Source organism: Lepidochelys kempii, chromosome 3 (assembly GCF_965140265.1).
Source record: "Lepidochelys kempii isolate rLepKem1 chromosome 3, rLepKem1.hap2, whole genome shotgun sequence".
NCBI lineage: Eukaryota > Metazoa > Chordata > Testudines > Cheloniidae > Lepidochelys > Lepidochelys kempii.
In genome coordinates this window covers 67,677,624-67,744,451 of record NC_133258.1, presented here as the reverse complement: position 1 = coordinate 67,744,451, position 66,828 = coordinate 67,677,624, and the positions used below count along the sequence as shown (strand labels likewise).

Genomic DNA, 66,828 nt, shown 5'->3' with positions numbered 1-66,828 from the left:
CCCAATAAACAGCCCTACTCATGCAAAAAACAAAAACCATGAGACTCTTCTCACCTCTATTGGTGTCATTCAAGAATACCTCCACTGATGCCAGTGGACTTACATCCAGTGCAAAACCAGTTTAGGTGAGAAAAGTCAGGCCCGTGTAATCTCTAATAACCATAAATAGTCGGCACCTTGTTTTTTAGGTCTCATCTGAACTGTAACACCTTAAAACACCTATTGTATAGTTCACTGACATTTCAATTTGAAGATCCTCCTCCAACTGCACTCCATCACTCAACAATGCCAAGCTGGTTCAGCAGATCACTTAGAAGCTAATATAAACCTGACATACTCAACTAGTTCAACTTCCTGGCCTGCCCGCCTTCCACCCACTCCTCCCCTTCTAAAATATAAAGCTACGCCACTTAGACAAATTGTAAACTGGCATGGAGATTGTCAAGATGCCTGGAGTGGCCCATGAACATGAGTATAAGCCTCAGGGGACCCTGTTACAAACCGGGCCAGAAACCCCAAGTTGGTTGTGTGTGTTCTATACTTAGATTTCACCAACCAAGTATCAACACTTCAGGCACTGCAACAGCCTTAATGCAGAGTCACAGATGGTCCCCTTGGGTACCCCAGTCTATCCTGCCACCCATGCAAGCCTGCCTTTGTGATAGATGGTCCCTTACACCAAAAATCTCAGCAAAATTCAGGTTACTTCCAGTCACTTACCCCAGGTCAATTGCACCTTAGATCTCACACCAAAGACAATGTTGGTAGCCAATCCTATAATAAACTATTTATAGCTATATTAATGAAGAAAAAGAAATGAGAGTTATTTACAAGATTAAAGCAAGTAAACATACACACACAAACGAGCTACAGTCTTAAGTTCCAAAAGATGACAGAAGCTGCTGTAATGTGCGAGCTGTATAGGTTAATCCAGGCCAAGCCCTGGGGCACTCTTGCTTAGGCTTAGAAATCTTCACCCTCCCCCACAGAGTTCAAGCAATGCAGAGCCCCAGTTTCTTCTTCTTGGGGATTTTTATTCCCTTCCTCCCAGAGTTCAAACTGATGGGAGGAGTTCACACACAGGCCTCCACTTCATGGGTGCAGGGGAGGGGGAGAGCGGAATGCAGTTAACACAGTCTTTGTTCTTTGGTGTTTCACATTGGCTCATTTGGTTTCAATGGGCGTTCTTATTGGGCAGGCCCTAATCCCTTCTGTAGGAAGCCAGGATTTACATGAGTTAATGCCACCTTCCTGTTTGGTGAGTTGCAGAGAGTTACAATGGAAACACTTAATATAACCTTATAAAGTGGGGTACAGATTTTATAAGTGAGATTAGTACATGCAGCATCCTACAAGCACTTCATGAAGTCTAAACACTAAACACATTTTTATAAAGCTAGTACCTATTTTACCAATACTAATACACAGGTGAGCCAGACTGATTTCCAGCTATGCATTCATCAGTGTTCAGTTGGGGTCTAGGGGCCTTGGCATGAGCTAGCACCTGGCCTGCCAGCATCATAAAGATAGCTTCAGGAAGATGCTCAGAAGGACCAGAAAGTGCCCAGGGCTTAGTGTGCTTTGTAATCACTATAATTATTCTGGAATGAAGTGACTTTTATGCCAGAATACAGTGTCCACATGCAGACATAGGGGAGCTATTTTGGAATAGATATTGGGGAATAGTTTATCTTGGTCAAGTTCCACATGTAAACAACCCCAGATATTCCTTCATATTGTCCCCTCAGGAGCGAGAAAGGCTTGGGACTCTATCAAGGATCTCCTAACCATATGGCTCTCCGGGCTCTATAGGGAAGGGAATCCCTATTTCTCTGGGGAGGTCAGAGACTTTGTTGCTCTTCTGGCCCCTTTCCCAATCAGAATGGTTGTTATCGAGGACATGCTGCCATTCACCACAACCTGTCCCTCCATGGGTGAAGTGACAGATTCTTAAGTAATGCTGCTTTAAGCATCGTTCGTTTCGGGGTGGCTCTCAGAGCACAATACTACAGAGGAGGATGCCCCCCACAAGTCCCCAGAGTTGAAGCCTCTGGCGCATTACTGGAGTCAGAAAAAGATTGCCTTTAAGACTTCACATGACTTTCATGCCATGGAACGATTCCAAAGTATTAAGTACTAGTCGGGGCAAGGGCTTCAAATCATAATTTTATCTAAAAACGCACAGCAGAATATTATTAGTGAGTATCAATTCAGTCTAATCAGACACATATAGAGAAGGACGCATTAACTCACAAACCGCATTGGATGTAGTCAAATCAGGAAATGCCAGTCCATCCTCTGTGCAATCTTTTTTACTTTTAGTTTAGCCCACTTTGTTTTTAGGCTTTCTACTAAGCGAATAGCAACAAAAGTCTTAGCCTCATGCAATCTTTACTGAAACTTGGGCAAACGGATTATTGTGCACACAAAACCATACAAATAACAACAGAAAATAAATGGCCCACCTCCAGCAGCCCCACAATATTCTCCAATTAGTGGGGTTAAAGTAGACCTTTATGGGAGTTCTAAGCACAGGAGGATAAAATAAATCTCCAGTAGGTACCTCCTTGGTGCCCTCCTTCTTCCATAGGAAAGTTCAGGAGACACCGAGTAGAAAAACTGAAAGGATTAAGTAAACACTGGGATTTTATTAAATTAATACTGAAATCTGTCTGAAAAGAAGCAAAGTAATACAGAATCAAAGTTATTAGAAGGACAGAGCCTTGGGCTAAGCTATAAAACATAGCAGATTGATTCTGTATAATACTGGTTTGATGATAATAATAATAGCTCCCAGTGTGATTCCAGAAAAGTCCCAGTGGTCCCTCAGTACATTAGCTAAGGATAGCAATGAAAAAAGCAAAGCAAAATGGAACTTGTGAACATCCCTGACATGTCCTGTATTCTATCTGAAAGAATGCGGATTAGGGTGTATCATTAATAACGGTAGCGCAGAGAATTACACAGGGTTATCCACTCAGCGAATACTTCTCCCAAACCAAACCTTCTCAAAGAATAAAACTGACAATCTGGTCCTACCAAATGCCTCATCACCAGTCCAAGAAACAAGGCAGTCATCGCCTCCAGAGCTCATAGCCCATAATCTAATACGCAGTAATGGTCACAGTATATATGTAACACCTACCGGCTACAAATCCAGTTTGATCAGGCAAAAACTAATAATAAAGGCATTTTCTCTCAATCTGAGGGTTAAAGCTTTAACCAGAATTTTAACATGTAGCTTGAGTAACACAATCTGCCTTTGAGCATTACAATGATCTGCCTCCTCCTCCTCTTTTCGTATTGATTTTTGCATTATTTTAGTGCTTTTGAAAGATGCTGACAGAACTCAACCCAGGGAGTGGGAAAGGAATCTGGGAAAGAGGACAACTATTTTTTTCAAAGAAAGGTTATTATTATGGTGCCCCGGGGACACCTCACCCAAGACCTCGGCCTGATTGTGCTAGACCCCATACAAACACATATTAAGAAATGCAAGTGAAGTGACTAGCACAAATTTAAACAGCAGGTCAGTAACAGAGCTGGAAAAAAAGAAACTGGCTCTTCTGATTTGCATTCCAGTTCGACCATGCTTCCTCTCAGCTAAGGACAGCCAACGCATAGGCTGGATTGGTGTCTGCCTTCATTGCCAATTTCGGGAAAGGGGGGCTGGGACATCTTGACTCTGGGAGGAGTTCAACTGCAGGAAGAAGACATCTAGTCAGAAAATCCATCTCTATAAGTAGTAAGCAGATGTAGGCAGGCTGGCCAGAAGACAAGGTCCCCACCCTAGCGAGGAGGAGTCAAGGAGAGATGGAGTGGTAAGGGGGAATAAAAAAGACAGGGAAAGTCTGGGGTGAAAGTGGAAGGAGTTGAATGATGAAAGGGAAAAAGATGAGTGCACACCGGTCGGTTGACTCTGTGCTTGGAAGACACATTCACGAGAGGAAGGATTCTCCTGTGGTTAGGACACTAGCTGAGGACTCAGGAGACCTGGGTTGAGCTGTGCCATAGACTTTCTGTGCACCATTTGGCAAGTCACTTAGCCTCTCTGTGCCTCAGTTCCCCATCTGTAATATGGGGATCATAGCATTTCCTCACTCCTCAGGTTGAATACATTCAGGATTGTGTAGTGCTCATGTAATCCACTCCTTGATGTGTGTTACATGTCCCTCTGTGTCTGATCTACAAAGGCTATAGGTCATTTATACCTTGCAAGCCTGGGTCTTTAGCTCATGCTGTAGCAACTCATCCTCTTAACTATGGAGGGCCCTAGTTCAAGCCCTTTATAACAATGGCCACAGTCAGAGGCTACAATAATAGGAGCATGTGCTGGCCATTTAATAGAACTGTAGACACAGCAAGGTCTGCTGGGAAAGTTAGTTACCAAGGGGACATAAGAAGCAGCTTTCCCTGAGAGCAGTGAGAAACTGGTGTTGGGTATCTCAAAGGGAGTTTTGGAAGAGTCCTAGAGAAATAACCAAGAGGCTGAGGAAAGGGTGGTGGTTGGGCCAGAGCCTAGAGGAGACCTGAAGAGAGTGGGAGCTCCTTGTAAGTCTCTGCCAAAAGGCTGTGGAAGCGTGCCAGTGCAAAAGGATGGCTTGTAAGTCCTGGGCCAAAGGAGAGATCAGGCCTCAGCTTGAGTATTGTGTCCAGTTCTGGGTGCCACATTTCAGGAAAGATGTGGACAAATTGGAGAAAGTCCAGAGAAAAGCAACAAAAATTATTAAAGGTCTAGAAAACATGACTATGAGGGAAGATTGAAAAGAGTGGGTTTGTTTAGTCTGGAGAAGAGAAGACTGAGGGGGGACATGATAACAGTCTTCAAGTACATAAAAGGTTGTTACAAGGAGGAGGGAGAAAAATTGTTCTTCTTAACCTCTGAGGATAGGACAAGAAGCAATGGGCTTAAATTGCAGCAAGGGCGGTTTAGGTTGGACATTAGAAAAAACTTCCTAACTGTCAGGGTGGTTAAGCATTGGAATAAATTGCCTAGGGAGGTGGTGGAATCTCCATCATTGGGGATTTTTAAGAGCAGGTTGGACAAACACCTGTCAGGAATGGTCTAGAGATAATACTGGTGCCTTGAGTGCAGGGGACTGGACTAGATGACCTCTTGAGGTCCCTTCCTGTTCTATGATTCTATGATTTCTATGAAAGGAGGACTGAGGAATGAAGATTTGGGACATTTTGTTTGACTTTCCTGGCCCCCGGGAAGGAGAGCAGTCTTTGAGTTTGGCTGGAGGGCTAAATTACCCTAGTAAGAAGAGGGGAATGGAGGCAGTGGCTGCACTTGGTGCTGGAGAGGTAAGTTACTGCCACAGAGCCCTATAGGGCTGCCTCCTTTAAAAAACAAACAAACAAAAACACAAAGGATGGGACCCATGAAGGGACTTAGGTGTTCCAATGCTGAGCATCACAGCACCTGGATTCACAGATTCGAAGGCTAGACAGGACCAATGTGATCATCTAGACTAATTTCCTGTCTAGCACTGGCCACAGAACTGCTCCAAAGTAACTCCTAAAGCACATCTTTTAGAAAAGATCCAATCACAGGAACAGCACTGCGATCCACAAAGACCCATGCTCAGGGTGACCCTAAACTTCTGACTACCAGAAGCAGAAAACAGGAGTGGATCACTCCATAACTACCTTGTTCTGTAGATTCTCCCTGAAGCTCTGGTATGGGCCACTGTCAGAGACAGGATACTAGGCAAGCAGAACCATGGTCTGGCCCAGTACGACAGCTCTTATATTAGACCTCCTGGTGCAATGAAAAGGGCTCGAGACGCACCTTACACTGCAGTCCACAAAACCCAGCATGCGAGGTGGACCTAAACCAGCCAATGGGATGTGCTGAGGTGCAGGGGTGTGTGCTGAGCCTTGACCCTCTCACCGAGATAGGTGCCAAAGTCTGGGCTGCAGTGCGGTGCCTTGTGACCCACAAATGGGACTTCACTGCCTGGAGTCAGGTGCCTTTGGCACTTTAGCTGCTGCTTGTGGGAATGAGTTGGGTGTCTGCTTTGCACCACCCAAAACAGCCAGAGGAGGAGGTGGCACTGTTGCTGCCCCCCACCTATCCCTTTTAGCCTGAACACTTGTCTGGGAGGTGGCAAACCCAGGTTCAAGCTCCCACTCTCTGCCAGAATGGGGGGGGGGAGAATTTGAAAATGGGTCTTCCGCCTGTTAGGAGAGTGCTCCAAACACTGAGCTATGAGCTATTCTGATGTGGGCCTTTCCTGTTGAACCGGTTCCACGGTGGATAAAGAATGAGAGAGTAATTGGAGATGGGGGACTAGACCTGAAGGGTCTCCCAAGCACCGGGCTGCAGAATCAGTCTCTCGCTCTCTGGCCCAATTACTTTTGAAATATTTAGCCACAGTAGAACAGTCATGATGGGGTGGGGGGGCTGGGCAAACAGAGTGAGTGGCATTGCACCCTGGCGCCATTCAGGTTTGACACCTGCCAATGATATTACAGGGAGCAACTTGCCCATCCTGACTATGCCCAGAACATACCATTGCCACTGCAGCCATCAGCATGCCAAGCCTGAAGTGACCCACCAGGCCAAGACCCCAGAGGCAGGAGTAGGGTTGAGTGTCAGGGATATCACTTCCACTGGCAGCTAGGTCTGGCACTCAGGGAGAAGCAGGATTGAGAGCAGGTCCCTGCCCATATGCAGGGCAAAGCCCCCAATCCCTACGCAGAAGGCAGCAATTCCATAGGCCTGGAGGCTGTGACCTCCATCCCCATTCCCAAGGAGGGCAGTGATCCCACAGGCTTGGGCCCTCTCCATCTAGTTTAAGGAAGGGGGGGGACCCAATTTCAATAGTGCACTGGCCCCCAGATTCTTTAATCCAGCTCTGACAGAAATCATGAAACTGATTTTTTGAGACTTCATTGCTAGGTATGCATGTGCGTGACTTCCTGTTATGATTGTATGGGTGTGAGCTTTGATAGCCTGGAAGTGGGGGGGGAAATCCCTTCCATGACTCTCAAGTTTAGTATAAAGAAAAGGAGTACAAGTGGCACCTTAGAGACTAACCAATTTATTTGAGCATAAGCTTTTGTGAGCTACAGCTATAGTGCACCCATTGGACCGGGAGGCTACCTCCATCCCTGCTTAGGCTCCAAACTCTGGAGTTTAGGTGCCTAAATTGCTTCGTGCATTACACAGTAAATCCTTTTGGGTTCAATCCTTCAAGATGCTGGGGCACGACTTGAACTGAGGGTCTTGGCAACTGGCAAGGCTCGGCCTTTGTTTGTTCTTAACCACATGTAAAATACTGCTACAGTTTCTTCTCCCTATGAACCAGAGTAACAGTGTCTCCTTATTTATTCCATGCATGATAAAACCTCTGATTATAATAAGAAAGGGCAGAATCAGCTTTCGCATTCAGTGCAGACTCATATGTTGTTCTTACTAATTCCCAATCTTCCCCATCTTGCTGATTACAAGAGGTTTTATGTAGTTGCTTGTGATATCTAATCTTAGACTCTAAATCAGCTGGCCTCTGCTTAAAACTTTAGCCTTCCTGCTGACTGTGAAATTATAGGTTCAAGCCACTGGAAATACCTTTGCTGTCCTGGTATATTCCCTACTGTTGGGACCTTGTGCCAAAAAGGAAACAAACATCTCTATTCCAGAAAGCAGAATATGAGAGCATGATTAAATAGTAAAATACTTATCATGGGGAAGGGATGGCAAGACTCTAGGAAGCACTGAAGCTGGGCACTCCCAGGGGCTTTGTTGAAATTAGTGCTGCAGTATGTCAGTTAATATGATCACATTCTGTGGTCGGTACCAGAACTGAACTAGGGCAATGGTGTCCATCAACAGAACAACCACAAACTGTGCTTCATCTCCGCTGGTGGAGTCCTTTCCTGTCTGCTCCCCTCATTGCCTTGCTAAATGGATCCCTAGTTCCGCTCAGCTGTGTCAGGACAGCACCTCTGAGTCACAAATCCAACCCAGGGTATGTCTACACTGCAGCTGGGAGGTGTGATTCCTAGCATGGGCAGACAGATTGGGGCTGGCTCAGCCTGAGCTAATGGCACTCTATACAGTAAAAATAACGAGGAGTCCTTGTGGCACCTTAGAGACTCACACCTTCTTATCAACTGTCTGTAATGGGCCACTCTCTTACCACTTCAAAAGTTATTTTTCCTCCCTTGGTATCCTGCTGTTAATTGATGTATCTCGTTAGACTGACCTCACACTTGGTAAAGCAACCTCCATCCTTTCAGGTATTTATACCTGCTCCTATATTTTCACTCCATGCATCTGATGAAGTGGGTTCTAACCCACGAAAGCTTATGCCCAAATACATTTGTTAGTCTCTAAGGTACCACAAGGACTCCTCGTTATTTTTGCTAATACAGACTAACATGGCTACCCCTCTGAAATCTTTATACAGTAGTGTGGACATTGTGACATGGGTAGCTGCGTGGCCTAGCCACCCAAGCCAAGGCCCAGGACTACATGTGGGCTTGGCCTAATCACCCAAGCCGCCACCATGGTGCGACATCCACGCTGCTATATTTAATGTGATAGCTCAAGCAGAGTGAGCGGGTCTCTCGACCTGCACTGATAAACACAGGTAGCTGCAGTTTAGACATACCTCAAGACTCCTTTGCACTAGCTGCTGCAGTTCCTTCTTGGATACTGCCACAGCTGACTCAAGGGCTCTGGGGATTTCAGGGTCTGGTGTCACATACAGCAGACAGAACTGGATGTGTTTTGGAGGAGGAACTGGCATGGCCAATCGGGATGTCAGAGTGGCAAAGCCAGAGGAATACCAATTCCTGCTGCACCTAAGGCACCATGGTCAAACAGCAGCCACCACAGCGCCCTAGGTACCAAAAGCCCTCAGTGATTCTTATTTTCTCAAATCCCCATCTACAATAATATGAGAATTGGAAAAATGAGCACTTTTCGAAAACTCTGATTTTAGAACAAATGTTTGGAGGCACTCGGGGCACATATAGTTAAAAAAAAAAACATGTTTCTTCCATACCTAGTCCTGTCTCAAAATCCATGTTCCCTGGATACCAGACTTGGTAAATAAATCTGATAAGGAAGCTCTTGTGAATTCAAACAACTCCACCACGTTTACAAGCAGACTCGTGAGCTAGCTCAGCCCACCCAGTCACATTTTAATTGCATCAATGACAAACGTGTTTCCTGCACAGATTTAACTTGGCCTGTAATCCTATTTAAGAACCTTTTTTTCCTCTGAAGGGAAAAATAACAACCAGTGACAAATGTTGAGCCATGTTCTTGGCTTGTAGCAGCAGAATTTTATAGCACATCTGGGCGGCGGGGGGGGGGGGGGGAGGAGGGGGTGAGGAGTAGGCTGGCTTTCCTGGAGATGCCTTTGTGAAGTAAGCTGTGGTCAGTGGTTCCTTCCTGTAGATGCACTTCTGGCAAATCTGTTCAGATCTAACCCATAAATCTTTAAGATGGGGCTTTCTTTAAAATTCCTCTTCATCTGTTGGGGAAGCCCAGATGAATAGTATTTGTGGTAAGGGACTACTCCAAAGCCCCTTAAAGTTAATAGGAGACTTCCTTGTTGACTTAAGATGCTATAAACTATGCATGGAACCAAACCAGTGGCCAGGAGCAGGAGACACCACCAAGCTCATTTGTGGCTCTCTGACATTTGCTATGACCAAAGTTGACTGGGTCCCATATGGTCTTTTTCTCAGATCACTGGTTGTGTGGCCTTGCTGTACATATTGCTGTGAGCACCTGGTAGTGCTGCTAAAAGAGGTTAGTAATAGCACAACAAAATAAACAGACTTCCCCAAACACCAGCACTGCCTATGAGTTCCACGGTCCACTTCGTACTGTGAGTCAACCCATGTCACAGTCTATATTCCATTAGCGTAAAATTCAACCCTGAGTTGAGGGACCACACCAGGCCCTATTTGTTAGCTAAGCCCCTATCAAGGGCCTTAACTGGGGCCTATTAAGGCCTAAAGGGTATATATTCTGCAGGCCCTTTGCGTGGGAGAGCACACTACAGTGCAGCCGGTGCACTGACTATATTAGTCTTTCAAGATGTAGAAAAGATATTGCTCCAACTAACGGGAGCCCATCCTGTGCCCTGGGCAAGCTGACCAATTAAAATTAACCCTCTCAAATAATGTAACCACTAAAACAAACAACAGACTGGTCATTCCAGTAAAAGTAACTGACCTTCTCTCCTCACTCAATGCTTCAACAGTACATAAAGCTCTTGCTCTCCCTGCTCCACATTTCTGGGCGAAGGGATTGTGTAGCATGACCAGAAAGCTAACAAATCCAGATTCTGGCAACCCCAGTGGGAATCAAGCTCCAAAGAAGAGGGCTTTCATGAAGAACCTCTTTTCTGCAGCTTCCTGCCATTTGTAGTGAGGGTGTTGCTGCATCAGCATCTCCATTGATCTCAGCGGCAGTAGGATGGCATGTGGAAAGAGGCAGGTAACTGGGTCCCAAACCACTAAGAGGCCTAAAGGTTGGTTTGCAAAGGAATGGTGATTGCGTGCATGGCAGAACAGAACTCCACAAGGCACCATGGAAGGAGGGTGTACATATAGGGGCATGGCCAGTCATTGTCTGAATAGGGAAAACTTGTCTGGAGTCTCATTCCCTTATGTTCTGCCCCAGAAGAAGCTGTTGAAGACTCTGGAGCAGGGCCCAAAGTATTGCACAGCCCACTGGTAGGACAGGATGCTTCCAACCTTCCCTCCACCTCTGGCTCTGCAAGTGGTCAAATCATCAATGCAGCCCAATGCAGCTGTGCTCTCTGAAAGAGGGGTCACTATAGGATGTGTACCTTGGGTGCCTTCGATTTTGTTCCTGCATGGTTCCCTGAAAGCACTTGCCATGCAATAGGCATTATTCTTTCTTTCAAATTTCAGTCTGGATTTTCTATCTCATCGGCTCCCTCCCCTGCCTTGTTTCTGTAAATAATGTTATTTGAAGCACAGTTATCTTTCCATGGAAAGAACAGTTTCTCAATGGTGAATGCATGATGGATCCTCAACATACACCACCTCACAATAAGGCCATGCAGCTCTTAGGCTGGACTTTCTATCAAGTCATGTTTTGTGTCACTAAGAAGTTAGCTTCTGACAGAAAGTCTCAAAGGGCTGGAGCATATCATGTCATGTAGAATGTGTGCTGCAACTTTTTTCACAACGTAGATATGTACTTTCCATTCTGCCGTGTTCTGTTAAACATTGGCACATATCCTAGCATTGCTTTTTATGAAAAACTCCCATTGACTTCAATGGGAGCTCTATGGAACAATGACAGCACACAGGGCCTTGATTCTGCAAGGTTCTGAGCACTGTGGCCCATTCCAGCAAGACAAGGCTTCACTTTAAGTTCATGAGGCCCACTGGGGATTTAAGTGCTTTGCTGGATTGGGCCCCAGTGTTCATCATCCTGCAGAGCTGTGCCCATAGCATGGTATTATGAAGCATACTGGTAATGTTTCTATATTTGGGCTAGTTAATAAACGGGTAAGGTGAAAGGAGGTATTTTTAAAAAAATCAAAATTAGGTATTTGCAAGTTTAGGCTTCCCCGTATATGTAATAATAAAGCATTGACTCTTGCCCTCAGATGCATGCACGTGAACCCCATTGGTAAAACATTGGAGAGGATGCAGAAAAGAACTACAATCATGATTTGAAAGCTGGAGAAAATGCCTTTTATAGTGAAAGACTTAAAGGGCACCATATGTTTAGCTTATCAGAAAGAAGACCCAGAGATGACTTGATTAAAGCATGTGTACCTTCACAGAGAGAAAATACTGAGTATTAAAGGTTCTTTAATCTAGCAGAGAAAAGCATAAAAAGCACCAATGACTGGAATCAGAAGTCACCTCACTGTATCATTGTCACATCATTGCACTGAGCAGGCTGGATTTGGTCCTATAAGTAAATATTTAATATGGCCTGGAAGACAAAATGTGAAGATCTTCGGAAATATGAAGCTCTCCAGAATCCACTTATAAATTTCAAAGAGTAAAAACTGCAAGTTCAATTAGGTTCCTATAAACTCAGGAGAGAAACTATAATTAATCATGGGTATTGTTTAAATACCTGCAGTAAGTTACACTCAGGAGGAAAAGTACTTTTTATTTATTTTGAGGATAATTTTCTCTCTTTAAGAATCCACAAATTCTAATAAGAAATAAGGCACACATTTTTAACAGAGTGTGTGAGTTAACCATTGGAACAAAATACCAATGGAAGCTATAGATTCTCTGTCTCCTGATGGCTTCACATCAAGACTGGATGGATTTCTAGATGGCATGCTCAAGTTAATCACAAGTTATTAGGCTTACCATAGGGATAAACTGGGTAAAACTTAATGGCCTGTGATATTAGGAGGTCAGTCTAGATGATCTAATGGTTCCTTCTGGCCTTAAACTCTATGAATCTATTCAACTAAATGGGAGCTGGGTATGTACAGAGGGTAGACCTAGATCCGGCCTCCATTTTAATTTCTATAAAGCTAAGAAGAATTGGTATGTAAACATTCAGAAGACAGTTGGATCAAGTGATGAGTCAGAAGCTAGTCAATAAGAAGAAATTTATCAAATTATGCATGTCTTTTTTCATAGATTCCATTGGAAGTCCAAATGACTGTAGAAACTGGGACCGGTAAGGCAGTAATTTACAGTGAAGATGTTCAAATGGAATTGGGAAATATAAATGTATGTTTGGAGACTGTCAGACTTGTGTGATGAAAGTGCTTTTTTAATTAACAATCTTATTGAAAATAGAGCCATCATCTGCTACCATGTGTCTATTAGCAGATAAATCCAAAGTGAAAGATATCCCCTGTGGGACTACTTGATGGATCATATTAAATTTAATGGTAATAGAAAGAATACTGTAATTGTAAGTTGCTGGAGGAAAAGTTATTGGGGGAGGAAAGAAAGAGACACTGCTGATATGATAGACCCATTTATATAGAAATTGGTTAAATTCCTGCCATGCTGCACAAAGGGAGCAGATGAAGATTTATCTCTTCACACAAGCAGCAGAAGTGCACTAGGTGAGTCCAGCTACTATGGCATCCTGCTGACAGCATCCCTATGGGAGTTTTGTTCTGCAGCTTGGGGTGAGTCCAGATCCCCAGACCAACTGGCACTTGTACAGCCACCAATGGCACGCACTAGCCAGCAGACCGAGGGTGTGCACAATACTCCTGCTTAAAGAAGCAACGAAGTGATCTTCTTGTGGCACAGCCAGACCATCCAGTGGGATGCTACCTTGGCTAGCAGAATTTCTTTGGCAGTGGCATCACCTCACTGTATCATTTTCACATCATTGCACTGAGCAGGCTGGATTTGGTCCTATGTGTAAATATTTAATATGGCCTGGAAGACAAACTGTGAAGCTCTTCGGAAATATGAAGCTCTCCGGAATCCACTTATAAATTTCAAAGAGTAAAAACTGCAAGTTCAATTAGGTTCCTATAAACTCAGGAGAGAAACTATAATTAATCATGGGTATTGTTTAAATACCTGCAGTAAGTTACACTCAAGAGAAAAAGTACTTTTTATTTATTTTGAGGAAAATTTTCTCTCTTTAAGAATCCACAAACACAATAGCTAGCATCCTCAAAGTTCAGAGGCAAGCCTGTATTGAGCATCAAGGCGCATACAGCAAAAAGTAATCCAGATTTAAGTAAAACAGAAACACATTTATAGTGTCTGGTGTCCAGAGACATGGTAGAAAAATAACTGAGTTTCACAGAACTGCCACATCCCCACAACTTTCCAGCAGAATACCAAAAGTTAACATATTCAGCCAGTGAAACATCAAATGAGTATTATGTTAGCAGCACACACTCTGAATCTGATCTTTCCCTGAAACCCACTGCTGTTTCTATGATGCTGCCAAAAGCCACCTTCTGCAGATTGAGCTTTTTCATACACTCCAAAACTAAAAGGAAAGAGATGAACATAAACCAACACATGTTGACACACCACCATAAAAATAACATCATACTATAAAACATACAGTCCATGAAACAATAAGATACCTCTGGAAGGAATCCCTGTTTTCCACTAGTTTTCTTTGTATAGCTAAGCTAGTGGTTTTCCAAAATCTTGGTCAGATCTTGTGAGAAGGAGTTTTATTTTTGGTGGCTTTGTACCACTTTTGATATTAAAGGTTCAATGTGATATTGGGGGAGGGGTGGGTTTCACACCACTTGTATAACTAATTAATGACAGATAGGGCTCTTGTCTAATAATGACTAGTCCCTATAGTTGTTTACCTCTCCCACATGACATACCCACAGTAAATATGAGATCACTGGAATAGCATTACTAAATACTTTATTCGGGTGAATTCTGAATTGCTTCCTAAAGAAGCCTGTTTGGGAGCAAGGGATGTTTCAAATAATATACAAGCAGCTGCTTAGAGCTAAAAACCTGTCAATGTGGGTCAAACCATAGCCCATTTTCTCAGGGCAGTATCAGTGAAGCAGAGCTGGGAGCCAAGTACTTCCAAATCTACATCCTAAATCTGCCAGTGACTTGCTGTGAGAACTTGGACAAAGTACTTAACTTCTGCCTCACCCACCTCTCGCAGGGTTGTTGTGAGGATTAACTATTTAATGTTTGTATATAGCTTTGATGTAACATGCATCACTTCACAACTACATAAGTGCTAAGTAGGATTAGTTGATGGATCTCGAATCACAAGTTCACTAAATGTGTTTTCCTAGCTAGCATGGGGGAAAGAACAGATTTTTTCAGTCCACAGGCAATTCAGAAAAATAATAATGATAAAAAATTCATTTTGAGGAGTGTTGGGTCTGACTCTGGCACTGTCCGCCCATGGTGAGAGTCTACAGTGGTGTTGCCCAGTGATGAGAGTCAATGGGGCTGACAGTAGGGGAACCTGGGTTCCAACACAAGGCACTGTGACTAGCAGGTTGGCTATGTGGCATAGGGGGTCAATGCCACCAACTCTATTTCCTGGGTCACTTCCTACCATGGCTTCTGCCCCTCCAAAGTCACAGCCAGGGCAGAGCTGCTAGTTTCTCTGCAGGAGCTAGCAGCATAGGACTGCTCCCTTGCTCTGTCCATGCTGACTGAGCTGGGCCACTCCCTTTTCAGCTCGGTTTCTATTGTGAGCACACCCAGCAGGTGTGACTGGGTGGGGACTTTTGGGCCCCAAGCTGCTCATTAACCCTTGGTTCCCTGGTGTTGAGCTTATACACCCCATCGCCACGTCAAACTGAAAACAATTTTTTTCTAATTTTCAGTTAATCAAAAAGTTTTGGTTTGGGTTGGAATGAAGCATTTCATCTGACCTGAAAAAAAAAAAGTTTTGATTTTGAGCATTTTTAACATCTTTCCTTTTCATTTAAAAAATTCCTTTCCTTTCTTTAAATGTCATTGAAATGTTTCATTTTTTTCAGAATATTTTCTTAAAAATTGACCAGAACAATTGGTGACGTTTCAATGTCACAGAATCTGGGTCACTGAATCTCCCTTTTTTGCTTAATGTTTCTTTGAAAAGTTGCACCCAGCTCTATTCCTGGACTCACTTAGGTGCGTAAGTATGACTTAGGCACCCATATTTGAAAAACTGGGTCTTGATGCGTAAATAACACCGAGGCTGTGACATAACAGATCAAAGCGGGGGAATTCAACCTGTCCAGATTTAAAGCTTGACTAAAAGTTTCAAAAGTGCCAATGGGTATGTCTTCACTGCAATAAAACACCCATGGTTGGCCCATGTCAGCTGACTCATCCACGCAAGGGGGAAGGGTCCCAGAGCTCAGGCTCTAGCCCAAGCCTGAACATATGCACTGCAATTAAACAGCCCTGTAGCCTCAGCCCCGCAAACCCGAGTCACCTGACGCAGGCTAGAGGTGGGTGTTTAATTGCAGTGTGGAGTTTGGTCTCATCTGTGCGGCAACACCAGGAGAAAAGGGACTGAGTTAAGCTTGTTCTTATCTTGTGTTATAATGCTAATGTTATCTGAGTGCATTCTTCATATGTTAATAGGTTTGTACATTGTTAAACAGAATCTGATTATGTTTTGTTTGCTAGAAGCAACAAATCATGCTCACAATCCCATTTTCATAAAAGCCCCTATTATTCTATGTAAAGATTTCATTAAGATGTTAATTGCTCTCTCTGAATTATATGCACATAAATAATAAACAAGAATATCTACCCATTATTAGAAAATAATTTCAACACATGCTGAGTCACTTACCTTATTTTGTTTTTGATTTCAGAGGAAGAAGGTAAACATGGTTGAAAATTAATAGAAGCACTTTTGTTGTAAAATGTGATATTATTTGATTCTATAAGGAATATGATTATATAGAATAGAATTTGATTCCATAAGGGAATGTGAGGAGAGCAGGTGATGTCATATTTGCATAACTAAAAAGGGTTGTACATGAAAAACTCCAATAATGAAGAATAATGCACAGATTACGTTGAAGAAGTGTTCAAGGAAGCAACCTAATAAACAACTATGGTGTGAAATATGATTCTGTCATGTTGTGTGAGCCAAACTCCCAAGGACAACAAAAGCGTTGTCATCCATGACATCACATGTTAACTATTTAAGGACTAAATTCTTGATCCTGCAATGAGCTCTGTGTGGGCAAATCATGCTCCTGTGTGGAGCCCCATTGACGTTAGTGGGGCTGCTTGTGGGCGCAGTTCTCCAGTCACACAACTCATCGTAAGATTGGGGCCTAACTCTTGTGCATTGGAAGGGAGAACAGCAAAACTGGAGTCTTTGATATAGTAGGAGCTGGAAACCTCAGAGGTAATCTTGGTAATGCTGCAGCAAAGGGCTTATGCTGGTTGGTCTGAGAGGTCTTAATTGTTGCTTCTGTGCAGAAGATTTCTCTTCTTTGTTTGAGGGTGTATTAGGCAGAGGACTCAGAGATGCTCCTGCCAAAGATATGCTGATGTTGGGAAGTGGAAATCTTCAGTAGGATGGGGTTAAGGAAAGGCATAAGGAAAAATACAGATTTTTCAAGGGTACCTAGTGTATCCTCACTTCTCTGCTTTCAAACAAGTGGTGCAAGCGAGCCATATATGTGGGAATTGAGACCTTTCACTGGAAAAAAAGGTTAAAAAGGAACAATTGTAAATGCATAGTGTAAATAATCAGAGACTGCATGTGAGAGAGAGACTGAATAGCAAGCAGGCTGAGATGCAAGAGAATACACATAACAGAAGCTTGAAAGTCAAAGCAACAGGAATGTGGAAATAAGAAGGAAATTAAATTTTTAAAGACATAATGTTTAGAGAATGTTATCTCTGAGACACCACACGGCCAGGGCCAGGATATTCAAAATTAAGTCTAACACTCTTCTTATTTCCTGACTTTTGTGAAGAATAACAAACAGTCAGATCCATGAGTTAATGTTTAAGTATCAAGTTAACTTTACATTTCCTGACATGTCACCATTTTGGCACTATTTAAACCTAGCTTTTTGCAGCTATACATATGTGGACTGACCCTTAAAGAAATATTTATTTTTTATATATTAAGTGCAATAAAACTATAATGCACTAATATTAATATCTTAAGCCCCCAGAAGTCATGACTTTCAGAGTCATGGTTCATGTAGACCTTAACTTGACACCCCACCCCCATTCTCTGTGTGTATATGATATAGGTCTAATCTTTATCCTAGTTAGGGTAAAACTCCCATTCATTGAACAAAAGCATAGGCCCTATGCTCGGGTCTCTTTATTATAAGATCACATCATAGTGGTCAGTGTGAACCTATCTGGCAAATATTTTTCTTTTTAGAGACCAGATCCTGTATCTCTTAGTTCTTACTCAGATAAAATTCCCATTGACTTCAACTTGTTAGGCTTTTACCCACTACATTAACTAGGTGAAGTAAGAACATAAGAATGGCCGTACTGGGTCAGACCAAAGGTCCATCCAGCCCAGTATCCTGTCTTCCAACAGTGGCCAATGCCAGGTGCCCCAGAGGGAGTGAACCTAACAGGTAATGATCAAGTGATCGCTCTCCTGCCATCCATCTCCACCCTCTGACAAACAGAGGCTAGGGACACCATTCCTTACCTGTGCTGGCTAATAGCCATTAATGGACTTAACCTCCATGAATTTATCCAGTTCTCTTTTAAACCCTGTTATAGTCCTAGCCTTCACAACCTCCTCAGGCAAGGAATTCCACAGGTTGACTGTGCACTGTGTGAAGAAGAACTTCCTTTTATTTATTTATCAAGTTGCAGTGGGGGAGGTTTAGGTTGGATATTAGGAAAAACTTTTTCACTAAGAGGGTGGTGAAACACTGGAATGCGTTACCTAGGGAGGTGGTAGAATCTCCTTCCTTAGAGGTTTTTAAGGTCAGGCTTGACAAAGCCCTGGCTGGGATGATTTAACTGGGAATTGGTCCTGCTTCGAGCAGGGGGTTGGACTAGATGACCTTCTGGGGTCCCTTCCAACCCTGATATTCTATGATTCTATGATTCTATGATTTGTTTTAAACCTGCTACCCATTAATTTCATTTGGTGGCCCCTAGTTCTTATATTATGGGAACAAGTAAATAACTTTTCCTTATTCACTTTCTCCACACCACCCATGATTTTATAGACCTCTATCATATCCCCCCTGAGTCTCCTCTTTTCCAAGCTGAAAAGTCCTAGCCTCTTTAATCTCTCCTCATATAGGACCCGTTCCAAACCCCTAATCATTTTAGTTGCCCTTCTCTGAACGTTTTCTAATGCCAGTATGTTATGCAAGTTTTTGTGATGAGGGGACCCACATCTGTACACAGTATTCAAGATGTGGGCATACCATGGATTTATATAAGGGCAATAAGATATTCTCCATCTTATTCTCTATCCCTTTTTTCATGATTCCTAACATCCCGGTTGCTTTTTTGACTGCCGCTGCACACTGCATGGACGTGTTCAGAGAACTATCCATGATGATACCAAGATCTTTCTCAGAAATATTACAGAAATATTTAACAGCTTGACACGTGCCCCTGCAACCCCTGAGCACCCATTGGCTTTCATACAATCTTTGGGTACACAAAGAGCCCAGGATTAGGCTCCAGTTGTAAGAAGTGGTCACATGGAGATAATATGATAAATGAGAGGTTCCCAGAATAGTGGGCAATTATCACAGCTGCTACTAACCCTGCATTGAAAAGAATTTGAAGCTGAAGATCTTTTTCTCAAACAGTTCTTCACCCAGAATACCACAAAACAAACAAAATCACGCTAGTATCTGACTACTTATTCAGATACAAAGAATCATAGAATCATAGAATCATAGAATATCAAGGTTGGAAGGGACCCCAGAAGGTCATCTAGTCCAACCCCCTGCTCAAAGCAGGACCAATTCCCAGTTAAATCATCCCAGCCAGGGCTTTGTCAAGCCTGACCTTAAAAACCTCTAAGGAAGGAGATTCTACCACCTCCCTAGGTAACGCATTCCAGTGTTTCACCACCCTCTTAGTGAAAAAGTTTTTCCTAATATCCAATCTAAACCTCCCCCACTGCAACTTGAGACCATTACTCCTCGTTCTGTCATCTGCTACCATTGAGAACAGTCTAGAGCCATCCTCTTTGGAACCCCCTTTCAGATAGTTGAAAGCAGCTATCAAATCCCCCCTCATTCTTCTCTTCTGCAGGCTAAACAATCCCAGCTCCCTCAGCCTCTCCTCATAACTCATGTGTTCCAGTCCCCTAATCATTTTTGTTGCCCTTCGCTGGACTCTCTCCAATGTATCCACATCCTTCTTGAAGTGCGGGGCCCAAAACTGGACACAGTACTCCAGATGAGGCCTCACCAATGTCGAATAGAGGGGAACGATCACGTCCCTCGATCTGCTCGCTATGCCCCTACTTATACATCCCAAAATGCCATTGGCCTTCTTGGCAACAAGGGCACACTGCTGACTCATATCCAACTTCTCGTCCACTGTCACCCCTAGGTCCTAGAAGCTGCCTGCTCTTGTTACCAAGGGTGAAGAATCCCCAGTAGAAGAAAACCTGCCCAGGCCCTGGGTGCGGGGGGAGTGACAACACAGCACATTTCCTTTCCCTTCACTAGAGGAACACACAGCCAGCCAAAGCAGTTGATGGCACTGGGCTGTGGAGGAAGCATGAGTAAGGGAGGTGGGGAATGTGCTGATTCAATCCATTCCCTTGGGAGTTTCTTCCAGCTGGCCGCTATGAAACCTCAACCATGGTCTACAGCTGCCCTCTCCCAGCTGGGGGGCAGTGGTACCAATCACTGTGTTTATTCTCTTTCCTTGTGGGTGTCCTTCGGGGCACAGCAGCACCTACTGGATCAGGGAGGTTTCACTTGCACATACCTAGCATATGTAGGAGTGAATCAGACTTGGAGAGTGGCAGAAACAATCAGACGGACAAAGTCTGTAAAGTCTTGCATAGAGGCTCATTTTAACGTCATTGGCTGAGCTTGCACGGCCTTACACTCAACTCGACAGCATTTATTTCTCTAATGTGATAACTTTGAACGCCACATCCAATCAATTCCAAAAAGTCAAGAAACATTTTAGGCATGAATGGTCAGAACCCTACTGATTTTGATAAAATTCAGAAAACTAGAAGAGGGAAGTGGGGGGGGGGGGCGGTGCTCAGAGTCCCTGGTATCTTGTTAGTGCACACATCGGCTTTATCCAGCTCTGAAATTCACTGTAGATCAAAGAGCCAGACTATAACACCTTCCAGCCTAATAATACGTCATCCCAGTTCTGCCTATCCGCCCAATACAGTTTAAAAATGTTGATACCCTGAATAATTTATCTCCCATACTGGAGGGGAGGAAGATTGGAGGAGAAGAGGGGAAATGGGGGCCACGCAGAGCTCCTGAGATGGGATCACATAGAACACTGGGTACAAGGAAGGGGGACCCTGGAATGGAGCCCTGGGGGGGGAATTGGACGGCCCATAGAGCATGTAGTGGAGGGGAAATAGGGTGCACACAGATCACCACGGATCCTAGAAATCCGTTTGCCGTGGAAAAACACAAAAAAAGTAGAATTTGCGTTTTTACTGAGAATCTTTAGTTTTTGCATTTTGTGAAAAAATAAAAACACACATTCACTATATTTTACTGAAAGTACCAGTGTTATTTATCCAATGTGCACAACCTCCCCCCCTTATGCTTGATTTTTGAATGCGCTGTAGATGTACGTAGCTAAACGTTCTCCAGTAAACTGCTTCAAATGTATAGAGGTTACTCGAAGGCGTATAGGGGTTTGTGTTTTAATGCATCTCAGATTTCACTTCAGCCTCCAGACGAGAGTAATTAAAGTTATGAAAAGATGCCGAAAACGAAAAATCACCCCTAAAGTCCATGTCACTGAGTTTGGCAAGGACAAACTTCACGTTGACGTTAATGTGCTGTTCTGCACTGTTTGCAGCAAGACTTTAGGTTATGTTCGAAGGCGGACAATTGTAGAACACATGGAAAGCGCTAAACATAAGCTATATGACAAGAAACGAAAACAAGAGGCTGAAACAGCAGCGCCATCGATAACAGCAATGAAACAATGCTAGATCATTCCAGCATTTTACAATGTAAATATATCAATAAAAAGAAAAGGAGGACTTGTGGCACTTTAGAGACTAATGCTTATTTGAGCATAAGCTTTCTCACTTCATCGGATGCTGTAGCTCACAGAAGCTTATGCTCCAATAAATTGGTTAGTCTCTAAGGTGCCACAAGTACTCCTTTTCTTTTTGCGAATACAGACTAACACGGCTGTTACTCTAAAACCTGAAATATATCAATAAAGCATTGTGTTCTACTGATACGTATACATTTTGTGGCTAGGGGAACCAAAGTTCCGTGTTTCATTTTAATAGCTGAAAAATGTGGATTTTTGGTTTTTATAGGAGAATTTTGTGTTTTTTTATCATGGAAAACTAAGATCCCTGCTGGTCAGCAATCAGACTATACAGTGGTAATAACTAGTAGCAAAAACACAGATTATATATTCTAAGTGGTAGGCTGAAATATGTTTCCAGGCTCCCAAGTCACTCAGACACTTTCGTAAGGTTTATCCTAAATCTACTTAAGCCGAATATAAGAATCTTTTATTCATGTGGCATACTGTCCTTAGAATATCATTATTGGTGTCTCACAGACCATTCTTCTATTGCTAAACTGTATGAAGGCTTTTTCCCTTCCCACTGGTGTAAAGCTGGCTTTTTCTGTCTGTTGGTTACACACACTCCTTGATTATTCATTTGTTTATTTTTAATTCTTAAATATTATATGTGAACATATTCAGCCTATAGGATCTGTATTTACTGTGTGGTTTTCTGCATTGAAAAAAAAAACAATTTTCTAAAAATATACAATACAAACATAGAAGGGTTTGGTAGATGTAAGAAATACAAATTGCAGTTCTATTAATCTTACATTATTAAAATGAATGATGGAACTGGTAGGCTTAAAATTGTAAATATATCAATAAAACATTATGTTCAACTGATATATATATTGTGGCTGGTGAAACTAAAGTTCAGCATTTCATTTTAATCACAGAAAAACACAGATTTTTTATGGTTTTTATCAGAGAATTTGGGGGGGGGTTATCAAGGAAAACTAGAATCCCTGCAGATCCCGTACAGTGGTGGGAAAGGGGGAACTGGTAGAAGGGAAGAATGAGGGGGCATGCATAGACCCTCGCATGAGGAAGGACGATGGGGACAATGGTATGGGGGAGGGAACATACATAGATGCTGGCATGTGATGAAGGAGGGATTTGGGCAGATGCAGAACCCCTGCTATGGGGAGACTGGGAGGGGTGCAAGGTGTCCCTAAAATAGAGGGGGATGGGAGGATGGCACACAGAGAGTTTGTAGGGAACCGTGAAGAAATGTAAGGAGTCTCTGGTGTGAGCAATGAACTTGGCCTGCCAAAGCAACAAAGCACGTGACTCTCTTGTGTATAAGCATTGCTATCAGTGCTATTATGCAAGTACACAACACACGCTCAGACAGACAACCGCATCCTGGCCACGGCTGCATAACTGGCTGATGGAGGATTCCACTAGTAAGAGGAAATCCCTGGGTGGCATATTGCTGTTGTCATGGCACCCAACCCACCCCCATCTATTCTGGACCTCAGGATAAGGGACCTGGCTAATGGAACATGAACACAGCTTGGCCATCTCTATGTCCTGGCAATACTCAGCTGGGAGGACAGCACTTTGGGGCCAAAGGCAGCTGGGTGTAGGTTAGAGACAGCATCATAGTTAGGTGGATAAAACTTGCACTTACAAGAGACAACTAAAAAGAGGTATTCTGCACTCTGTTCCAGTACTTGCATGTGGCATCCCACTTACATGCTTTCATTCACAGTTGAAAATTCTGCCAATACAATTCACATCTCAAGTGCTCCTGTGAATCGGTCTTCCAGAGAAGGATGTGGCTTCTGAGAGATGAGGAGTGATAGATATAATTCATTCTCCTGGTAACATTTTGACATGTCACATTGACGAACCAATCTCACAGAATCCGAGTTGAAATTACAAGCTGTTACAGAGACACAAGCCAGGTTCCTTCCAGGATTCTGTGGGAATGATTTCGCCCTGTTATACTGGAGTAAATCCACAGAAATTGCTCTGAAGGCAATGGAGTTACACAAGTGTAAAGCAAGTCTAAGTGAGATCCAAATAAGGCTCTGTCACCATATAGCTTGTGCAAATCATGCTTAAGAAAAGAGGTACTAGCTTTTAGCAACGATGAAAATAACCCCAAATTGATATTCTATAAACATAGAGTCTATACCACCAATCACTGCGTGATAATGATCTCCTATTTATACAGTGGCTTTCAGACCCAAGGACCCGCAAAGCACTTCAGAAACCTAAACACACATTAAAACCCAGCAATTGCTTCACCCACCACTGAAATGCAGCAACCTCGAGGGTGTAATGCAGCAAGTTTTTAACATCTCACAGCAAGACTACATAGTAGCTTAGGACATTTAAATTTATACATAGCTATTGCTTGGATTTAGGATGCAATTTGAGTAAATTAGAGAGGGCTTCAGTCTATTTAATGAAGACACCCATATAAAAATGGCTGTGGCTACCTTATATATTTATTTGTTTAATATATAGATTTGTAAATGTCATGAATATTCCTGTTTTGAGTGAGCCCTGTGGGTGCTTCCCAAGTGAAAACATTGTTGTCACACCAGCCGACACTGCAGTTTTGTACAGGAGAGGAAAAAAATCCTCCCTGTCTCCCCAAGGTGACTCACTTGCATCCCAAGTAGGAGATCTGATTAATTAGCCTGCATAACTTCAAGTGTAAAGAAATTCGTTGACGTGACCAGGGCCGTGGCAGCAGACACTCTAATGAAGAGCTTCCCTCCCCCACTTCTTTTTTCAGTATAAAGTACAATCAAAAGAAAAGGCATGTCAGTGGTATGTTCTCAATATTTAAAGTTCCTGATTGCAGTCACAAGGATTGCTACTTTTATTCACTGTGAAAGGGAAAGCTGCCACAGAGGACTCCGAACTACTGCTATGCTTCATTCTCACAAACCATGAAAGTCCCCCATTGGGAGAGCTGGCTGAAATTTTGTGACTGAAAACTTTTGCTGAGAAATGGGGTTTTGTTGAAAATGAATTTTTTGAAGGGAAAATGTTATTTTAAATGTTGTAATGTTATTTTATTTGGTTATAATGTTATTTTACATTTATTTTAAATGTTATAATGTTATTTTTTTTCCCTGGGGGAGAAAAAGGTTTTTTGAAATGTTTTGTTTGTTTGTTTGTTTCATTTCCGTTTTTGTAAACTGAAATTTCTGAAGCTTCTGATTTTTGTTTCTTCCCCTGACTTGTCCCTCTTTTCCCCCTGGGTACAATAAAATAAATGACTACACCCCTTCCCCCAGCACACCCTTTTTCTTTTTCCCACTGTAACTTTTCAAACCTTCCTCTACTTTTGGAAAGCTAGAGTGGCAAAAGGCTATTCTAACTCTTGAAAAGTTTCGGGCTAGCAGCGTTAGAGAGTTTCACTTTTCCTTTTGCTACTGTCACTTTTCAAGAATTAGGGAAATTTTGAAAAGAATTAAAAAAAAAAAGAGGACTAAGTGGGGTGACGAGAAGGGAAGGAATAGAGCCCTGCAAGCTGGGGGTTGATTTATTTGATTGCAGTCATGGGCCAAAAAGGGGGGGGGGAAGCGGGGCAGAAATGAAATTTCACAAGTTTGAAAATTTGGAATGTTTTGAAAAAGATTTCACCAAAAAGTGCCAAATTGCTCCATTTCAAACCCTTTGAAATGGAAACAACGTTGAAAATTTTTGTGAAGTATTTTTCCCCTTTTCAGCCAGCTCTATCCATTATCAGGGGAGCGGAATTTCCTGAGGATCTATATACCATGGAACCCCTACATGTGCAAGTGAGTATTGGGACAGCAGAACACCCCCCACCCCCCAAAGATACTCTGCTGATGTCAATGGCATCATGGGAAAGAGGACTGGGACAAGGCGGGGAAAGGAGACTGAATCCTCATGCATGTGGATTCAGTGGCTAGGGTGCCCTCAGTTGGAGTAGTGGCCATGAAGAGCTACAAAGAAATTATTAAAATAATGGAAACGCTGATATGGGATTCAACTGATAAAGAATTAATGGCCAGAAATATACTTGACGCCAATCAACAGGTTTTATGGTTTTAGGTCTTGTCAAATACAGCTGATTTCATTCCTTGAGGACATTGAAAGTGTGGTGGATAAAGGTAAGTTCATAGATATAATATACTTACACTTTTGTAAGGTGTTTGACTTAGGCTACGTCTACATTGTGTACCAATGAGCAGCGGTAGCTTTGTCGGCAGGAGAGCGTCTCCCGCCAACAAAGCGCTGTCCACATTGGCCTTTTTGTCGGTAAAACTTCTGTCGGCCAGAGGTGTGTTTTTTCACATCCTTCACCGATAAAAGTTTTACCGACAAAAGTGCAGTGTAGACATAGCCCTAGTTAGCCAGTGTGCTCTACTGACATTGTATAATGCTAATTTTTAGCTGCACTGACAAATCTCAAAAAGTAGTTGTCAGTGAAGAATCATCATCAAATGGGCGTGTTTCTAGTGGGGTTCCCTAGGGATCAGTACCAGGCTGACCCATTTCAACATTTTCATCAGAGATCTGGAAGTGAAAATAAAATCACTGCTGATGAAATCTTTGTGTGGAGGACACAAAAAGCGGCAGAGAGGTAAATAATGAGGACAGGGCAATCATACAGAGCCAACTGGATGGCTTGGTTAGCTGGGCCCATTCAAATAAAATGTGTTTTAATATTGCTAAATGTAAAGTTAGACATCTAGGGAAAAGGAATTCAGGCCATTCCTAAAAAACAGGGGACTGTGCTGGAAAACAGTGACTCTGAAAAGGATTTAAGGGTCATCGTGGACAGGCAACTGAACACGCACTCTCAGTGTGATGCTGTGGCAAAACGGGCTAATGCAATCCTTGGATGTACAAACGAGTGTAGGAGTAGGTAGGAGATTTGTCCTCTCTTTGTTGTTTTCAAATTAATACTGGATGCCTTTTTGGAAGATATGCTTTAGCCAGCCACAGGTTATTAGGCTCAGGATAGGGGTACCTGGATGAAATGTAATGGTCTGTGGTATACAGGAGGTCAGATTAGATGATCTAATAATCCCTTTGGGCCTTAGACTCCATGCACTTTGACTTTTCATGCTTTCTGTGGAAATCAAAAATGTCTTCCCCTGAGACTAGTAAGTGCTGTCTGTGCAAAACACAGGCGGCCTGAATAAAACACACTGAAATAAATCAACACTGGAAAATAAAAACAAGAGATTTAATTATATATGACTTGCCTTTCGAATATTCAAAGAGAACTGACATTTTAACTTCCACTGGCTGGGGAACTGCTGCGAGGGTCACTTAGACCAGGAAGACTGATGGTCTTTTGAAAGAACTACATAACTGACCTAATGAACGTTTCATGAAACAAGAGATTTACCTTATTTTTTAACAGGAAAGGAGGACTTGTGGCACCTTAGAGACTAACCAATTTATTTGAGCATAAGCTTCATGAGCTACAGCTCACTTAAATAAGCTTTCGTGAGGCTACAGCTGAAGTGAACTGTAGCTCACGAAAGCTTATGCTCAAATAAATTGGTTAGTCTCTAAGGTGCCACGAGTCCTCCTTTTCTTTTTGAGGATACAGACTAACACAGCTGCTACTCTGAAACCTTATTTTTGTAACTTTAAAAGTCTGCAGGTTTTAAAACTTAAAAAAGGTTGTGTTTTATAACTATTTACAAGGAAATACACACTTGTCTATCAGTAAATGTGTGTGTGTGTCTGTGTGTGTGTGTGTGTGTGTGTATTCACCATCACATCATATTCAAGATTTTAGGGTGAAATAATACCCCCACCGCACCTAATGGCAAAATTCCCATTGACTTAAATGGCATCAGGATTTTTGTTCCATGTACCTTTTAAGCCCTTCTCCACTTATTAGCTTGTGTACCCCATCCCATTGCCGTGCTTCTTCTGCTCTGTCAAGCATATCACATTTGATTGCTTTTTTATCCACCTCTCTAATAAGAACCTTCAAACTTTGTTCTTTGTTGCCTTTTCTGCAGGGAGTGTCTTCCCCAGACTAATCCATAAGCCCATGTGCCATAACGCATATGCACAAGGAGGCCAAAATAAGGTTGCACAGGTAACTTTAAGTCTGACATTTCCTAACTTTTGAATTCTTGGCTTTTCTACCTTCATAATGTATTTTAACATAGTTTTTATGCATAATTTCCTAGGTTTTTAATAGAGCAAACTGAAAAAACGAAATTCCATCATGTGGCATCATACTGATACCCGCATGGATCATCAGCGGGACTGGTACCTTGAGAACTACCATGCAGACCTCTGCCATTTGAGCTAACAGAGTTAGCAATAGTAGGTTGTCACCTCTATATGGACCAGCATTAGAAGAGTAAGACTCACATTTTATTAGCAAACTTCACAGATATTTGCGGACAGCAAAGGAAAGGAGAGACTTGGGAATCTTGGGTTCCATTCTAGACTCTGGAGGGGAAGGCACTCTAATGAGCACCGACTCTTGCCCATTTCCCCTAAACTTGATCCCTTTTGCCCCATGCCTTCTGAACTCTCTCTGTCCCAGGCCTAGCTCTTCCACAATCCCAATCTCCTCACCTACCCAGCCCCAGGATCTACTCCTCAGGTTTCTCATCCCAGTCCCAATCACCTTGCCCAGTCATTCCTTGTCTCCTCCCTCGGGCTCGCTGGCCAATTTCCCATTCCCCCCCATGTGACTCCCAGCCTCTCCTTGTCCCCATGCCCTGTCCCATGCTACTTTCTCAGATAGTCTCACTTCCCCACCACCACCCCAACTCCATGTCCCAGGCTCCTTGCCCAACCAGTCACAGTTTGCCCCCTGTACTCCAGATCCTTGTCAGATCTCGCTCTCCTCCCCTACTTGTGCCTTGTCTTTTCCTTGCCCAGCCAATCCCAGTATTCCCCCTCTCTCCAGTCCCTCACCTAATCTCAATGATCTTCCCCCTCCTCAGCCATTCCCTCACAAATCCCAGTCTCATTGCCACCATCCACGATGCACCGGTTCCAGTCTCATTGCCCAATCACTCCCAGCCTTCCCTCTCTCCCGCAGCTCCCTGTCCCAGCCTCCTGTCCCTCACATTCCCAGACTCCCCCGCACCCGATGGCTCCCAGTCTGACCCTTCCCATCCAACTAGTCTCAGACTGCCCTTCCCAACACAACTCGCAGTTTTCTTGCCCAGCCAGTCCCATTCTCCCCCTCCCAGTTCCAGTCTCCTTGATCAACCATTACCAGTCTCTTTCACTTCAACTCCCTGTCACAGTGTCTCTCCTCTCACCTCCACCAGTCCCAATTTCATCAGATTCCTCATCCCAATCTCCTTCTTTCCCTCCTCCTCATCTGGCTTTTGTCCCCTCTGCATTTGAATCAGGCAGCTTTCTCATCCACGCTGCCCGGGTGTCAGAAGGGTGGATCACTAACGAGACATGCTCCATTCTCTCAGTCCCAATGCCTGGCGCCATCCCAGTCCAGAGACTTCAGTGTTAATTTTTCTGAGCCCCCAGAGCACTAGGCTGGAGCATGCTCAGTTGCAGTAGGGATGGCACATGTTTAGTCCAGTCACATAGGAGCTACAAAGGGAAGGTGGATGCATAGTCGGGTCAGCAGCCCTTGGAGTTGTGGGGGCATGGAGCATGCTCAGTTGTTCTGTGGGGATGGAGCGTGTACACTCTGATCAGCACTACGGTTTGTGAGAGATTCAAGCCTGTTCAGTGAGGACAGAATCTTCAGAAATTTTAGCTAAATTCTAATAAATCTCTACTGAGCATTTGTGAACTCTGATTTTATTTGGTGGGATTTTCATGAGAATGGCAAAAGACACATCCTTTTCACAAAGGCCATACCTGGCCTAATTTCAAGTTCCTGATCCAAAGTATGGGGGTGTGACAGCTGTGCAACAAAAAGATCTCAAGAGTTTTTTAATGTGGGCAAAACAAGATATTTTCCCTAGCTTCGTTCTCGGAAATGGTTGAACCATTTGGCTAACATTTTCCCAAAAATTCAGCCAAGGCAGACGGCCAGCATAGAAAACTTCTGCTCAAACAGTCGAAGTTTAACAATGTTATAAGAATCTGAAAACAGGATCTTATAATGGAAAGTGTTGGGCACCCTAAACAGCAGCCAGTGCTAACAGCCCTGCATATAATAAGACTGTGAACTTTCCATATATAGTACAGTGTAGTTTTAGCCCAAGGGCTTAATTGATTCTTGTGTACAGTATGTAGATATTAATATTTAATATTTAGACTGTGGTAACATCCAGAAGGCCCAGTCTGGATCAGAGCCCTATTGTGCAAATACGTAATAAGACACTTTTCAGAGTAGCAACCGTGTTAGTCTGTATCCGCAAAAAGAAAAGGTGTACTTGTGGCACCTTAGCATTCATCCGAAGAAGTGAGCAGTAGCTCACGAAAGCTTATGCTCAAATAAATTTGTTTGTCTCTAAGGTGCCTTTTGTTAGTCTCTAAGGTGCCTCTAGGTACTCCTTTTCTTTTTTCAGTAAGACACTGTCACTCCTGCAAAACGTTTGCAATCTACCCTTAAGAATTCATTGGTTACAGCCCCACTCTCTTCAAAATGGTCATTAGACTGCCTAATTTGAGCTGTGGTCTGTTCCACATCTTTAGGGTAGATACAGTACAAAACATATATTGCTTAAGAATTTCCAATAATCAATTGCACATTTTCCAGTCTGTGCACTCTGATCCAGTTATTCACCCAAAATTATTTCTAGACAGCTAATGTGAAACTTAGTAGTGAAACACAAGTGCACAGAATTGGCCTAATTTAAAGAGATGCCCATAATGAAGTGAGTGGAAGCTGAGGGTGCTCAGTACCACTGAAAAATAGTCCATATATTTTAAAAAAATAAGTAAATTGCAGAACTCAGGCTTTCTACTATTTCTAAAAAAATAATTGCATAGCCAGCATAAACTACTGTATATTTGACTTAACATTTAGCTGATATACAAATCAAATTATTTGCCTCCTGTACTTTCAGAACACTGCTGAAAATATCACTGCTAATCACAGAGAACTAAATCTGTTTTCAACTCATGTTTTTTTAATTTCATTTTATGGAGCATCTGGTTAAAAATGACCTTTATTTATGCTGCTAAGTTATCCACTATGCATAACACCAAAGAAAAAGCTTTGAGTGCCTAGTGTTTTGTTAAATGTGTTTGACTAAATAAAGTGATAAAATATAATGAAAATCTTTGCAATTCAACATAAAAAATTCATTTCCAACAAGGACCAGTAAAGCTGTCAAAGAAAAACTGATTTCCATCATATATAGTATTAGATCAGACGTAAATGAAACATACATCAAGACTTAAATAACTATATAAAAGTATCCTAAATTTTCTGAGACAGATGGTGGATCGCATGCAGACGAGTTATGAATTCCAAAAGGATCATCCTTGAAAAGAAAAAAGAAAAGAAAAGAAAAGAAAAGAAAAGAAAAGAAAAAGATTTTAAATCCTGTCAGATTAAAACAAAAATAGCAAGGTGATTAATCAAATCTAGATAATGCAAGGCAAATGAAATAATGAAGATGACATAATCAATTTGGCCCCCATTCAGGAAATCACTTCGCAGAACTTAAATAGATGTTGAACTTTAAATGTAGGTGAGATTCTCACCCCTGTTCCTGCCCCTTTATGCTGGGTAACAGCAGTGTAAATGAGGCTCTAAAAGCCCTGGATCTAGCCACCGGAGAATACACCTAGTGCAGGAGCTGAGGTTGACAGCTATGGCTGTCCTCTGAGGACTACCTCATGTGAGCAACTGGCACTGAGGACATGATGGAATAGGTTTCAGCCTGGGCTGGCCACCTCAAAACAAACCCGCAAGGAGCCCTGGGGGCATACTTGGGTGGCTGCCCAGGCTGGGGTCCATGCCACCATGTCTTCTCTGCTATTGTTACCCGAGATAGCTAGCTTAAAGCTAGAGTGGGTACATCTGCCTGCGCTGCAATGACTCCTTCATTTGCAGTGTAGACTTACCCTTAGACAGGCCCAGATCTGTCTAAACTACTCTGAGAGCTGCTCTGGTCCCACAGGGAGCTCAGAATCAGGAGGGCTGAGTTCTGTGCTTCTCCTGCTAGGGCATGTCTACACTTCGAACTGGGGGTATGATTCCCAGCTCTAGGAGACATATTTGTGCTGGCTTTCATCAAGCTAGCATGCTAAAAATACAAGGTAGCCACAGCAGTACGAGCGGTTGGAGGAACTAGCTGTCCTGAGTATGCTCTCGGATGGGAATGCCCTTGGGGTGGCTAGACCCTCCCAGCGCTCATCCTGTTGTGTCTACTCTCTATTTTGAATGTGTTCACTCAATTGGAGCTTGTGCAAGTGTGTCTCCTCAAGCTGGAAATCAGACATAGAAGAGCCCCATATGCTTAAATCCCATTGACTCCAGTGGGACTTACACACATGCTTAAGCTGTCCTGAATATAGGTGCTTTCCTGACTTGAGGCCATTGTGAATTTAACATCTATATTTCCATTGCATATGGCTAATAGGAGGAAATGCAAATATTATGCATACATCCTGCAGAAAGCAAAATTTTGGTTTGGGGCTTTGAATTAATTCAGCTGTCAAAACATAACAACAAAAAGGTGTCAGCACAATTTAAATTACTCAAACACAGCAGACATTATAAGACATGTTTAGAGAGAGAGAGGGAGAATACCTCTGACTTTTGAAAAGGAGGACTTGTGGCACCTTAGAGACTAACAAATTTATTTGAGCATAAGCTTTCGTGAGCTACAGCTCACTTCATCGGATGCTCACGAAAGCTTATGCTCAAATAAATTTGTTAGTCTCTAAGGTGCCACAAGTACTCTTTTTTTTTTTTGCGGATACAGACTAACACGGCTGCTACTCTGAAATTGACTTTTGAGTGCTTGTGATCTCATAACCTTAGAGTTGTAACAGAAAGTGAGTTGCAACCTTAACTATGGAGCAGCTAGGTACTGTTCCGTATTTAATGCTCGACTTTTGCATTTAATTTTCTTGGGACAGCGGGTATTGTGGGAGGTTTTAGAGTGCCAAAAATTAAGAAGAATAAAACCCAAAGATCACCATTTTTCACAATATACAAGCTCTTCACCAGTTGAGTGTAAATTTCCTGGATCTGCACCTTTATGGCTACGTAGCTCACATATGCAGATTTGTCCAGTAGTTTGTAAATTCTATGTTCTGTATATATTCTTCCTGTGCTTCTTTTTTTAAACAATATACTTTTTGTTTATTGAGAACCAATTTTGTCCATTCTTGAGTATCTGAAATGAGTCATAATTTTTTTTTTAAAGTCACTATGATGTAAAATACCAAAACTGTTATTTCCAGGGCCCCTTTTCAGAGATTTCTCTTATCCAAGGAATTTGGTCATAACATTTATTTTAATTTTTAATTATTTGGGGGGCAAATTTTTAAAGGGCCCCTGTGGCGGTGTATGTACACCCCATCCGTTTGTCCATCTCTGATCTCACCATGCTGGGGCCTAAGGATCAGCGAAAAGTTAATAGCCCTGGTGCCTAGGGCAGAGTGGCCTAGCGGCTAGAGTTAATAGGGCTGCCCTTCAATACAGGACAGCTTGGCTTAGTAGACAGAGTCAATAGTGCAGCCCTTTGGTGCAGGGCAGTGTGGCCTAGTAGCCAGAATCAATAGCACAGCCCTTTGGTGCAGGGCAGCGTGGCCTAGTAGCCAGAGTCAATAGCACAGCCCTTTGGTGCAGGGCAGCGTGGCCTAGTATTTTTACAACACCAGCTTTAAGGTTCAGCTCTATATACCCAATGTATGTAAAAAAATTCTTGAAACTAGTTATGTGAGTATTTTAAACATGCTTTATTATAATCTGTTTTTAGATAATTTTTTAATATAGTCTAGCCTTATTTTTCTTTCTAATTCTCTTCTTCATTGTTCCATTCATGGAAAGACTCCTGTTCTTGTCCAGTAGTATCTACATGTGATGCTGTTGGTGTTGGTACTGACACTGTTGCTGATGCTAATCTTGATCCTGATGCTAATCTTGATCCTGACGCTAATGCGGATCCTGACGCTAATGCGGATCCTGATGCTAATCTTGATCCTGATGCCAATACAGATCCTGCTCCTGATGCTTCTTCTATGGTTCTCATTGAACCTTGAGAGCTTGATTGTTCTTCTTTGGAGCTCTTACCAACTTTTGATGCCCAGAATGCTTTTACAGCTGCCCTGATATGGAAATAATAATTGAACAAAAATGTAAACTTAAGTAGACTTACATTCCCATTACCTCACACAGAATATGCTATATCATGTCCCTTCCCATCAATAATCTATGGTACTGCTTTGCAGACTACTTCTTTTCAAGCTACTCTAGTAGAAAGAGAAGCTGTCAGATATACTGATCAATAGCAACATAAATATCCCAGTGTAGAAAAATTAAATGATCTCATCTGAGTGTCAGGTTTGCAGTTAGTAGTACTATACTTTGATCAAAGAACACAAAAATTACATTTGTGTGCTGTCCACCTACCAGTGAAGAATTATGAAGATTAATGCAAAGATCACACCAATACAAACAATAACTCCAGTTATCAGGACAAACACCAGAACTATATCTGTGTCTGGTCTCCTTAATCTTCTTGTTTCCAATTCTAAAGAGAAGAAATACTTTGATCATTATTGCTCAAACATCTTGTTGAACAGATATTAAATGGAAGGAAAATAATAGAAAAGAAATAAGGCCTGATTCTCCATTGCCTTAAACCTTGTGTAGCCAGTTAGACCTGTGAAAAAAATTAGTCCAAATCAGAATAGTAGTATTTTACACCCACTTTGCACAGGTGTGTGTATAGAAGATGCACGGCAATGGAGAACCAGACACATAATGCCTTTAAAAAGCCTAGGAGTAGTAAGGGATAGTAAATTACATTAGTGCTTGCAATGCAATATGATGGAAGGAAATAAGAACCCAAATCAATTATGAGCTCTGTCCAAAGAGGCATCCCATCACAAGCAGATTAGATACATGGTAGTCCTTCTCTAGACAGCCCTAGTAAGACTGCACATAGTTCTGCACACATCAATATCAGAAACATGGTAACAAACTGGATGGAATTAGGAGCAGCACAAATTATTAAAAATATTAAAAGATTGAGATTAGGAAAAAATTAAAGCATGCATATATATATATATAAGCACCTAGCTGGTGTTATGAAAAGAATTAGTAAAATAGTAATATTTTGCTTTTTAGAATTTTTTTTATAACCTTTGAATAGATTAAGGCAAAGGTAGGTGGACTGTATACATTTAAAAAATAAAAAAATAAGTAAATTAAATCGTTTGCTTAGATTGTAAATTCTTCGGGGCATAGATTGACTCTTTGCTCTGTGTTTGTGCAATGTCTAGTACAAAGAGGCCTTGATCCATGGCTGGGGGTCCTAGGAGCATGCAAATAAATAATAATAATAATTAAACAATAATAAAAGAGAGGATGTTAACTGTATTGTATTTGAAGCATGAAGCACGGAAAGGAATTGTTTTGGGTGGACCAAAGAGGTAGAAGTAGAAGTAACAGGATGAAACTGAGCAAGGGAAAACTTAAGGTATCAGAAAATATTTCTTAACGATGCAGTACGTTAAATGCCAGAACAATCTTCTAAGGGAAGTACTGGCAACCCCATTAACTGAGACATTTTTCATGATATCAGACAAAATACTTGAGAACAAACCATAAGGAACAATCCAACATTGGTAGAAGATGACCTAGTAAGTCTTTTCCATCTAATTTATGAGATTCAATTGTCACAGTGCGAAGAAAAATGTGTGGTGGACAAACACTGTCAGCTCTATTCAAAAATGTTGACAAGTGTCCAATAACAATCCAAGTTCCTGAAATGTAATACACCCGCCTCTGATCATGCCAGGTTCACCAATCTACAGGCACTGTGTTCCCTCTCAGGTGCGCACCTGCGCGGTCGCACACGAGGCCATCAAGGGCCACACAGCAGCCAGCAGGCGCATACACAAGTGAGTGGGGAGAATGTGGAGGGTGAAGGCAGTGTAGTGAGATGATGGGGGGTTGGGGGAGCTTGGGGTGTGCAGGTCGAGTGGGGAGAGACGCCTCTCTTCCCTGGCCCCAGCTCCAGCCGGGGCTGAGGTGGGGACAAGAGAGGCACCTCTCCCCTAGCCAGGACTGCAGAGGGGAGATGTGTGTGTGTGTGTGTCTCTCTCTCTCACACACACATACACACTTTTTCTGTGTTTCACACACATACACACACAGTCTTTCACACTCACCTCCCAACACATACTTGTATTATTGTTGTTGTTGTTACTTCTTGATACTTCCGGCAAAGCACATACATTCTCTGTAATTTTATTCTTTCAGAGTGCTATTTTATTTTTTTGATTAGTCTATGCATTTCATAATTTTTATTTCTCTCTTATGCTTAAATTTAATTCTTTGAGTACTGAGTTCTAAAATGTCTGACCTGTCCTGGCTGGAGTAATTATCCTTATGGTAACTTTTAAAATATATATATTATATCTAGGTTTTTTGCTTCTACTGGTGGCACACATTCGCACATTACCTCGATATTGGTGTACATAACAAAATTAATTCCGCCCATGGGTGGAAAAAATTAGAGGGAACATTGTACATACACAAGCAAATTTTAATTTCAGATTGATTTCTATCTGGCAACATATATGTTAAAAGCACAGGGTGTGATCCTGACATTCACTGCTATGCAAAATTATCATGGTGATTGCAGTAATCCATAGCATCACTTGAGTATTAATGGGCCCTCTAGTCCATTTTCTTGCACCACAGCAGTAATGATTTCATTATGCCTAAATCATAGATCATTCTTATAATCCCCATGGTCTTACTGCATTATACAGGGTTGACAGGGATGATCACTAGACTGGTTGGAAATTCCAAAACTAACTGTTCTGCATATAGAAAAGGAGTACTTGTGGCACCTTAGAAACTAAGGTGCCACAAGTACTCCTTTTCTTTTTGCGAATACAGACTAACACGGCTGCTACTTCTGAAACCTGTTCTGCATATAGAAATTGTCAGATAAGGTTAAACTAATTAACTGTTTTTAGGTAGCTTCATTTTAAATGCTGGACTGTGACATTTTGGAATGATGGGGGGGATATTAATTAAAAATAACTTCAATTTTGCTATTTAATTAATTTAGATTTTTTATTTTACTGCTTAGTAATAAGCGATTATGATGCTCTAAGGATATCTCTATTTGCAGGCTGCAACAGGGGAGTCTGCTAATGAGAAGTAGGAAGTATCTCATAGTTCATCCAGTATTGATCAATTCACCTTTGCTTCGTATGGCAGATCCACATAATCCCGAACTAGAGTAGTCTATCAGACAACACAAGCAGAGATGCCTTCAAGGCTAGCACATATGATTAAAATACAAGCAGAACAGAGAGAAAAGTGAATGTCCAATCAAGCATTTTACTCTGAGGAAATACTGATTCAGGTATCACAAAAAAGCACTTTAAGAGTATTTTAAAGCAATGCAACTGGCTTGATTCTGTACTCATCACTCAGACAAAACTGCCATTACAATCAGTGAGAGTTTTGCCAAAATGAGCAGTGCAGGACATGGCTCAGTATGTCCTTGATCCACTGATTGAGCCAGTGTAATATTTATTCCAATAATTCTGAAAAAAAAATAATTTGTTTATTAAAAGTAGAGATAGGAGAATATTCTTTAAAATGCTCTAATAGGAATACTCTAGTAAAACATCTTAGAAGCTGACTACTATTTTCAAATAGCTCCACTCCTGTCAACGTATATTTCATAAGTCTCCAACCTTTACACAGCCATATGTTTTCAATGTAGCTGTTGATTCTTTGATCATGCTTTTCTGGACTGAAAGAGGAATGTGTGGTAAATTCAAGTGAAACTTCTTGTTTTGTTTGTTTGTATTGAAGAAAAGAGAAAAGAAAAGGACAGATTTTCAGCTGCACTTAAGCCTCCATTAAGTTAAATTGAGAGGGGAAGCCATAAATGAGGCAGTTGTAGCTGTCTGATTTTGGGTCAGTTCTGTGACAACTCCAGAGTACTTCAGAGTAGTCTAGATTCTAGTACATCACTAACTATAAGGGTAATTAGCTCTGGAATAGGCTTCCAAGGGAGGTTTTGGAATCCCCATCATCGGAGGTTTTTAAAAACAGGTTGGACAAACACATCAGGGGTGATCTAGGTTTATTGGGTCCTGCCTCACCACAGGGGGCCAAACTTGATGATTTCTTGGGATCCCATCCAGCCCTACAGTTCTATAAAGGGCTATCCACCAGATGGGGACTGCCAGAGTGCAATATGCTTCTGCCGTACCCCTTCTCAGGCCCCCATTCTATGGGTTGGGCAAGGGGAGCAACATTATCTCTAGGCCTGGGACTTCCTGGCTAGGGAGATCCAGCTGCTTTTTGCCCCCTTTCTGTCACCAGGGTAGCACAATTAGGCTAGATCAAAACTCATGACCTGACCCAACGACTCTCCAAAGTTATTGCTTTTGGATTGGGGCCGGAGGAGAAACAGCTTTTAGGGGGGAAGAAGTGAGAATATTTAGGTTAATAGGAGAATTATAAAAAGAAAAGTCTCAAGTGAGTTGTGCACAAGTCAGTGTAGCCTCAAACCAATACAAACATTTTTGGAAGATATTTTAGGAATTTCTGTAAAAATCTGATTTTGTGCAAATTAACAAACACATTAATTTTATTTGCAGTATGAAAGAGCAACATATTATGAGTAACTGAATACTCAGGGCCAAACACTTCTCTGATCCAAAGCTCATTGAAGTCCATGGGAATCTTTCCATTCACCCCAAAGGGATTTGGATTAGGCCCTTAGGGCTTGGCTGCACTTACATTTTATAGCGCTCTAACTTGCTGGCTCAGTGAGTTGATTTAATTTATTCAGTCACTTCTTTTTAAAAAATAGATTAATAATTACATAAATTAAACACATCAACCCTGGAGCACTTTCTCTTCCAACCCAACTTCTAGCCAAAGGAAACCCATCAAATGAGAATGTTACTCACCCTGTGCAGTAACTGAGGTTCTTCAAGATATGTGTCCCTATGAGTGCTCCACTTGTAGATGTGGCAGCATCCCCTCCGCCTGGGATCAGAAATCTTCATCAGTAGTGCCCATCAGACCGCACATGCGCACACACACATACCCTCACGCTGTGAACAGGACATATATACAGTGCTGTGCAGTCTGACTGCCCCCACTTCCTTCTCTGCCCAAGAGCATATTTTTTTTGGCTCCAAAGCAGAGGGGAGGAGGGCAAGTAATGGAGCACCCATAGGGACACACATCTCGAAGAACCTCAGTTACTGCACAGGTTACGTAACCTTCTCTTCTTCTTGGAGTGATGTCCCTGTGGGTGCTCCACTTATAAGTGACTAGAAAGCAGGGCCCCTAACTGGAAGGCTGGGGCTTCAGAGCAACATTTACTGTCGATAATAGGACTGCATATCCTAGGAAAGTGTCTGCTGTGGCATCGTGCATAATAGTATAGTGATGGGCAAAAGTGTTTGTTGATGCCCATGTGGCTGCTTTGCAAATTTCAGCAATGAGGACATTACTGAGAAAGGCTATCGAGGTGGATAATGAACATGTGGAATGTGCTCTGATTGTGGTAGAATGTTGTCAATTGTGGAGTTCATAAGATAAAGGTCTACACTGCGAAATCCACTTTGAAAGGCATTGTTTAGATACAGCTGTGCCTCTGACTCTTTTGGTGGTGGAGAGCAATAATCATGGTGATTTTCGGAAAGGTTTAGTCCTGTCCAAGTAAAACACTAATGCTTGTCTCATGTCCAGTGTGTGTAGAGCTGTCTCCTGTTGGTTACTGTGAGATTTTGGGAAGAAGCAAGGAAGTTGTATAGGTTGGTTGAGATGGATAGATGTTGGAACCTTAGGTAGAAATCTCGGGTGTGGATGTAGTGTAACTTTGTCCTTGTAGAATAGTGTGGATGGTGGACATGCCATAAGGGCCATAATTTCACCAACTCATCGGGCAGAAGCGATGGTGACAAGGAAGGTCATTTTCATTGATAGATGCACATAAGAATAGGTTGCCATTGGTTCAAATGGGGGTCTAGTCAGAGAACGTAGGACAAGGACAAGATCCCAGGCAGGGGTCGGGTCTCCTATGTGGGGATAAAGGTTATAGAGACCCTTCAGAAGGCGTTTGGTGAGCAGATGTGTGAAGACAGAATGACCATCTATGTGGCAGTGAAAAGCAGTGATTGTCACCAAGTGTACCTGAATGGAGGTGGTGGATAGATCTGATTGTTTAAGGTCTGGCATGTGGTCCAGGATAAGTCCAGGGGAGGCTCACCAGCATTAAAATCTAGTCCTTCAGTGAACATATATGTGACTAGTTGTGTCCCACCTACTATTTAAAAGTATTTGTTTGACTGCCTCTGAACAGGTTACTTCCAAATCCTGGAACCATGGAGGAGCCAGGCTTTGAGATGGGGCACCTTTGGATTGGGATGGAGGACGTGTCCTGTGTCAGGAGCCGCTGCGTTGGAGGAAGAGAGATCAATTGGTGGTGAGACAAGGAAGCAATTGAGCCCTCCTCTTCCTCCTCCTCATTGCTGGGGAAGGGAGGTGCCATCCTTGGCAGAGAAAAGTAGGGGTGATGTGCATTCTGAGAGGAGGGTGGAAGTGGGGGGAGGTCAAAGGAGTGGAGACTCAGAAGTGTCAGATACCAGCAGGTCTTTAGGGTACATAAAGTCTTGTGGAGGGGGAAAAAGCATCATTAGTGCTGGGGTGACTCAATGCCGAAGAAAGAGTGTATTCCCCTGAAGTGTCCATAGATGGTGCCAATGATTTGGCCAGTGCTGCTGACTTGGCTGGTGCCTTGGCCAGTGCAGATGATTTCAATGGTGCCGAGGGTTTGCTTGGTATTGACGGTCTTGTCGGTGTCCAAAAGGGTGCCTGTGCCGTCATTTTTGTTGGTGCTATAGCTCCTGAAGTCAGCCTATATTGTCCCCCAGAGCTCGGAAACAGTGCCAAGGGCTGTAGATCTGCTCGGTTAGGGTCTTTAGACCATTTCTTTGCATCAGTACCAGAGGTACTCGGATGGGCCCTAGAGTTTTGTCCCTGCCAAACAATGTTGAGGCAACAAACCTTGCTGGGGAGGATATGCCTCAAGGTGTGAGGAGGGAGCCCATTTATTTTCATCTGAGTGAGAAACAAAAGACTTTCTTTTCAAGGGACATGGGAGTGAAGATAGGCAAACAACCTGGCAGAGAGTGAGGGCCTCTACAGGGAAAAGTCTGGGCCCGGGTCCGATGCCAGTTGCAGCGATTTCTCCATGAGAAGTTTTAATCTAATGTCTCAGTCTTTTCTGGCTCTGGGTTTCAGGCCAAGGCAGTGGGAACACTTTTGTGGGACGTGTCCCTCTTCCAGACAGCGAATGTAGTGCAGATGTCCATCCATTACCGAGAAGGTGGCCTCACAAGAAACTCACTTCTTAAACTCGGGGGATCTGGGCAAAAGGGTGAAAGGAAAAGGCTTCCTAGTTGGGAAGGGCGGGAAGTGGAGAAATGGAAACCTAAGCTGTGAAATAACTATGAAATATTAAAACAAAATATATATATATATTTAGATAGAAGAAAGAAAGGAGAAGAACATACAAACTGCCTTACACCAACAGGTGAGGCACTATCTAGTGAGGGAAATAGGGGAAGCGGGCTCTGCTGCGGATTCCGTCCCAGACCAAAGGCAATAGAGATGGAACTGGGGGCGGTCGGACTGCACAGTGCTATATATACGTCCCACTCAGAGCATGTGGGGGGGGCATGTACAGTCCAACAGGCACAGCTGATGAAGATCTCTGATCCCAGGTGCAGGAGGTGCTGCCACACCTACAAGTAGATCACCCATGGGGACATCATTCTAAGAACTGCCACTGCACCTTGTTTCCCAAAAAATTTTTCAGTGAGTTGGAGCTGTTCCTAGAGCATGATGTTGTAGATGAAGATGATAAAACAGTATTCTCTCTATAAGCAGAATGCTTGACCATTTGTTTACACACTTCAGCAGCATATATGCATTATTTTCACTTAATTTCAGACCCAGCTTTCTAAGTATATATTGTTTGTTTTGCTCCATTAAATAGGAATGCACTTTTTACTCCCTAGTCAGATTTTTTTGTACGTATGTACTACTGGTGCACATATCTTTGTTCCCCTTTTAGATCATCTGCAAGACTCTTTACACATTAAAAATGCATGTGCATGTCCAGATGTGGGAGCAGACTCTCTCTCTCTCTCTCTCTCACACACACAAAGACCAGGAATTCCAAATATGGTCACTGGGATTCCCTATTTCATTACTATATAATGCAACAGAAAAAATGATAATATGTAATATGTCCTTTGTAGAGTAGTCTGTTAGAAAGAGGCAGCCTCTGCCTGAATAGGAAGTGAACTGAACTCATGAGAAATGGGCTGCAGAAGTGCCTCAGCACAACCTACTGCCCACGTGGGTGACGTGCCATTTCTGATGCCTGACAAGCTGCTGCCTCCCCCTCCTCCACTGCTGGTGCCAATAAACACACTCACTAGGGTGATGGAACAAGGGGCACAGTCTGGATTTTGGCAGACTGGCTCCCTTCACATGGCACCATGAGGAAAATCATTCTCTGTCTTCACCCCTTCCCCCGCAAAATCCTCCCTCCCTACAGAACTATAATTAGAAAACATGAATAAACTGCCTTATGGCACTGGAGTCTTCAAAAGCAACTTAACAACATAACAGGAAGGAGTATGAACAAATTCTTTACTGTATCTCATGATAGTGATTTGATAAGAGGGACATATGGAAAATTCAACTCCTAATGGGTGGGTTTTTCCTTGCAATGGGCATAATAATGTTTACTGAAGGAAAAACAAGTAATGGTTTTCTGTCCCCAGGATGCTACAGAAGAAGAACAGAACCAATCAGTCTGGAACTGTGTTGAAAATAAAGAAGAAAAGCCCATTTGTGATGACAGCTCATTGTGAAAAAGCATTATTATTGTTCAACAGAAGGTCAGTGAGAACTATGGTAATCTGCTGAGAAGTGCAAATGAAATCTCTCTATAGGCAGCTTTACATTACACCAAGTTCTTTCATATAGCCACTTGGAATATGTGTGTGAACAATTCCTACAGGTCTCTTCCTGCCCTTTTGCAAAATGCATACTTCTTCCAGCTTTCTAACACATATCCTAAAATTTGAAGTGAAAAAGATCATGCTACATGTTTTAAACAAAAAAATGCTTATACCTGTATGGGGCCAAATTCTCAGCTGGTGTAAATCAGTGTTCTCTATTTCTTCCAATAGAGCTATGCCTATTTACACTAGCTGAGAATTTGGCCGTAATGTTCAAATTACACAAGCATACAAGTCAAAAAGAGGGAAAAGAGAGTGGAATGAGGCCAGAACAATCAAGTTTTCCTCTTACCTGTTCATTTTGTTTTTTATAACTGTTGATCAGCACAAGGTTTTCCTTTCCCTGGCAGCAACAAGCAGGAAACCCAACCAACCAAGCTGAAGCATTTCCACTCCCCTTCCCCAGCCTTGCAGCTCATTCTCCATTTCTCTAGAGGAAGTGGAAGGAATTGGAAAACACCCATTATGATCCTATTCACTTCTCTCCAAGAACACATCTGGATCCTCTCAGGGAAAAGCCACGCTGAGTACCCACTGAACAAAGTTGTGTCGGTCAAAACCAGACCCTTCAGCTGGCAATGCTTCAGATAAGTGTGCACAGATCACCAGAAAGCCACATGCCATAGGTCATCTACTTAGGCTTCACCTCCTTCTACTGGGAAAAAAAGGAGACAACCTGGGTAGACCCTAGCCACACAAGGCACTTCTGGTACTCTGTATGATTCCTGATATACTTTTCAATGACAATCACTGATTGGGGCCCTTGAAATGAACAAAGGGCCCAATCCAATGCCCTTTAAGGTTTATGGGAACCAAGGACACCCATTGATTTTAATGGGAATTGGCTCAGGCCCAAAGAAACTCAGCTTTCTAAAGGGTTCTGTTTTCAAGCAAGCCTTAAGAGTGCTCTCTAGATCTAGGGTATGCCAAATAGTCCCTTTCCTAGTCTTACATTGCTGACAAAAACTGGGCAAGAAAATATCTTGATTGATGTGAAAAGGCAAAAGCATTGTGGGAAGAAAACTAGGGAAGGTGCAAAGAACCCTATATCTGCGGAATAGCATGTAAGGGAACAATCTAGAAGGTGTTGAAATCACTCTACTAGTGGCCATTACCACAGCAAGGGAGACTACATAGAAACTTACATTCTATGGATTCAAATGCCTCGAAGGGAAGGTGAAACATCATCTTAGTTGGAGGAATCTGAGGAAGTAACTCTAGGAGATACTGAACAAGGTCCACTGTTATCCTAAGTAAAACTGATCCACTGGGACAAAATCAGCCTGAGACCCTTCCCCTAGTGCCAATTCCATTCTGGTCTGAAACCCTTATAGTTAAATATGGATGCTGAAAAGAAGGGTTTGGCCTTGTAATTGGCCTTGGAAAATGACCAATTCTGCCCCTTGTACCTCTTCATTCCCCATCCCCCCCCCAAAAAATTTGCTTTTAAGGCTCTACCTCACTGGAGATTAACAGATGGCAAAGAAAAGGATCCACTCTGAGGAGAAAGGTTTAGATTTTCTGAAATAGGCAGAGATACCTTCTTGTTCAAGAGGTCTGATAAAGTAATGCCTAAACTCTCTACAAAATATATTTTCAACTTTGGCGTGGGAGGGACAGCATTCTAATATGTGAAGTAACATTTCCCCCTCCCCCACCCCTCCAGAGTCTGAGCAACAGAGCGCTGCAAACTATCAGAGAAGAACTAAGAATGTCTGCATCTAAACACAGGGAATCCTGTGGCATATCTCTACAGCTTTTAGCAGCAAAAGGGACCTTTCAAAAGTTCTGATCCCCTTGGAGAGGTACATGAAGAAATCCTGATCTTGCTGGATCTCAGAAAGCCAACAGACAGCAGATCTGGCTATAGAAGAAAAAGGTCTCTGTAGAACTGTATAACTCACAATCAATTACTTTACTGATGATCTCTTCCACCTTCAGTTTTCTAGGTCATAACAGCTGCATGCACGTTAGGTGAAGTAAGCCACTCATCAGAAAATCCACTGGCAGTCTGTATAGCTTTAGAGCAGATTTAGAGGAAACCAGTTTGGCACTGAGCATGGAATAGGCTTTTTCCATTGTCTTCCGAAGAGTGGAACTTGATTATTTTTTTTTCCAAGGAACAGAGGCAGTAGATCTTGGAGCCAGGCTTTGCTGAGAATCTTATAATTGCATAGCCAAACCAATCATTTCTGAATAGATATTCGTAATCCCTGTGAGACATTCTGTTGGATGGACCTCAGCCTAGCCCTCCTTCAGTAAACAACTTAATCATGTGTTTAAGCTCAAGCATGACTCCAAGTAAATGGGACTACTCAAGTGCTTAAACCTAAACACAGGAGTAAGTGCTGTGTTGATCAGGGTCAAAGGTAACCACTCCTTCCTACAAATGGAATTCAGAGATAGAATATAACCTGATAAAGCCAGAGCTCTGGAAGTTTTGCGGGAGCCTGATGGATTTAAGTATGAAAAAAAAAATTCTGGATACTCTACAGAAGAAAAGAGAAGAAACCTTACCTATGTGAGCAGAGTTCCTTCATGAATTAAATGTCGCTTCAGAAGGACATGAAACCATGGGGGAGTAGAAAAATAAGGGACTTCAAGAGGTTTCCAGTCCCATGCCCTCTCCTCTACAATGTTTATTTGGATAATTCAGTCTTGCTGGCAGCACACTTTTAAACCAGACTCTTTTCATTCTCCTCAATAAAATAGTCCTCCATGGCTCTAGGTCCATCTGAATCCGTATTTTTTTCAGACAGGGATTCTGTCCACATGAATAAGGTCCCCTCTCTTTTCTACTGATTGGGAAGACTGGAGTCTCCAGCTGGCCTCTCTGAATCTGAAAGGCAACTGGGACCACTGCTGTCTCTCCTGACAATGCAAGCAAAAATTACCTGCAGCAGAAGAGGGAAGAAAGCTGTTGCAGATGAACCATTTTATGAAATCTTCTTTTTAATTTTAAGCTTTTCTAAATCCAGAATGCATAATAAATTCAAGATGGCACCTAAATGTGTTAAAATTCAAAAGGTTGTCTTCCTACTTCTGTACTGCACTGGGGAATTTAAGAGGGGAGCTGAGAAGCAGAGAACAAGGTGCCACCAACTGGAGTAGAGCTGCTTCCATTTAACTGGTTGCCTTTCCTGCTTTTTTGCTAGCAGTGAGAGAAGACACCTGTGATCTGTGCAGATTGACCAAGCCATAGTAATGAATTAACAGGACGAACAGAAATAATTTATTTTAGCCTATAAATTTAAGAAATTACTTATTGCTACCATCAAAACCTCGTATTTTCCATAGCCGTGATTTCTTTTATATTCGTCTTTTATTGATAAGCATTTATATGGCACTCATTATTATAGTATGTGAGCACCTGCTCTGATACTAAGGTGAAGTACAGTCTCATGAAGGCGTATAGCTACTCATTAAACACAAGCAATATCTTGTAAAAGGTTTAAAAGCTACTATGTACTTACCATCTGTTGTATATACTGTATATTTTACAGAGGCAACTATCTCATTATTTTCTTTTGTGTCACACTGGAAAGCTACTGGATGGGTATCCCTGTGTACCTCCAGAATAGCCGAATCATTAGGAAGAATCAGTGATTGCTATCCATATTAAAAAAAAAAAGACAAAATGGATTTTTTTCGAATAGCTTTATAAGGGGGAAATGATCTATATCAAAATCATATGGAAAACTGGTTATTCTACTCAAGCACTTCTCAATCAGTTCCATACCAGGATCTCTCCCTCACTATCCAAAACCCCATCACATCTAGGCAGAATCCCCCTCCTATTCACCAAAGGAGTAGGGCAGTATGGTTATGACCCACTGACACTAGTTCACATCCTCCAGGTTGAGAACCCAAGTTCTAAGAACATAAGAATGGCCATACTGGGTCAGGCCAATAGTTCATCTAGACAGTGGCCAATGCCAATGAATGGAACAGGGCAATTATCAAGAGATCCATCCCGTCCTCCACTCCCAGCTTCTGGCAATCAGAGGCTAGAGACACTCAGAGCATGGGGTTTCATCCCTGAACATCATGCGTATTAGCTATAGAAGCACCTATCCTTCACAAACTTATCTAGCTCTTTTTTGACCCCCATTACGGTTCTGATCTTTACAACACTCCCTGGCAACGAGTTCCACAGGTTGACTGTGCGCTATGTGAAGAGGTACTTCCTTTTGTTTGTTTTAAACCTGCTGCCTATTAATTTTATTGCGTGACTCTTGGTTTTCATCTTATGTGAAAGCATAAATAACACTTCCTTATCCACTTTCTCCACACCAGTCAAGATTTTATTGACCTCTATGATATCCCCTCTTAGTCATTTCTTTTCCAAGCTGAGAAGTCCCAGTCTTTTTAATCTCTCCTCATATGGAAGCTGTTCCATACCCCTAATCATTTCTGCTGCCCTTCTCTGTACCGTCTTTGATTCTAATATATCTTTTTTGAGATTGGTGCTCAGAACTGCACGCAGTATACCAGGTGTGGGCGTATCATGGATTTCTATACTTGCACTATATTTTCTGTTTTATCTATCCCTTTCCTAATGGTTCCTTACATTCTGTTCACTTTTCTGACTGCCACTGCACATTGAGCAGATGTTTTCAGAGCACTATCCACAATGACTCCAAGATCTCTTTGTCGAGTGATAACAGCTAATTTAAACCCTATCATTTGTATGTATAGTTGGGATTATGTTTTCTAATGTGCATTACCTTTTGCATTTATTTACTCAAGTAAGAACAAAAAAGGTTACCTTCTAAAATACATTACAGAACTTATTGCTTACTTTAAATAAAGGAAAATTGGAGCTCTACAAAGTAGTGGGGCACACAAGCTCTTGTGCCATCTGACTGTCAAAGAAAAACTGAAAGATTTCATTTGTATTATGATCGCAAAGAAAAGAATTAAACCAGGAGTTTGCGTGAGATTGTTGAAGCAGCTGGTAAAAGTATTGAATACATCATTCTCCTGCACAAGGTGAGGTTCAGTTGCTCACCTGGTCTGGAATTAACATTTTCCAAAGATATGTAAATCGATTCTCTGGAGGTATAAAAATACATGGGATCTTCACAGTTGCAAGGCTTTCAGAAATTGGTCTACCCCCTGTGGAAGAAAATTTTAATAGATACATCTATAACACCTCTGTATGTACCATACATTTCATAATTTACCTAATCAAGGAATGTTATTTTGAAATTGTTCTTTCAATTAAAACCATTTAAAATATCTGCAGTTTGGCTTAATATTTAGAACTACATACATATCTACAAAATAGAAAATAAGTGCAGAAAATGTACTTTACAGCGACTTAAAATCAAACACACATCAGTACAGAAATGAGTTCTGAAATGTTACTAGATTGCCTAATGGGGTAATTAGAGAATAGAATGCAATCATTTCATTCCACTTCTACCACACTCACACAGAATAAGGATGTTTCCCTTGAATAAACACATTCACTCTAAATTCCTATATCATAGGATTCTACTTACATCCGCAATCTACTGGTCCTCTGCATTCCTCTACACGAACAATACATTTTGTTTCACTTCCAGGGCACCCGTTGGTTAATATAACTTCTCGAATGCCAATACCTTTGCAAAAAATATTTAAAATATGTTTTAGTTTCCATTTCTTCTTTTTCTTCCAACATTTTTTGCCTTCTCCCTCTTTATATTGGATACTAAACTAATTTATCTACCATACATTAGGAGAAACAGACCCTCTCAGAGCTTCTGCCAAGGCTATGCAATATGTGTGCTTAAGATTTGGCAGAGAACACTTACTTTTGCCCACTTTCATCACCTAAGGTCCTTTAAAACACACAGATCCTCAGAGTAACCATGTCACATTTTTAAAAAGTCATTCTTAAACTTCTTTTAGAAGAATTCAAAATACAATTAAACTTTATATAGTATACTCCAGATTATCCAAAAAGCATGTGGGACACGGATTTTGTTTGGATAATCCAGAGGGCAGGAGCCATTCAGGAACCAGTAGCGGGGTGGCCTCCCTTGAGACTGAGGGCTCATCCTACTTCTTCTCTTTGCAGCCTTGGCTGGGGTCTCTGCTCTGTCCCACTAGGACTACAGGTTCCCCACCCACGCATCTTACACCTTGTGCCTGCAGGGATTGGGTATCACTGGGCCTGCAGCAGCAAAGGGACCTCTCTCTGCAGCACTGCTGTCACAGCCCCACTCACTCACTTCCATGACAATGGGGTTGCAGAGGACTCCCTGTGCTACCGCAGGAGTCTTTCACCAGCAGAGTGGCCTCCCCTGTAGACAGAGCTAGTCCTACTATACCTCCTTATAGTCCTGGCTGGGGTCTCTGCTCTATGATATGCTTTGAGCAAGGGATTGGACTAGATGACCTCCTGAGGTCCCTTCAAACCCTGATATTCTATGATTCTATGAACCCCCATATTACTGAACCCCTTTCTTGTCCCCTGCATAATATACATGCTACAGAGAGCATGTATTTCCTATATCTCATGCTGGGGGACAAGGAAGGGATTCAGATAACACAAAGGGTTTTGGATAAACAGAAATATTCTGTGTACTGCTAAAAAACAAAACAGCGAATCAAACATCAAAGCTGACTAGCAGTATTCATGAACATGGCCTTTCAGTGCCCAAGTCAGCTGGTGCTGGGAGCATGGTAGAGATAGCCTTCCCACTCTGACCCTGACCCTGCAGTGTACTGGGCACCTTTAATTCACACTGATGTCAACAGGGATTGAGTGTGCTAAGCACCTCATAGGATAGGATCCTCTTAGAAGGAGAGCCTTGAATCACTGAACAGTAACCAGTATTGACTGGCTAAGGAACAACACTGACAGGCTCTGAAGTGAATCCCATTCAGACCTCCTCATTGTGACCCTCATAACTCCACCTAAGACATGGAGGGTCCTACTGAAGATAAGGAGGGGAAGTAGGTAATCATAAATATTGAAGGTTAAGGGAAATGTCTGTATAAAATTCCATTAAATAAAATGTATTTACTCTCAAACATCAGTATTTCAATGGGAACACTGCCTCATTTTAACCATTACAAATTCAAAACAAATGCTATATTTATTTTTGCCAAACAATGTGTACACAGTTCACTGAAATGACATAGGGTGTGGGGGTGGAGGGAATAGTATGTTTAGGCCCAGTAAACACTGAAGAAATTGCCATTATTCTAGCAGCATGTTGTTTACTAAACTGCAGGGGCATGGGAAAAGGGGAGTTAAAACTCTCCTGAAGTATGATAAATGGGAAATTGATTTGAATGCTGAATTAACCCCGCTGATGTGAAGAATAATTTGTTGTGATGTATCTGCCTCCTTTAAATGTGTAGGATACACACTGATAGATTTTAGAATATTTCACAGATGACATATAGCTCATGAAACAATACTTCAAGTGACAGAGTGAGACCACAACACTTACTGAAACTGTCACAAAACAGGAATCATTCTCCACTGCTGAGAACGTCTCATCTCAAGGATGCAGAGACAGAGGTGTAAATGACAATGAACTGACACTTTTATTAAAGACATTCCTCTTACTTTAGAGCTAGGTCTTTTTGTTGTCTGGGAAAACAGAAGGGGAGTGAGCAGAAAACCTGTGAACATCAAAATGGCTTGTTTGAAAAAATCTGGATGCTGAGCTAACTGTGGTCACATTTAGTAGGAAAGAACATGCCTGTTTTAACTACCTGAATATTAAAACTATGGCACCCTATCAAAGTCAAAGAGTTGACTAAAAGAACCCCATCCTGAGACCTACAGGCCAATTCAGTACTCCCCTGCCTCTCCATTTTGACCAGTTTTGTCTTCTATTCCCAGAAAACTTGTTTCCCTTTTCCCCTCCCTATTAGCAGCTGCCAACTCTGCAGAAGTTAATCTACTGCAATACCTGTAAAATGAAGTCTTATTTTAAAGAGTTATTCAAATTAACTTGGACGGAAACATGGTCATGTTGAATTAGAAAGATTAGAAACATGGAACTTGAAAAAATGCAAGTTAATAATACAGCTGGGAAAAATAATACAAAAAGTAAACATCAGTGGGAAGGAAAATACAAATGATGAAAGAGACCTAGAGGTAATAGCAGACAGAAAAATTAGACATAAATGTATTGGGACACAGCAGCAAAAAAGACTAATGCAGAATTGACCAAAATATTAACAAGCATCATTATTATGAAGAAATAAGGCTTTGTGATCTCTCTATAAGGTGAGGTATTACAACGTCAGGTATATCGAATTCTTGCCATAACATTACCAGAAAGATATTGAGAAACTGGAGGCAGTTCAAACAGCAACAAAAATTACTGAGAGATGTAGGGATGAATTTATAAGTAAAGATTAAGAGAGTTAAATGTGTATCATTTGGCTGGATGGACTGGAGGGAGTACCTTTCAACCTGCCAACACCCAACTAATGTGTGACTGAAACACAAAATGAGGGACACAAAATAATACCCAAATTCAAAATTATGGGGAACACCCTTTAGTGTAAATAATCCTTCATCCAACCTCTAACTGATGATTATTCATTTAGGATTTAAACAACTGACATCAATAAAAGTGAAGGGACATCACATTTGTTGGGAACACAGGTAACTTCGGGACTAAACTGAGTTAAGTCCCTCAAGTGGAGGGACATCTGAGAGGTCCACTGAAGAGGTGGGCCATGATAATAGTCTCTAAATATCTTAAGGGTGAAAGCATGAAAGAAAATGAGATTATTTAGGATGGCTCATAATGAGGAGAAGTGAGGTGTATAACCAGCAGTAAATGATTAAATTAAGAAAGGGCATAATTAAACTGAATGTCAGAAAAAAAGACTTTTTGAGATCAAGATGTATTAGCATGTGGAATAGTTTCCCAAGGGCAGTAGTGGAAGCCTCATCATTTGCGACATTCAGAACTAGTCAGGAAAAAAATACTAGAGAATGTAATGTACGAAATAATACCATTTTGGCTGGGGAACAGACTAATTGATTTGAAAGCTGGTGGTTCCCCTCCTCCCTTCTTGTTCCCAGGTACTATGATACTATGAGAGACAGATTCTGTCCAAAACAAATTCAATACTATTTCTGAACCTTCTGCTAAATGGGTATTTTCTAAGCAATGCAGTGCCACTCCATTCCAGCCCCTATCACCACTCTAATACCACAGATGTGTTCTTTGCAACATGTCCAGTTTTCATCAGATGGGTGAAGCAAAAATTCTGACATTCTGTGTGCTGAATTTTCATCCTATCTTTCTCCAGGATACCTCTTCTTTCTATTATGTAGTTTATAAATTATATAAATGTGAAATATAGAATAGACTACTGCAGATGAGCGATTTTTTGATAGAGCTGGCAATACTGTATGTGGGAAGACATCTGTGAGATGCATCAGAAGATCTTTCATCTTCTGAACATCTCACAGATGTTCACAAATAGAGAAAATTGTTACTTTGGTGAAGGCAGCTCATGTGCCAATAAATGTAGGGAACTGGTTTAAAATAGGAGCTTGCAGGCTGTGAAATTAATAAAACAACAGATCTGACCTAAACTTCTAATGACAATCAGCTTGATTGTTTTTGTTAATTATAGTTATTGGAAATTGAAATCAATGAGAGGTGAAGGAGAGCAAGCAAATTACACCTGCTAAATTGCTAGAGTTAGCACTTTTTTCCACCAAACAAATTACAATATGCTTTATTCATCTGCTTTCCTACTTACCACACGTAACTGTGCATACTCCAAATTCTACTTCCTTGGATACTGTAGCATTCAGACCTAAACACAAAGTCTGAAGTTACATTTCTAATACAATGACACCTGCTTGGAGGGCGTGTGGGGGATCGGGCAGAGGGATGGGGAGGAAATACCCAATTACCAGGAAAGTCACTTATTGAAGTCTTCCCTAGTCCTTTTCAGAAAACCAAGTGCAAATAACTAATATTTAAATCTTAATCTCATTTTTGAGAAAATACTCTGCATTTCCTTATAAATCAATCTACTCTGTTAAATTAGTTTACTGCAGTGGTTCTCAAACTTTTGTATTGGTGACCCCTTTCACACAGCAAGCCTTTCAGTGCAACCCCCCCTTATAAATAAAAACACTTTTTTTATATTTAGCACTATTATAAATGCTGGAGGTAAAGCGGGGTTTGGGGTGGAGGCTGACAGCTCGCAACCCCCTCCCCCCCACAAAATAACATGTGACCCTCTGAGGGGTCACGACCCCCAGTTGGAGAATCACTGATTTACTGAATACCTTGAGAAGTACAAAATATCTATGCACAATATAGGTCTTCCCTAAAAGAGAAGAAGTGGGGGCAAAAGATCTATTTGGCTTTAAGATTAAACTCGGTAAGTTTATGGAGGAGATGGTATGATGGGATAACACGGTTTTGGTAATTAAATATTCCTGGTAAATAGGCCCAATGGCCTGTGATGGGATATTAGATGGGGTGGGATCTGAGTTTCCCAGGAAAGAATTTTCTATAGTATCTGGCTGATGAATCTTGCCCATATGCTCAGGGTTTAGCTGATTGCCATATTTGGGGTTGGAAAGGAATTTTCCTCCAGGGCAGATTGGAAGAGACCCTGGAGGTTTTTCGCCTTCCTCTGTAGCATGGGGCATGGGTCACTTGCTGGAGGATTCTCTGCTCCTTGAAGTCTTTAAACCACGATTTGAGGACTTCAATAGCACAGACATAGGTGAGAGGTTTTTTGCAGGAGTGGTGGGTGAAATTCTGTGGCCTGCGTTGTGCAGGAGGTCAGACTAGATGATCATAATGGTCACTTCTGACCTAAATATCTATGAAAAGAGTTAAGCAAAATTCTCTGTAAACAATATTTCAATCAACTCATTTCCTAGTTCTTTTTGGCAAATGCAAGCCTTCCCACATGATTTTTTTCTCCATCACACTTTAAGGTCAGCTTTAGACAGCCAGCACAAGCGATGAATCAACCAGGTACAGTCTTTTAATTAATTCTTGTGGTTTTAACCACTATGATTTGGCTTCTTCCATTTTTCTGGTACTTCTCAGACTAGGAAATGGGTTTCGCAAAATATGCAGAAGCAAAAGGTTCACATCTCCATCTGGGATTCAAATATGGATGATATATTTTATTAATATTAGCATGAAAGTTGAATGTTTATAAGGATGCTAAGATAAAGTAACTGCTCAATAGAGGAATTAAACAACTTTATGCAGTGTCTTTAAAACAATTCATTAAACAGGCAATACATCTTTTTAATCTTCTAAAATGCAAAGGGATAAAGAAGATTTATTTAGCTGTTTTTACAAGTCTACATAATCAGTGTATCCTACTCCAAATATGTTGTTATGATAATAAATACCATAAATGCAAAGTTTACTTTTTCTATTCCTCATTTTTTTTTGTTTTGGAATCTCTTTTACACAAAATGTTATGTTAATTCAGTAATACAAGTTTATATTTCTCTTCTTTTAAGCTGTTAAAACTTTACATAACATTTCTGTGGTTGAAAAATTAGTGGGTCCTTTCCACTAGCAGTCAGTGATACACAAATATAAAGTAGCCCTCCTTACTCTACAGTAAGGGATTAACACTACAGTGGTAGTAGGCATAAATTGATATCAAACTGTTATAACCTCTTTTCCAACATTATTCATGAAACTTCATAATTCTACACTTGTGCTATTCCTAACTGTCACTATGACTTTGTGATTTATTTAAATATATAAGCTGTGCTAATCAGAACAGTCTTTTAATACATGTACAACAATATTTAAAGAATAATTTCACAATTTAGCTCATTATTATTAACTCTCTCAAACCAGAAAGGGAGGGGAAAAAATAGGTTCTGTCAGTATCACCTCATGCAAAATCACGTGAAAACAGAGAGATGACCCATAACTTAAGACACCATGCCTTCAGTGTCCACCTTCCCCACCCTTTCACCCCCCTCCCCCCCAACAACCACCATTTAAATCTGTGAGATGTTAGCTCAAGAGCTTTGGCTAATCTCAACCACCACAGCACAATAGAAAGGGAGAGGAGATTTCCAAGATCCCATCTATAATACAAATGTAAACATATTTAAATGTGGCTGTGATCAACCCATATTATAACATGGTTTATTTTCGTTCATAGGGACAGAAAAAAAACATGTTAGAGAACTGGGAAAATTGGAGGGCAGATCCTTGGCTGGTGTACATTGTCATAGTTCTATTGATTTCAATGGAGCCATCACAATTTACACTCGCTGAGGAACTGCCACAAGTGGTAAAAGACACGTGGCACACTTGCAGCTTGCCAGGTCAGCTGACTCAGGCTTGCAGGACTCAGGCTACGGCGCTAAAAATTGCTCTGTAGATGTTCAGGCTCTGGCTGGAGCCCAAGCTCTCAGCCCCTCCATCCTCACCCACAATATGAGCCAGAGTCAGCTGACTGGGGCCTGCTGCAGGTTTTTTACCCAAGGTGTCTACCCCAGAGTCTACGTATTACAGTCATCCAATCTAGAGATGACCAGATCTGGCAACTGTGGCAAGGTGTGGTCACATCTGAAAGGAGGGTTTGCAATCTCCCATCCAAATACAAATGAAAAAAAGGATTTTGGTCACCGCTACTACTTGATTTAAGAGCAGCTGGGGACCCAACAGATTCAGAGATTACTAACAAAAGGTGAGCAACCTTACTACCCAAAGCAAGCAAACTTCCTCTATGGGGCAGATATCAACTATGCTATCCTCTCTGGAGGCTTCCCGCAATCCAGTAGCATTATTATAAAACATAATATGACTCTTTTGTTGCAAACTTAAGCAAACTAAGCAGTCATGGGATAAGAGGGAAGGTTCTCTCGTGGATCAGTAACTGGTTAAAAGATAAGAAACAAAGGGTAGAAATAAATGGTCAGTTTTCAGAATGGAGAGAGGTAAATTGTGGTCCCCCAAGGATCTGTCCTGGGACCAGTGCTGTTCAACATATTCATAAATTATATGGAAAGGGCAATGAACAGAAAGGTGGCAAAATTTGCAATGGTTACAAAATTATTCAAGATAGTGAAGTCCAAAGCTGACTGCGAAGAGTTACAAAAGGATCTCACTAAACTGGGTGACTGTGCAAGAAAATGGCAGATGAAATTCAATGCTGATAAATGCAAAGTAATTCACATCGGAAAACAATCCCAATTATACATACAAAATGATGGGGTCTAAATTAGCTGTTACCACTCAAGAAAGAGATTGTGGAGTCATAGTGGACAGTTTTCTGAAAACATCTGCTGAATGTGCAGCGGCAGTCAAAAAAATGAACAGAATGTTAGGAACCATTAGGAAAGAGATAGATAATAAAACAGAAAATACCAGAACGCCACTACAGAAACCCATGATACACCCACACCTTGAATACTGCCTGCAGTTCTGGTCACCTCATCTCAAAAAAGATATATTAGAATCGGAAAAGGTACGTAGAAGGGCAACAGAAAGGATTAGGGGGACAAAACAGCTTCCATACAAGGAGAAATTTAAAAAACTGGGACTGTTCAATTCAGAAAAGAGACGACTAAGGGGGGATACAATAGAGGTCTATAAAATCATGAATGGCGTGGAGAAAGTGTATAGGAAAGTGTTATTTACCCCTTCACATAACACATCACACTGGAGCTAGGGGTCATTAGATGAAATGAAAAAGCAGAAGGTTAAAAACAAAAATAGGAAGTACATCTTCACACAATACACAGTCAACCTGTGGAACTTGTTGCCATGGTCTGTTGTGAAAGCCAAAAATATAACTGCATTCAAAAAAATAATTAGATAAGCTCATGAAGGATAGGTTCATCAATAGCTATTAGTCAAGATGGTCAGGGATGCAATCCCATGTACTGGGCTTCCCTAAACATTCAATTGCCAGAAGCTTGGACTGGACAATTGGGGATGGATCACTCGAAACTGCCATGTTCTGTTTATTCCCTCTGAAGCATCTGGCACTAGCCACTGTGTGAAGACAGGATACTGGGCTAGATGAACCTTTGGTCTGACTTGATATGGTCATTCTTATGTTTTTAAACTTACAATAGTAATTTGTTCATAAGAGATGAATAACTCTGAATTTTAAAAAAAGGATTTTTTTATTTTCAAATACTATGCCAACTAAACTTTTAAACATATTTAGTCACTGAAAACTGATTGACTCTAAATTAGCATGCCAATCAGAAATAATTATCAGTGGACTCAATCCTGATGTCAGTGAATTTGAAAAAAAAACAACAAAGAAAAACAAAAACAAATAACAAAATCTTTATGTGGAACAGGAGCAGACGCAATGATATAATACTGTACATTTCACTGTTATGATGTAATCTCACCTTTTTACTTGCATTTCCTCCCTAGATTTTTTAAACCAATCTAAAATTTGAGAACTCTCCCCAGAAAAAAAAACAACCTATTGATCCATACATTTATGTATGCCTTTTTCATTTTGCATCAGACACTGATAAAAAGGTATAGCATCCTCCCTATACAAAGAGATTTATGTACATAACTTCCACTAGCATTAATCGGAGATATATAATGCAAACCTCACACAAACTGAGATGAGCCTATGCTAAAATAATATATATTTCACATTCCAGTCATAGGGCTGCAATTAGTACCAGCAAAGCATAGACATCTCAGGTTCTTCTCTACATTTGTAATCCTGGTAAAAACGATGCAGAGCAGAAACTGTTTCCATTATTCTCTCTTTTCATTACAAGTCACATCACAGGATGCACATAATACATTTTGATAAACACTTAAAAATCCTATTTGAGAATGTCAGTGGAGGTTGTCCAAGTCATGCCTGTGAAGTGAACTAATAGAGAAAGTCACTCATTCATGTTTTAAATGTTTTACCCTTATTGTGGCTTATTAGCAATATTTTCCACTACGCTGCATGAGGCCTGAACGTCCAGGGGGTAACCTCAACACTCTCATTTCTAGTTCCAGGATTGCTGGAACTCAGGTTTTGTAGTCAAAGCAGCTGGCTGCATTGATCCCTCATGATGCCTGATAGGCAATTTCTGTAATGACACTGAGAGTGGTTACATCTGAGCAGGGAAATGGCATAAACACAGTATGAAAAATTATGTGGTAAGGAAAAATAAGATAACCCTATTTGGACAATGAGACAGATGAAATTCTGTAAAAGGAAAAGTCCACTTTCAGATGGCTGAAGGAAGGAATACAATTCACTATATAGCTGGCCTTGTGTCTAATGACACACTAGATGTGAACTTAGGTGTCTCATTGCTCAATGAACTAACAGACTATGAGGGAGTTTACGTATACCCAACACATTCCTTTAGCCCACACTGTTCAGCTACAAGAATCACAAGTAAATCTAGGTTTCAGAGGAACAGCCGTGTTAGTCTGTATTCGCAAAAACCTTGCTCCCCCTTTAGGAGGGCCCTAGAAACTCTGTGACTCGATAAATCATGAATGAACAAGGACATCTTCCCACTGTTGGCATATGATATGAACTACTCTCCTGCTATCCATGCACCAGGGGAGCCAAGCTCCTTCCTGGTGAAGGTAAAGGGGGCCAGGGAGCCTTTCTGCACTTCCCCACTCCTAGCACGCTCAGGGAAATCCTGCTTGCCCTCAAAACCCAGGGACCATCCCCGCTGCATGATACCCCCTCACCCTGCCTGGCACCCCACAGACACTCCCCCCTCATCCTCTCTAGCACCCCCTGAAATCCCTTCACCCTGCCTGGCACCCCACAGACACTCCCCCCCATCCTTTCTAGCACCCCCTGAAATCGCTTCACCCTGCCTGGAACCCCACAGACACTCCCACCCTCATCCTTTCTAGCACCCCCTGAAATCCCCTCACCCTGCCTGGCACCCCACAGACACCCCACTCATCCTCTCTAGCACCCCCTGAAATCCCCTCACCGTGCCTGGCACCCCACAGACACCCCCCCCCCTCATGTTCTCTAGCACCACCTGAAATCACTTCATCCTGCCTGGAACCCCACAGACACCCCCTCTCACCCAATCTGACACTCCACAGACACCCCCCCTCATCCTCTCTAGCACCCCCTGAAATCCCCTCACCCTGCCTGGCACCCCACAGACACCCCCCCCCTCACCCAGTCTGACACCCCCCCCCCCACCCTGCCTAGGACCCTGCTGTCCAGCCCACCCTGCAGGGACCCGTCGGTCCAGCCCCGCCCCTCACCCGGCTCTAACAGCTGCACTATCGGCTCCGCCGCGGCTTGCTCCAGGGCAGAGCCGCTGTCGTTCTTGGCGCTCCCGGGCTGCTGGGCCAGCAGGCTCAGGAGCAGCCCCAGGCGCAGGGCGAGGCGCCCCGCGTCCCCGGCCGCCCGCCGCCCCATCCTCCGCCGCGCCCCGAGTGGCCGCCCCCGCGTCCTGAGCCCAGCGCCGAGCCGCCCCGGCGGAACCGGCCGCCGCAGCCCGGCAACCCCTGAGGCGTCACAAAGGCCCGGCTCTGCGTTCGGAGCTGCCGCCAAGCCAGGCGGGGGGCGGGCTCCGCGCGCCCGCCTCTGCGTGATGATGCCAGGAGGCACCCTCCCGACCACCACGCCACTGCATGGTCCCCCCCTCCAGACCCTCTTTCCATCCTCCTTGTCCTCAGTCCCCGCCCCCGACTCCCCTCCCCTGTCCCTTGTTCTCCATCTGGCACCCCAAAAACATTCCCACCCTTCTCTGCCCCTCCCTCCTGGCTGGGCACCCCCCGCCAGACCCTCCTTCTCTGCCTCCTTTCCATTGCACCTCACCCACAGACATCCCGTTTCTGTCTCAGAGCACCCCAGCAACGCCACCTTTGCTGCCCCTTCTCCCCAGGCAGCCACCCAGATCCGAGGGCCATCTGACTGTCACAGCACCGGGAGCAGCCCTCCTTCTCAGTCCCACCCTAACATGTAGGGGCCAGGCTCTATTCAGAGTTACAGATTCAGACTAACTTTCTCTGAAGTCACTGAGGATTTAAATTTGTCCAAATGAGAGCATGATGCTTAAATACTAATTTGTATGTGCACTAATTTGTATGTGCATCTATGGCATCAATCCTGTATTTGTGTGCATGGACCTCAAAGCCCTACTTTCTGAAAATGTGGACCACAAACTTTGTACTGCCTGAATGTTGAGGATACTCATTACAGATAGGCCTCAGTAACAAAATGTGTATATGGAATTGAACCCATAGAGCACTCCCCCAAACTTCAGGGGGAAGAGAGTTTGGATTCAGTGTTCTGCTTCAGGCCTATTCCTAATAGAATTACTTACAATAGTATCTTACCTTTCCATAGCACCTGTCAACCCAAAGTATCCCAAAGCTCTTTACAAGCTACATACATGCAGCCCTGCTGAAATGCAGTCACATCTGGGGTAGAAAGATGACAACAATATAGTTAGCAGGTGTGCAAAACAACAGTTCTGGAGGAGAATGGGGATTCTGGCCAACTAGTACCCAATGCTGCAGTCCAGCTGCTTAACATCAATGAACACGTGTCCCTAGTGCTCTGGTCTTTACACTGAACAGAGTGCAGTTCATGGTCTCTGTCCTGATGCTCAAAACCTTGTCTGGAATTGGCCCAAGCTACTTAAAAAAGCGTGTCTCCCTCAGCGACCAGTACCTCCATTGACATGTACGTTCTGCTGGAATGATGAAACTCAAACAATAGGAGAAGGCTTATGAGTGAAGGAGATAGAACTTTCAAAGAAGCTGGACCAAGACTATGGTATTAACTCTTGCAAGAGATAAGAATGAGCAGAGTTCATGCCCCTTTCAGAATTAAATGCAAATCTTATTTCAATTTAGCTTTCCCCTAATAAATTCTTCCCACACATATAGATACACAAAACAGCCACTCACTCACATGCACAAACATAAACAAGCAAACAAATAAAATTCCTGGGAACTGATGAAGCTATTTATCCTATAGGCTGGGAAGGAAGGAAGGGAGAAAGCTTATTACTTTTTTAAAATACTTGGTAGGCTCTCATTTACTATAGTGATAGGGACAGGAATTTCACTCTGGGGAGTTTAGAGCACTGCAAGAGTTTGATTTGATGGGTGGAGAGGCATTACCCATTCCATCAAATGCATAAGACTTTCATAGTTTATATTAGAGAGAGAAAGTGGGTAGTTAACATCTTTTATTGGACCAACATCTGTTGGTGAGAGAGAGAAGCTTTCAAGCCACACAGTTCTTCTTCAGATCTGGGAAAGAGTAGAGTGATCCCTCAGAATATATGCTAACTACTCAGCTAAACAATCTGTTCCACCTTTGTCAAGGTTCCTTCCCCACTCTGAACTCTAGGGTACAGATGTGGGGACCTGCATGAAAACCTCCTAAGCTTACTTTTACCAGCTTAGGTTAAAACTTCCCCAAGGTACAAACTATTTTACCCTTTGCCCTTGGACTTCCACTGCCACCACCAAACATTTATCTGGGTTTATTGGGAAAATGTTGTTTGGAAACGTCTTCCCCCCCCCCAAAAATCCTCCCAACCCTTGCACCCCACTTCCTGGGGAAGGTTTGGTAAAAATCCTCACCAATTTGCATAGGTGACCACAAACCCAAACCCTTGGATCTTAGAACAATGAAAAAAACATTCAGTTCTTGAAAAGAACCATTTTAATAGAAGAAACAGTAAAAAGAATCACTTCTTGTAAAATCAGGATGGTAAATACCTTACAGGGTAATTAGATTCAAAACATAGAGAATCCCTCTAGGCAAAACCTTAAGTTACAAAAAAGACACACAGACAGGAATATTCATTCTATTCAGCTCAGCTTAATTTTCTCAGCCATTTAAAGAAATCATAATCTAACACATATCTAGCTAGATTACTTATTAAGTTCTAAGACTCCATTCCTGTTCTGTCCCCGGCAAAAGCATCACACAGACAGACAGAGACCCTTTGTTTTTCTCCCTCCTCCCAGCTTTTGAAAGTATCTTGTCTCCTCATTGGTCATTTTGGTCAGGTGCCAGTGAGGTTATCCTAGCTTCTTAACCCTTTTCAGGTGAAAGGATTTTTCTTCTGGCCAGGAGAGAGTTTAAAGGTGATTACCCTTCCCTTTATATTTATGACAACCTTGCATTTAGCTGTGATGCTCAGAGTACTTTTCCCAGACCTGAAGAAGAGCTCCATGTGGCTCAAAAGCTGTCTCTCACTGACAGCAGTTGGTGCAATAAAAGATATTACCTCACCCACCTTGTCTTTCTAAAATACTGGGACCAACACGGCTACAACAACACTGCATACAACATTTATATTGTCAGAATGATAAGGATATAGTCTATAGCTTCAAGTCCCACTCAGTGGAACTTTTAAAACTAGTTTCGAAAAATGTAACTAAATGTGAAATAAAGAATAATCCTCTGTAGGCAATGAAATGATATATTAGATGAATTAATAGGCCATCTCCCACCCTACATTTTGATTCTTTCATCCTGAAGGATTTCAAAGCACTTTACAATATAGTGCCAATGCAATGCACCTCTGGTGTGGAGGACAGAAAACAACTGGTGCATAGAACAAATGACAATGTTGAGACAGTGGCGAGGAAAAACCATGGCTCTCACATAAGTGGATTTTTAATGTCCACACAGAGTAAACAGGAGCTCAGTTTTTAAGATCTTACCAAAAAACAGATTTTTTTTAAATGGACACAGAGTAAACTGCAGAGAACTAGTGGGTGGCTAGTTAACGTGCTTTATGTCAATATTATTCTTTAGTATGGAAGTTTATTCCATTTCTGCACTGCACCCCCACAAATACTGAGTGTCCTTCTCCATAAACTTGTGTCTAACTATTCCCCATGCTGTCTCTCACTTTTCCAATCCTCCTTATTTTTCACCCCTTCCAGATAGGACAGCATTTGAAAGTTATAAATGAGGACACAATGGAATTAAAATAAGACCACGTAACTCCAATGAAATACACAGACGTAGGAAAGCTTTTTGAAGGGACCAAGTAAAAAGCTAAAATTTTTGCTCAAAAATAGAGGGTGTCCCTCCTAAATAAGATCAGTGTGCACGAGTCTGCTCTCCTCACCCCCCTTACTCACTCTGCTAGTGACTCCACGGAGGAGCACAGTGGATTGCCAAGTAGTGGGTTTGCCACACCTACCTGTACTGCTCCCATGGCTAGTTGCACCCTGGGCTGCCCCAACAGGAAAGGGGCCGGCAGATGAACATCATTGAAAGAGATTGCAACTGCTTCCTCACCTCTCCAGCACCAGGACAGCAACAGAAGCATTTCTGCAATGGAATGGGTGTTTGGAAGCTTTCTTCCAGGCTCTGCTCTTATCACTGGCACCATACGTCACGTAATACTTTCTCTCTCCCCTGCCAGTTATAGGAAGGGGGGAAGTAGTCTTCCTGGGCCCATAGCAGCCACCACCACTCCAGGATCATAGAAGCAGGAGTTACACCAGTGATCAGAGTTGTATTTTCCTTACATGTGCCCACATAGGTATTGAGGAGGAAGAGATGCACCCCAAGTAAAGTTAACACCTTCAGGAAGTACAAGGCTTGTGAAGTGTTATAAATATCCCTATCTTCATTAGTGCTCTTGGTTAGTGCTCTGGCTGTATGTGACAGACCTATTTAGCCACATAATGCAAATTAGTTTCTTGCTTATTTTGTTAGGCTTATGGCCACTATTAGAAGAGGGAATGAAAACAATTTGTATTTTTACCCTAAATCCTCACTCATTCACATAAAGAGTACAACAAACAGGGATGTCTCACAGAGTTTCTTTAGCTAATAATTGGTGTTTTCATAGCTTTGTAACTGCACATAACCAAAACACACACACCACTAACATGGACCTGTCAACATGTCTCTTTTATTCACAGTGATAAATATGGTGGCTTTAAATGCAAGAAAGATGCTTGATTCTTTCAGAAAATGTGAATTCCATACCATGTTGTCTTCTGTGACAGAGTGCTGGAGGTCAGTAGTATTTCTTGATTCACTGGGCACAAGCCAATGAATAATTCCCTACGTTTTATTTAATAGACACTTCCTGCAGCAGGAGCTGATGTCACAAGGTCAGCACATCTGTAGTGGGTGGGTAGAGGGAAACACATTGAAAAACACCTCTTCCTATTTAATTCCTATGCACAGATAATGCCATGCTTCTTCCGTGAAGTAAGAATTGTTGCCACAGTAATGTTTTCAACATTCATTTGGATCAATAACAGAGCAGATTTTTTTTTATTATTAATATTATTGTTTGGAAATCTGCAATCATGTCCTCAACATATTTGTACTCTCTCCTGTAAAATAAATTATTTCAAATAAATTTCAGTACTTTACAGTAATGTGAAAAAAGTAACATACCAAGATATTAGATCATAATCAGACCTGGGATAAGCATATGCAATTCTGTTGAAGCCTGAGTAGTTGTATCTACTTACTCCAACATCTGAATTTGCTCCCCAGTATCTATCAACAGGGGACCAAACACTAGAATAAACTTAAACTAAGAGAATTAGTGGGATATCTCATGTGGGACCTGTGGTACTGCGGACTGTGCCTTTAAGAGCTGAGCTTCCCAGAGTGTGGGTGGGTGCTGTGAAACTCTTGTTGTTGTTACACACAGCCAGTTAAAATTGAACAGAGCCATTTTATACTGGACTCAAATGAACAGCAACATAGAGGAAGCTGTTAAGGCTTGTTACATATGCTAAAAATACAGGCCCAGTCAAGTGAAAGAGACCACACTGTTGGCACAGAAAAAAATGGCACTTTGGAGCAAAGTAGGCATGGATTTGTTTATGTTGGCTAGAAAAAACTATGTATTTGCCCTAAGCTATTATTCTCACTTTCCTGAGATAGTCCTACTAGAAGATACTACATCTAAACAGGTGATTGTGCCTATCAAATCTGTTTTTGCTAGTATATGGTATACCTGGCATAGTAGTATCAGTCAATGGGACACAGTTTAGTGGGAATGAGTTTAAGCATTTTGTAGTGAAGTACAGGTTTAGACATATAACCATTAGTCTCCATTATCCCCAATCCAATGAGTTGGTGGGAAGCAGTATCAAAATAATAAAGCACCTACTGAAAAAAACTGTGGAGTCACACTGAGCTGTATTTAGCACTGTTAAATTACAGAATAACATCAATCAAGCAGGGGTTGTTACCTGCTGAAATTTTGTTGGACAGAAAACAAGAACATCTGCACTGTTAGAAACTGATGTCAGTCTCTGGGGACTTGCAGCTGTATAGAGATAGATAAGGCCAAACAAAAAAAATCAATGTGATTTGAGGTCCTGGCAGCTGCCACCACTTCATGAAAATGATGATGAGTGTCTCTATGTTGGGAAACAATGGTTGCAATCAATAGTGGGGTCACAAGAGGTAGGTTGCCCTACAGTCATATGAGGTTTTCACCTTAGGTGGATACATACTATGGTGACACCTTCTCCAAATCCCAAAAAGGAGGATGATACTGGGCACTGGACCTGCCTTTTTGCCCAAAGAGTCTCAGACAGGCAACAACTACAGCAGATTGAGACAACAGAGGCCAAGGACATAAAACAACCAGAAAAAGTGAGGCAAAAGGGCAGAAAAGGGCAACAAAAATTACTAGGGGTATGGAACGGCTTCCATATGAGGAGAGATTAATAAGACTGGGACTTTTCAGTTTGGAAAAGAGACGGCTAAGGGGAGATATGATTGAGGTCTATAAAATCATGACTGGTGTAGAGAAAGTAGATAAGGAAGTGTTGTTTACTACTTCTCATAACACAAGAACTAGGGGTCACCAAATGAAATTAATAGGCAGCAGGTTTAAAACAAATAAAAGGAAGTATTTCTTCACACTGTCAACCTGTGGAACTACTTGCCAGAGGATGTTGTGAAGGCCAAGACCATAACAGCGTTCAAAAAAGAACTGGATAAATTCATGGAGGATAGGTCCATCAATGGCTATTAGCCAGGATGGGCAGGAATGGTGTCCCTAGCCTCTGTTTGCCAGAAACTGTGAATGAGTGACAGGGGATGGATCACTTGATGATTACCTGTTCTGTTCATTCCCTCTGGGGCACTGGGCACTAGCCACTGTCGGAAGACAGGATACTGGGCTAGATGGATCTTTGGTCTGACTCAGTAGGGCCATTCTTATGTTCTTAAGTGGCTTGGCCACCTCCTGACAGCAGTAGTTCTGAGGTTCCAGGGGCGCACTGCAGGTCCAAATACAGGGCACCTCAATGACTAACTGAATGTTATTAGTAAGTGTAGTTATTAGATTAGTTATAAGTATTTGTAACCGCATGTTATATTAATATTGGTTCTTTAATTGTTATTGTTAATAAGTTTTTACTAGGAAAGAAAGATGTGGTGGTGCAGCCTGTGCCTTTAAGGACTGAGCTTTCCAGCCATAGAGTCTGGGCAAGGCACTGCCTGAAGTTCTTGTTGTTATGCACAGCCAGCTGAAATTATACACAGAATAAAGCAGAGCTTTTGCATGCTCTGTAAGCACTGAGAGACCACAGAACACCTCAGGACACAGTCCTAGTTCCATCCCCAACTCAATGGGAATTTTTCAGTTGACTTCAATGGGAGCAAGAATTGGCCGCTGGTCATTGGACTTGCTCTGCACGTACTTTATATATGTTACCATAGCTGAGACTCAGACAGGTCAGTAGGCTTTAGCAGGAGAATTAAATGGAAATCTCCCCCAAGCCACTAAAAACGTGAGCTAAGCTTTTCTCAGCTGGAAATTGCTCTACTTATTTTACAGATCCATAAGTAGTTAATGAACACACTGTTGGCAGCATTTCAGGAAAAAGTATCTGAGATTCTGCTCAGATTCCCTCTCATGGGAGAGCAGTTCTGTTCCTTCTGCAGTTTACATTCAAATCCTAACATAGTCAGACCTGCCATGCATTTTTTTGTCTTATGTATGGTTGTTGTCATTTACAAAAATCAGAAATCGGTACACTGTGGTATATGAGATACTACAGTTAT

General features: G+C 42.1%; 1 protein-coding gene across 1 annotated transcript; it reads right to left on the bottom strand.

Moving 5' to 3' along the window:
- Positions 1-33,478: 33,478 nt before the first annotated feature.
- SPACA1 (sperm acrosome associated 1) lies at positions 33,479-59,211 on the bottom strand. The gene is made up of 7 exons (XM_073335144.1): positions 59,055-59,211; positions 52,579-52,635; positions 48,348-48,449; positions 47,852-47,958; positions 46,314-46,449; positions 34,160-34,280; positions 33,479-33,855 (listed from the first exon to the last, which is right to left on the bottom strand). Exons 1-7 carry the CDS (start codon positions 59,209-59,211, stop codon positions 33,543-33,545), a joined length of 993 nt encoding a protein of 330 aa, XP_073191245.1. The 3' UTR covers positions 33,479-33,542.
- Positions 59,212-66,828: the final 7,617 nt, after the last annotated feature.

Coding starts and splice junctions, on each gene's coding strand:
- SPACA1 (XM_073335144.1), bottom strand. CDS start 59,211: ATGGGGCGGCGGGCGGCCGGGGACGCGGGGCGCCTCGCCCTGCGCCTG. Junction 52,636..59,054: donor AGTGCAGCTGTTAGAGCCGG/GTGAGGGGCGGG, acceptor CTTTGTGTTTAG/GTCTGAATGCTACAGTATCC. Junction 33,856..34,159: donor ATCTTCATAATTCTTCACTG/GTAGGTGGACAG, acceptor TTTCCATATCAG/GGCAGCTGTAAAAGCATTCT.